The 71,889-nt window shown below is 42.3% G+C and overlaps 2 protein-coding genes across 14 annotated transcripts; one reads left to right on the top strand and one right to left on the bottom strand.

Annotated features, from left to right (window-relative positions):
* The first annotated feature begins 14,948 nt into the window (after positions 1-14,948).
* UCMA (upper zone of growth plate and cartilage matrix associated) lies at positions 14,949-24,955 on the top strand. 3 transcript variants are annotated; one of them, XM_055332152.1, is made up of 5 exons: positions 14,949-15,092; positions 15,419-15,484; positions 15,587-15,682; positions 20,259-20,357; positions 24,858-24,955. In XM_055332152.1, the coding sequence occupies exons 1-5, from the start codon at positions 15,035-15,037 to the stop codon at positions 24,953-24,955; spliced, it is 417 nt and encodes a 138-aa protein (XP_055188127.1). In that variant the 5' UTR covers positions 14,949-15,034. The 3 variants fall into 3 exon arrangements, with proteins under 3 accessions (XP_055188127.1, XP_055188128.1, XP_055188126.1); XM_055332153.1 differs by lacking the exon at positions 15,419-15,484; XM_055332151.1 differs by having other exon boundaries at positions 15,419-15,682.
* Positions 24,956-25,002: 47 nt separating this feature from the next.
* MCM10 (minichromosome maintenance 10 replication initiation factor) lies at positions 25,003-70,832 on the bottom strand. Of its 11 annotated transcripts, none has more exons than XM_055332143.1 (22): positions 70,794-70,831; positions 70,161-70,235; positions 68,665-68,756; positions 65,533-65,874; positions 64,653-64,754; positions 64,381-64,521; positions 62,567-62,741; positions 60,176-60,341; positions 58,428-58,595; positions 57,214-57,330; positions 55,039-55,238; positions 53,553-53,653; positions 52,918-53,028; positions 52,714-52,831; positions 50,865-51,093; positions 49,471-49,615; positions 48,344-48,462; positions 46,496-46,609; positions 44,015-44,160; positions 34,300-34,342; positions 34,114-34,213; positions 25,003-25,232 (listed from the first exon to the last, which is right to left on the bottom strand). In XM_055332143.1, exons 3-21 carry the CDS (start codon positions 68,669-68,671, stop codon positions 34,130-34,132), a joined length of 2,628 nt encoding a protein of 875 aa, XP_055188118.1. In that variant the 5' UTR covers positions 68,672-68,756; positions 70,161-70,235; positions 70,794-70,831; the 3' UTR covers positions 25,003-25,232; positions 34,114-34,129. The 11 variants fall into 11 exon arrangements, with proteins under 11 accessions (XP_055188118.1, XP_055188121.1, XP_055188120.1 ...); XM_055332146.1 differs by lacking the exon at positions 25,003-25,232 and adding an exon at positions 27,355-28,665; XM_055332145.1 differs by lacking the exon at positions 25,003-25,232 and adding an exon at positions 28,678-29,010.
* Positions 70,833-71,889: the final 1,057 nt, after the last annotated feature.

Here is a 71,889-nt window from a genome sequence, read left to right as displayed (position 1 = left end):
TTTTTTTTTTTTTAAAGTAATCTCTACATCATACAACGTGGGACTCAAACTCACAACCTCCAGATGGAGCTGCATGCTATTCTGACTGAGCCAGTTAGGTGCCCCTCTTTAGAATCCTGAACCAGAATCACCCCCAATCTAGTGAGCTTCCTCTCACCCCTCAAGTTCATATGCCCTTTCTCAAACCAGTCATTCGCAAGAGGATTACTTGATAGGCCTGACGAATCAAGAGCCATCCCCTGGGGCTGGAGATGGAAGTCCATGGGTCCCAGAAGCCCACAACTGACGGAGGACTGGACAAAAATCTTAGCTCTGTTGGCAAAGGGTGGCAGCCCCCTGGAGGGCTTGTGAGTGGTGGTGTGATGCAGTCAAATTTGCAATGTAGATCAGTGACTCCACAATCTTAGTTTGCAGGATAAGTAAGAGAGAAATGAGAGTAGAAGCAGGAAAACCAGTGGTGGAGGTGACAGCCTCAACCAGGGCAAATGCATTCAGGGAAAAAGGGACTAGAGTGGATGGCAACATAGAAGATATGGAAGAAGGGAGAGGTGGACGATGAGGGAGGAGGAGGAGCCCAGGTAACCCCTCGTGCCTCAGGGCACATTACTGTGCCAAATTCACCAAAGAGACCGCAGCAAAGCCACTTCGGGACTCTCCAAAAGAAGAGCTTTCCAAACCCTTAGAGATCCCTCTGAGCATGGGTGCCCATGCTGACCAGAGGTGTGTGGTTCCTTTTGCCATGAACTCACCTTCCTCTTTTGAATCTTTTAACCCACTGGCTGTTCCTTCTCAGCCTCCCCTGCTGGTTCCTCTTCAGTCCCTCACCTCTAAATCTGCGCCTGCCTTAGGCTATTTAGGCCAGAGAACTTCAGACAGTGGTGCCTGGGGTCTAGCTAGGTGTATGGGCCACAGACCCTTTAAAGAGGATCCAGACTGAAGTCCTCAATTTCCATACGTTTTGTTCCCAAAAATGTTCTGCCCAAGAATGTACTTGGATGGAGGTGCAGGTTCTCCTTTCCACTTTTTTTTTTTTAAATAAAGATTTGCTTATTTATTCATGAGAGACACAGAGAGGCACAGACATAGGCAGAGGGAGATCAGGTTTCCCACAGGGAGCCTGATGCAGGACTCAATCCCAGGACCCTGGGATCACACTCTGAGCGAAAAGGCAAAGGCTCAACTGCTGGGCCATCCAGGAGTCCCCTCCTTTTTACTTCTAACAAAAGACCTTCCATATCTTTCTGATTTCATTGCTCCAGGGAGTAACACCCTCCAGAACTATCTGCTTCTGAGGAACTTCTGGTGAGAGTAAAGCAAAAAGAATGTCAGAGAGAAAAGCTGTAGGCAAGGGGACTGATTTCATTGCAGAGGCACTCGGTGAGGCTCTGTGATTTATCTATTCATCTTAGAAGCAGAATTCAGAAGATGGTTGTTCCAGGAAGTGCATTAGGCAGATTTATTTAATCTAAGAAAAAGCCAAACTTTTGATGACTTTTGACGACCCCTCCCCACCGCAAGTCTGCGGGGACTGATCTGACTTTATGATGGGGCAACACGATGTTCTTTGCAACCTGGTTAGGTGGCATGTCCCCTGAAGCAATGAACAAAATACGCAGCTCCCAGTGTTCGATAAAATTAACAGAAGGCATGCTTGTGATGAAATTTTTGTTAAAATATTCTATTAGCAAAGAAGAATTTAATAATAAATAATTTTAAAAGTCTTTATAGGGGATCCCTGGGTGGCACAGCAGTTTAGCGCCTGCCTTTGGTCCAGGGCGCGATCCTGGAGCCCCGGGATCGAATCCCACGTCGGGCTCCCGGTGCATGGAGCCTGCTTCTCCCTCTGCCTGTGTCTCTGCCTCTCTCTCTCTCTCTGTGTGACTATCATAAATAAATAAAAAATTAAAAAAAAGAAGTCTTTATAAAATCCTTCTTATTCTATTTTTCAGAATCTAGGAGAACGAATGACTCTAATGACAGGTTACAAATCCTCTTCCAACTCTATTGGTTTCCAATTCCTTGCTTTCACCAAAATTGAAAGAAGGTCTAATAGACCTGTCAGCTGGTATAGGTCTTTGTAAATAATATTTGATGATAGATCACTATGTGATTTTTGGCTTGTAATTCAGAAGACTTTAAAAGAATTGGGTGACAGCTTTGATACTAAAAATCCTTGCTTCATCTATGTATTTACAAGAGAAACTTTCATCAGTTCTTCTGTCAATAAAAATGAAAAAATAGGAAAAACTGTTGCTAAATCTTGTGCCAATCTAGCAATAAGAGCCACCCATACGTATATAATCTAATTTGCAGGGGATCCCTGGGTGGCGCAGCGGTTTGGCGCCTGCCTTTGGCCCAGGGCGCGATCCTGGAGACCCGGGATCGAATCCCACGTCGGGCTCCCGGTGCATGGAGCCTGCTTCTCCCTCTGCCTGTGTCTCTGCCTCTCTCTCTCTCTGTGTGTGACTATCATAAATAAATAAAAATTAAAAAAAAAATCTAATTTGCAAACAATGACACTCATTTCACAAAGAAGTGTTTAATGACTAACATCTACAAGTCTTCATTTGTTGTTTCTAATTTAATAAGTAGTATTTATGTTGTTTGATCAGTTATGTACGAATATTAATTGTAATGACAACTCTCAATCCAGAAGAAAAAATTCAACACTAGGGTGTCAGGGAAAAAACCCCAAACAACAAAACACTGGCAAAGGAGAATGACACGGTGATAAATGAATGACTTACAAGCTTAAAGACATATTGCATTAGGAAAATATTTGTGAAGAAGTGGAATGGAAAGGCTCTAGGGTCTTACCATTTGCCATTTCAGTCAATCGATTGGAAATAAGAGTTCAAGGAGAAAGAGGAAAATATGTCAAATTTCCAACTGTTAAAAAAGAGCCTGTTCATGCCTTTATTTCTAAAGAAAATGAATGATAGTGGCTATAAAATCACTACTGTATTTGGATTCCCTTTGATACATTTATTTTTTTAATTTTTTAAAAAGATTTTATTTATTCATGAGAGAGAGAGAGAGAGAGAGAAAGAGGCAAAGACACAGGCAGAGGGAGTAGCAAGCAGCCTCTATGCCTGGAGCCGGATATGGGATTCCAAAAGGGTCTCCAGGATCACACCTTGGGCTGAGGGCAGCGCTCAACCGCTGAGCCACCCGGGCTGCCCTCCCTTTATACATTTAAAAGAGCAATATGGTAACTTTACTTAAAAATATGAATGCCTATAAAATGCCTAAAATCACTTGTAATTATTTAAACTTATAAGCAAACTGCAGCTGCCACCTTAAAAGGCATGAGGAGAATCCTAGTTCTTAAAGAACAAAATTTGTTTTTAAGTAGGCTCTATGTCCAACATAAGGCTCGAATCTACCACCCTGAGATCAAGAATCACTTGCTCTGCTGACCGAGCCAGCCAGGAACCCCTTAAAGTTTTTTTTAGACCTTGACGTTGCTAAAATGTGACACTCAACAACTGCAGGAATCAAAGTGAACCCAGATTTTTAGCGACATACATCAAACACTGGCCATACAGCCAGTCTCCATAAATTTCAAAGGACTGAAATCATACAAATAGATTCTCTGATCATACAATTTATTGGAAGAGTTATCTGGAAAATTCCCAACTATTTGGAAATTAAACAACATACTTTTAAATAATGAACGGGTCAAAGGTGTCACAGGGGAGCTCAGAAAACATTTAGAAACCAATGACAAAAACACAACATATCAAAATCTGTGATATGTGACTAGAGCGGTGCTGACAGAGAACTCTATGACTTTAAATGTTTATATTAGAAAATGTTTATATTAGAAAAAGAACAGGATATTATGTCCAGCTTTCTTCCAATTAATTTGGCAGCTTGCATCAAATAGAAGATCTGAATAGCTATATATCTGCATATCTGTATCTGTTTAAAAAAACTGAAGCTGTAATTAAAACTTCCCACAAAACTCCAGGCTCAGAGAAAACTGTGAGCTCCAATGGCATCACTGGTGAATTTATCAAACATTTCAAGAGATAATATGAATCTTAAACACATCTTTGAGAAAGGAGAGGAGAACACCTCCCTAACTCCTTCAAGGAGGCCAGCATTCCCTTGACACTGAAATCAGTAAAAGATATTACAAAGTAACTACGACCAATAGCCTAAAACACAGATCCAAGAACTGTAAATAAAATACGAGCACAGTACAATTCTGCAGTAAATAATAAAGATAATCCAGTAGCATTAAGTAGGGTTTACCCCAGGAATACAGGGTGTGTGGGTTTCACATTTGAAAGTCAATCATTGTAATTCATCACATTAAGGTAATAAAAGAAGGCCTGTACATTATCTCAGTAGATGTAGTAAAAGCAATTGACAAAACCCAGTAACATTAACAACAAGAAGCCCAGCACGTTAGAAGTAGAAGGAAACGATCTCATTCTGATAAAGGACACCTGCAGAAAACCAACTGCTGACACCACACTTAGTGAGGACAAACTATACTTTCCCCGAGATGGTATTCTTCCACTTTTACGCAGCCTCTCATCATAGACTTTAGCCACTGCCCTAAAGGAATGTAAAGCATACAGATTTGAAAGAGAGAAGGAAAACTCTTATTCACAAATAACATGACTGTGTACATAGAAAATCCTTAAGGACCTACAAAAGCCTAATATAAAAAAGGGAATTTATCAAGATTGCAGGAGAAAAGGTCAATACACAAAAATATATAGAATATGCATATATTAACAACAAACAATTAAAAAATAAAAAATTTAGATTCCATAAAAACTCCCATAAAATACCTAGGAATAAATTCAACAAAAGCTGTGCAGGGCCTCTATACAGAACAGTAATAAGACATTGCTGAGAGGCATTAAAGAGGATTAAAATAAATGGAATGAGACATTATGCCCCTTGATTGGAAGACCAATATTGTTAAGCTTGCAATTGTCCCCAAAGTAATCCACCTAAAGTGCTTCTAAAATGTATATGGAAGTAGAGAAGAATGAAGGAACACAGTTGGAGGTCTTAGGCCATGTGCCTTTAAGACATAAAAAGCTGCAGAACTGAAGACAATTGGTATTGACATCAGGGGAGGCAAACAGATCAATGGAACAGAATAATCACACAGATACATGGTTAGCTGATTTTTGACAGACACAGCAAAGCAATTCTATGGAGAAAGAAAAAATTTTCATCAGATGGTGCTGAACAATTGGATATCCAAAATGAGAAGAAACAAATGCTGACTCCTATATCATACCATACACAAAAATCAGTTCAAGGTGAATTATACACTTTTTTTTAAAAGCTTTTTATTTATTTATGAGAGACAGAGGCAGAGACATAGGCAGAGGGAGAAGCCCCCTGCTGAGCAGAGAGCCTGATGTGGCGCTGGATCCCAGGACCCCAGGATCACGACCTGAGCCAAAGGCAGGTGCTTAACCAATTGAGCCACCCAGGCACCCCAATTATACAAAACTTGTATAAGAAATTAGAGAAGACCTTTGAAACCTTGTACAAAGTACTTAAAAATACATTAAAAATTTTATATCTGACAAAATATCATATCAAGAACATAAACAATCTATAATAAAAAGACAAACCAATAAAAAAAAAAAAAAGAGCAGACCTGAACAGGAACTCTACAAAGAAACACATACAAATGGCCAGTAAAAACATGAGAAAAAGCTCAACATCCTCAGTCATCAGCAAAATGCAAACTGAAACTATAGCATAATATAGTTTTAATAACAATCACTCAATGGGCTAAATTAAAAGCAGTAACATCACCAAATGTTGGTGAAGATGTAGAGCAACTGGAACTCATATACATTGCTGGCTCCTCACACTCTAGATTTTGAGTCATAAAGGTGACGTTTTAACCTCCACCTTCACAGAAGTTTTGTTAATTTGTCTAGGACCCCAGTGAGAAAAAGAGGGCCTCAGCAATCTTATCTCTGAAATGGTGATAGTCCCCTCACCACGGCATTGAGGGTTGTTCTGAGAATCAAATGTGGTAATTCTGGCCTTGGGACAACCCAGACACTCTACAAGATCATACATAAGCTTCCTCTTACCTTTTCCTTGAATAGCTCTTTCCATGCTTGGAAGATTCTGTCCCCTTACCCTCTTTGTACCACATGACAGCCAGTCTCTGCCTCTCTCACTCCCCAGCTATTTCTATAAAGATGAGAGCCTCAAGGATCAGCCTCCCTCCAGCCCATGTCTCCAGGAGCTGCTTCTCTACCTGTCCATCTCTAGCTGCCTTCCCTGGAATCAGCTGTGCTAAAAAGTGCCAGTGGCAAAGATCTGGCAAACACCTTTACTATGATGAACTAAATAGGATTCCTCATTATCACCTTGTGAATCAGGTATAGTCTTGGTATGTTTTCTTGGCTGTACTCTGATGGATATGAAGTACAGGGTCAGAGTACACAGCATGCTTTGAGACAAACTAGTAGGTTGTTTGACACTGTCCAAGCCAGTCTATAGCTCCTGCACTTTGTACATTCTTGAATCTTTTTGGAAGATCATGGTATTATTTGTGGTTTAGTCTCAGACTCCAACTCATGGGCTTTGATTAATATGATTTTTTGGTTGTAAGCCTTGGTAACTCTTTGGTCCTAACTCTGATCTTTGGCTACCAGAATCAGGCTTGGTTATGCATACTCAGACCAGGCCTTGCCCTGTCCACTTGTATATTATGGACTTTGTTTTCTTTTTCAATTTTAACCATTTTACCAGCATGGACAATTCATGCTGTTAACACACTGTACGATCTTATAGTAGCCCCTTCCCTTGTTTTACTTCAGTGAAAACAATAAACAGATCGAAACAAAATTAAGAGCCAGGCTCCTGAGCTAGGTAGAAGGAAGCCAGCCAGCCTTCCTTGGAGGCTGTCTGGCAGCAGAGAGCTGGGGCAGGAGCCTGCCCTGGCAACAATGGCCACAGCTTGCCACTTGCCCTGAGTTCCCAGAGATGATGGGAGAATCGATAACATGAAGGATAGTGTGCATGTAAGGAGATGTCAAGGGCTGCTGTTTCTAGGACAGGTTTATTATATGTTCAAGGCTTTGTTTATATGCAAATGAATGATTTTTGAGCTTCCATGCCCTAAATTGGGCTGTTTTTCAAAAGGATGCTTATCAGAGTCTAACTAGGTCATAGGATGAGATGCCATTTTTCCTGATATTGTCGCTGGTCAGAACAGATGGCCTCGAATTCAGAATCTTTCCAATCTGGTCCAAAGTTGGACATAGGAGGGACATGATTTTCTTCTCCTACTCTATATCCTGAAGCATACTGTATTCATCCTTCAGAGACTTGCATCTTTTTTTACATTGGCACTCTGTTAGAAGCTTTCCTGCTTACACTGACCACTCTCTTTTCTGGACAATTCTATGTCCCTATCAATGACTTTGGTGCTCATAGCTTATTATGTTGTCATTAAAAAAAAAACCCACAACTGTTTCCAGTTAATAATCTGTCAATTGGCCAGTATATTATTTGAGGACAGTGACCCAAATATGTAATAGTTATTAATTATGCTTTTTTTAAGATTTTATTTTTAAGTGAGCTCTACACTCAAAATGGAGCTAAAACTCACAATCCTGAAATTAAGACTCACATGCTCTACTGACTGAGTGAGCCAGGTGCCCCAAATTAAGCTTTTTCTTAGAAAGGGAATTGATTAATGACAAATACCATTCTAGCTATGGACTCTCTTGCCATAAAGTAATCGATTCAGATCTTCCCAAAATGGACCCTGAATATTAACAGGTATACCCTGAATTAAGATGGTATGGTCAACTAAATTTGGAGGCATGCTGGGATTTTCCAGCTGCAGGACTTGTTAGAGCCTTTAATATGCTTCTGCATTGTGAATCTGGTAGCGAGGAGAGGGATAGTCTAGTAGTTCCCAAATTTATTTGACTCTGGTACCCTTTTGTCTTCAAGCATTTTGGTGTGCTAGTGTGTCCAAAATTTAGGGAAGCTACATCCTAATATATTCCCCACTGCTAGGGTACAACTGGGAAGTCACATAGGATGACACTTTCTCCTTCCAAGTAAGATGCATTCTGACATTTACTAGGAGGAAGAAGGCCAGGGATCTTACCTGCCATTTTCTAGTCCCTCTGGTTTCTCAGACTTCCAATGCAGGACTTACCAAACAGAGTCCCCACAGAGGCTTGCCTTCAAAGCCATCCCCATGAGGATGGCAAGGCAGGGGCCAGTGTGCCTGTTTTCCTCTGGCACAGCTCACCTCTACATAGGCTTCCTGACGTGACTCAGTTCCTTTCCTCACTGGGTCTGCCTCAAGATGTGTCAAGCCGCCAGAACTGTGAAGAACTCAGAATACAAGTCATACATTCACCAGATTCCTGGACAGACAGAAACCCTAGTCAGCTTGGCCCACATTTCTTATCCCACAGACCTCACTTGTATGTTCCTCCACAGACCTTGCCAATGCTTCCATCCTTTCCCTTCCGTTCTCCTAGATAGCCCATCCGGAGACCAGAAAGCTGCTCTGGGCTTCATCTCCAGAGAGAAAGAGAGTGTCTGTTCAGAGGACTGAATGACTCCTGGCACCAGCTCTGGCCCAAGTTATCAATAATGCCTCTGTCCCTGCAAAGATGTGCCAGACCCTTCCCTCCGGGCACTCCTTGGCTGGGGGAGGCACCATACCAGCATGAACAAAGAGTAAGCATCTGTAGTCTCTGTGAAGTGCTGGAGGCACTATAATGGCCACAGGCAGGGAGGAATTTAGGGGAGAGAAGTCTGTTGGGTGTTGAAGGGGCTCAGACAGAAAGCTGAGCTGATCTAGAAAGGTCAGTAAAGTTATTTTACAAACAGCACGTTGGCTTCTTGTGATTATAAATGATTGCATGACACTGTACAAAACTTGAAAAAAAAAACCCAAAAAACTAAAGAAAATCAAGACCACTCCTATTATAAGTTTTTTTCCAACACAGACACAGACACACACACTTTAATAAAAAATTAGAGGGGCACCAGGGTGGCTCAGTCAGTTGAACATCTGATTTTTGGCTCAGGTCATGATCTCAGGGTCCTGGGTTCGAGCCCCACATTGGGCTCCCCGCTCAGCAGGAAGTCTGCATTTCCCTCTCACTCTGCCCCTCTCCCTGCTTGTGCTCTCTCTCAAATAAATAAAATCTAAAATTGGATGAGTATGTGAATGTGTATCTCTACATAAGTATTATATATATATATATATATATATATATATATATATATACTTGTACCAGTGGTTTTCAGCCTTAGCTGTTCATCATAACCACCTCCAATGATTGTAAAAGATATCAGTGCTCAGACCTCACATAAACTGAACAAAAGCCTTACAGGTTGGGGTGATGGATACGTTAATTAGCTTAATTGTGATGATTATTCCACAATGTACACATCAAAACATCAGTTGTACAGTTTAAATGCATATAACTTCCATTTGTCAATTATACCTAAATAAAGTTGGAAAAAATACGTAGATTTTTAATCAGCATGTACTGATTACACATTCATGTGCACACACACACAGATGTTGACATCCAGGCACCGTGTATTTTTACAGCACCACGGAGATCTGAATGTGCAAATGTGAGGTCCACATCTCTAGACCCTTCAGAGTAAAGTGAATGTACCTCCATCCATCCCAAGAATGAGAACATTAGAGACCCCCATCTGATGACAATGGCAGAGTCCAGAAATTCAGTCTCTTCCCCAATGTACATCAGGGTTCTTGAGGGCAGCAGCAAAGCCTGCCTTGGCTGTATCTTGGGAATCTGGTCTTGGGATGGTGGGTTTGTAGTAGATGTGGGATTTTTTAAAATTATTTATTCATGAGAGACACAGAGAGAGAGGCAGAGACAGAGGCAGAGGGAGAAGCAGGCTCCATGCAGGGAGCCCGACGCGGGACTCGATCCTGGGACTCCAGGATCACACCCTGGGCTGAAGGCAGGCGCTAAACCGCTGAGCTGCCTTTTTTTTTTTTTTTAAGATTTTATTTATTTGAGAGAAAGACAGAGAAAGAATGAGCAGGGGGAGGACCAGGGGGAGGGGGAGAAGCAGACTCCCCGCTGAGCACGGAGCTGATGTGGGGCTTGATCCCATGACGCTGAGATGCTAAAAGCAGATGCTAAACTGACCAAGCCACCCAAGAGCCCTGGTACGGAATTTATGACGGTGGTTGGGGGTAGTACTTCATATGGAAAATAGAACAGAGGTGTTCCTCACTGCTCCTGAGAGGTAGACAAAACACAAGGTAAGTTCAGAGGAACAGGGGGTGATCAGAAAGCCCTAAATTCAGAGTGACAGGAAATATGCTTAGCTGGCATAGGCCAGACAGTGATCAATCAGAATCAAGGTGAGCTGTGGGAGCACAGCAGGGTTCTGCAAGTTCCCTGCTGGGCCAAGCATCACCCCTTTCGAGAATGGATTGTGGAAAGCCTGGGTTATGGAGAAGAGCCTGGAGTACTGGGGGCAGAAGAGGGCTTTGGGAAGATGGCTCAAGAAAGTGGCTATTTATCCACTAATAAGAAAGTATTTTAATATTTTAGGAATATTGTAGCCAACACAGTGCTTGCCTGCTGAATGAAGATCAACCCAGATACGAGTGATCTCCTGGCAGTACTCTATGCAGCTTTAGAATATTTCGTGCCTTTTTCTGACGGGGACAACTCTTGTCAGACTTAGTTCCACAGGGAGACCACTAGAGACCATTTTCATAGGGGCTAATAAAATTCTGTCACACGACATGAGGAGAAAATCTATAAAGAAGCTCCATGACACTCTAGGAGAGAAATAAATGTATTTCACAGGAAAATAACCAACAAGAAAGGTTTTAGAAATGTTGTCCTGACTCACGAAGCTCTCATTGTCCACACCCCACTGTGTCAACACCATTAGCTCCAGGAACATCAAACCAGGTGAGACATTTTTTGTAAATGTCACCCTCTTGCCCAAAAAACAAGCCTTCACATTCACATCTAAGGTTTTCTAACTGCTCCTGCAACCTGAGGAGGTGGCAGAAAAAAATGTTCATCTATATTTGCTACGGGGATTCCTGAGGAAGTTGAGTTCTGGGGATCTCCTTGTTCCCAGGGTCATGAGTTCCTTTTTTTTTTTTTTTTTTTTAAGATTTTATTTATTTATTCATGAGAGACACAGAGAAAGAGGCAGAGGGAGAAGCAGGCTCTTCGCAGGTAGCCCAATGCGGGACTCGATCCCAGGACTCCAGGATCATGCCCTGAGCTGAAGGCAGACCTTCAACTGCTAAGCCACCCAGGTGTCCCATGAATCCCTCTTTGGTATAATCCTTAACTCACCCTACCAAATGGGCAGGGGGAATGAGCTTAGGAACATAATTAGTCCATTGAAAATGAAATAACATGAAAGAACATAATATATTCTTTTTTTTAAAAGACCCATATATTTATAGAGAGAAGAGAGGGAGAAAGACAGTGTGTGAGTAGGGGGAGGGGCAAAAGGAGAGGGAGAAGGGGAAGCAGACTCCCTGCTGAGTGTGGAGCTGACCAGGAGGTCAGTCTCACAAACTTGAGATCATGATCTGAGACAAAATCAAGAGTTGGAAGTCCAACTGACTGAGCTACCCAGGAGCCCCAGAGCATAATATATTCTTAATATTAGGTGCTGAAAATGGGATTTACATATTTGTTTTGGGAGAACATTTACTATGGGCCATAGCATCTAGTGATCTCATTTGGCTGGGTACACTGTCCCCAAGGGCCATTTCAACTTACATGAGTCATGCCCATAGGCCCTGGTGGATCAGGTGATATGCTGAATCAATGACTTTTTCAGAGTTAAGATTGTAAAAGACAAAGTTAAAAAGGCAAGGAAGACTTTATTCAGGGATATTGCAATAGTGTAGTGACACTAAACTCAATTCCACTGAAGCAAGGACCTGGTGAGTTTTTAAGAGGTGGGGTCAGGGGAATCTCAGGCCACCTGCATTTGTTACCTGCCCTTCACAATTGGAGCGAGGTGCCCACCAAAGACAAGTGTCTACCCTCCCACAGAGACTGGGAGATAGGGATGCTATCTCCTGTGATATTTTCATCTCAAAAAGAAGGTCTCCAGGTCCCTGAGAAAGATATTCCTGGACTGTAAGACCAGCAAAAGACTGGAAGAAGATCTGTATAGATTTCAGAGGGGCAGAAAAAGAATTTATAAATTGCAAGTTTTCTAAAGTAAATGCTCTAAGAAAAGGGAGGTCAGGGGCCTGCCATCAGGAAGAAACCTGTCTAAACTTTAGTCAAATGGAGGAAAATGTTAGTCAACTTGGCTACCCTCTAAGGCAATCTATAAAGGCACCACAGAATTTGTTCCTGTTTGCTTGAGAACAATCCTGAACCCATGGATACATTAACTTGGAAATTTTGAGTCTCTGTGTGGGTTTATGAATAGCCCACTGAAATAAGCTTATAAATGTTTCCTTTTAATGCCCTCACCCAAGACTATTTTCATTGAATAAGTCAACAAATATTTATGAAGTACCTATTCTATGCTGGGCATCATTTTAGTAGAGCAACATGGAAACTTCTCTTCAAAGAGACTTCTTAAGCAAGGAAGATGAAAGATGAGTAAATGAAGATATAAAATATGTGAGAGTCCCTCAAAAGTTAAATATGAAGGAACCGTGTGATCTAACAATTCTGCTCCTAGGCATCTACCCCACAGAAATAAAAATGTATGTCCACCCACAACTGTGCACAGGAATGTTCGTAACAGCCTTATTTATGATAGTCAAAAGGTAGAAACCACCAAATGCCCATTAAATGAAGAATGGATAAATAAAATATGGCATATCTGTACACAGATTTTTCTGTAGCAGGGAGAAATGAGATACTGACATGCGCTACAACATAAAAGAACCTTGAACACAGTATTTGAAGTGAAAGAAGCCAGTCACAATGGACCACACACTGTATGATCCTATTTGGACAGAAGGCCCAGAACAGGGAAATCCGGAGACACAAAGCAGATTAGTGGTTGCTTTGGGCTTTCGGGGTTGGAGAAAATGAGGAGAGACTGGTAATGGGTATGGGGGTTCTTTTTGGCGTGGTTAAGTGTCCTAAAATGGACTGTGGTGATGATTTAGTAGAGTCACAATATTATGGTTGTGAGAAAATGAGAATAGTACTAGATTTGCTATTAGCAGATCTGGTTGGAACACAAGTGTCAGATACTTGACTTGTCAAATGCATGTCCTTTGAACTTTCTCTTGTGTTTTCTGCCTCATTGAATGGTCTTGCCATCCATCCGCCTGGTTCCCCAAACCAGATACACAGGAGCCATCTGAATGCACATCTCCCAGCCTCTCGCTGCCCTCAGCTAATCAATGGAGCCCTATCAATTCTTTCTTCAGTATTTTGAAATGTTTTGTCTTCTCCATTCCTGATCCTCCTGCCTTTTTCCTGACATCATGTCCCACCTGGTCTACTGTGAAAGCCTTCTCTAAGTCCTAGAGTTTAATACCTCCCACCTTCCACATCACTGGGAGGGCAGTATTCCTAAAAACACCCCTTGTGTCCCAACTCTGCTCAAAATCATTCAGTGGTTCATGACTGTGTCATGACAGCAAACACATATCCAATGCCCCATGTGTGCCAGGCACCATCCTGACTTTGGGTACATTAACTCTAATCCTCACATCAGTATGTGGCAGAGAAGGGGATTAGGCATGAAGAGGTAAATGATCTACCCAAGGCCGTGTGCTGGCCAAGCCTGGAGCTGGAGTTGAATCCAGGGAGCCTGGTCAGGGTCTGTGCTTGTAGCCCACACACTAGGCTGCCTCACGACGATGGAGACCAAAATTTTCCTGTGACCTCTGCCCTGCCTAACCCCTGCTCCCCAAAGGCTCCGGGGCTCTGGAAATACTGAACTGTCTGCATTTCTTCGAAATGGCCTCTTATTAGCCTTGCCACCTCGGGTATGGCCAAAAAGTTCATTGATGAGACAACTGGGGGACATGACTCCTATGGGTGCCCTCCATCTCCCCACACTTTCAGGTAGGTGTGGGCTGTGCTCTAGGTTTAGTGATGGTCACCATTAAGAAAACTCTATAAACAATGTCCAAAATGCAACTCTTCAGCTAGTAAGAGAGTTGAGGATCGTTCATAATAAAGGAGAATGTCAAGAACATACCTCCAAAGGGACTGTACCCTGATGGCTACACAGAGCTATGATCCCATTAGCATTCTCACTTCTAGGAACTCACTTCCTTCCCTACATGGAGTGTACCTTTGTCTCCTTCCAGAGACACATGCTCAACTGTGGGATCTTCACACACTGTGCACTGCTCTCTCTCTGCAGTGAAAGGCTTACTGGCACTCTTCCCTCAAAGTCCTGAAAGGGCGCTGGGACCCCAGCACAGGAGTCTATGTTTTGCTTGACAGTGAACATCAGCTGGGGGATACTTCAAGTTGAGGGGTACTCTGGTTACTGTCGTAACAGCCTATATGTTCATGTGAGAGTCACCTGAGGGGGTCTTCCAGGCTTTCTGGTCCCTCCTTGCCGGACATTTCAGGCAGTCTCCCACTGAAACCTGGTTCCCCCCACAGGCTTCAGCCTCCAGGACTAGAGTCCCCACCTTCCCTGAAGCAGATGCCAGGATCTCTTTGGAAGTCTTTGGAATCCTGATTCTTGGGCTGGGAATTCCAACAGCAACTCTTTGGGTGCGGAATCTTGGAAAGGCCACTTCAAAACTGTCTCGGCTGGAGCCTCACAACAGGCTCTGCTTCTGTGAAGGTCTGCGTGATGCCAAAAACATCTCCAGTGCTCCAGAAGGAGCAGCCAATGGAAGTCACAACTGAGACCCCTCCTACTCCCCCCCACCCCTCCCCACCCCTGCCAGGGGCATCCAGGTCTCCTGCCTCCCTCCCTCCTGGCATGCCTGGCACAGAAGTGAGGATCTGGCGGCCGGCTTCAAGTCCTGTAGAACCCTCTCTGCCCTGAGGTTCCCTAACGGAGTCTCAAACCCCCGGCAAAGATGGCCTGGAGACAGCTGCTCCTTGCCTCCGGGCTCTTAGCTGCTGTGCTCCTGACCAGTGAGTATGGGGGGGAGGCTCCAGGATGGATTGGTGTTAGATGAGGCTTCTCAGCTGGCCCAGATCGGGTGTGTGTGCTTACTGTAGTACCTGGGGTGTGTGTGTGTTATGTGTGTGTATAACACAATACAACATAGAAAGAATAGCTTGCCTGGTGGTTTCCTGGGGAGACTGCTCTGCAGCTAGGATGTGAGGGACCCAGGGCCCCACAATGGGGCCTGGCAAGTCTCAGTGTTCAGGAAGGACTGTCCCAGCCCAGCTGTGGGTGAGGTGGGCAAAGGCTCCTCTTGGGGTGCTGCAGCCCTCAATGCTGTGCTTTCCCACAGTGCTGCAGGAGGGGACTGGTGCATCAGTGGGTACCCAGCAGGTAGCAGAACAAGAGGCCCAGGAAGGTGAGTGCAAGAGTCACCGAAGGGTGCAAAGCAGGTGGGCCAGCCACTGTAGTAGCCCTGGGGAACTTGCATCGGTCATGACTGGCCTCTCTCGGGTTTCAGATGTGGAACAGAAGATTTTCATGCAGGAATCAGATGCCTCAAATTTCCTCAAGAAGCGTGACAAGCGGTCCCCCAAATCCCGAGATGAGGCCAATGGTAAGGATGCTGGAGATCTGCACCTAACCCCCACCTCCCATTCCTTTCTCACAGTCAGCTGGGCTCTGGGGACTGCAAAGGGAGCCCAGAGGGAGGGTTCCACATAGACTATCGGGTATCAAAGTGACAGCGGCTCTGAATTAGAAATTCCACATTTCCTCAACTGCAGGTCACATCTTGGGACTGCCCCATCAGGGTAAGGAACACACAAAGAGACAGTGCAACACTGAATGCACCTAATAGGGATGAGACGCTTTCCAATTCCAGAAAGTTTAAATGTTAAGAATTGTGTTCTAGTCAAGAGGGAATGCAGTATCTGGGTGTGTGCTTTCTGGGGGTATCGGGCAGTGCCCCCCATGCAAGAGCAACAAATGGCACTATAGCAGAGAGAGGGCACACAGGACTGGGAGCTCGGACTGTGGGCTTGGTGACAGCTATGCTAAGTGGCCTTGGCCACTTCCTCCCCTTGGCCCCAAGTTTCCTTATTTATAAGTTCCTGAAATTGTGGTATTCAGCCAGCAGTGGTTGTGGGGTTTTTTGTGTTTGTAATTTTTCATTTCCAATGTATTTGGAAGACTTTTGAGCTTGGAAGCGTGTCTCCTTCTCAGTCTGAAGTAGGCCCTGGTGTCCCCTGCCTGGCAAGGACCCTCATTTCCATGACCTGCTGACCCTGGAAGGCATCTGAGTTTTCTGCCCTTGGACTAGATTCTTCCAAGGACTCTGAGCTCTGTCTCTGAGGCTGTGGCTTGATTCATTACTTGTGCACGTGTCTGAATAAACTCTTTGTGTCCCTCGGCACACTCAGAAAGCTTTACAAGCTCCGTCAAAAATAACAAGACTGTTTTCAAATAATGAAAAAGGCTTGGAGATGAAATTCCTTTCCCACCCCCTCCAACTGGATAAGAATGAACCACACCGGGAAAATCTCCAGGCCTCTCACAACTTGAGATTTAGAAGTTAGCAAACATCGAATACTGGAAGGGCTGTGATAAAGGCTGGGCAGTTTGTGATGGAGATCAGAGAAGCGGCCTCCTGGCAGACTTCCAGTGGGGAACAGGCGTGAATTTGGGAGAGGCGAATATTTTCCATTCTCCTAAGCTGATTCAAAACCATGAGGAGTGTGATGAAGCCATGGGGTCCTCTCCTCAAACAGAAGCTCTGTGGGTCAGTCGTGGGTGGGTGGAGGGTGGGGTGGGGCCAGGACAGCCTAGTGAAGACATAGGACACACCTGAGTTCACTTGCTGTCACCCAGTCAACTCCTGTGCAGGGGCAGGAGAACAGAGCCCAGTTATGTCTCAGGCTGGGTAACAGGCAGGTAACATTGATAGAATGCAATCTGGAACCAGGAAACAGGCATCTGACATCTCTAATCTTCTGGATAAAGATGAGAAATATTCCTCTGGGATGAGAGGAGACACTGAGAATACAATGCAGAACCTGAGAAGGGATGTACACAGTGCACAGGAGGCACGGTGTTAACATGGCATTCTGTCCCGGGACTTAAATTGTCCGTAGCCATCGCTGAGGCCAGAGTCCCATCTGCTGCTCCTCCAGAAAGGCAACTTGGGAAGACCGCTTTTTTTTGAAGTACAAAGGAATGGAAAATGCTTAGTTATGAACTGGTGATGGCTCATTAAGCACCTGCTTCCTACACTCCAGACCCCCTTGCCTGCCATCCCCAGTGGCTTTCTGGTGCCTGGAGCATGGGCACCTGGGGCTCTGCTCATCCCAAGCGATGCCCTGACCAGCTGTGTAACTTTGATTAGGTCATTGCCCCTCTCTGAGCCTCAATTCCCTCTTGAGAAATGTATGGATGTGGGGCAAGCTGGTGGTGGTGGTGGGGAGGTGGATGCATGGGGGAGGACTGGAGTACCAATTCCTTCGCCAGTCTCAAGAGTCCTACAACTATGTGGGTAAAGGGGCAAGTGTGGGAAAAACATGGGATTTCCCTGAGGAATCTGCAGTGAGACCAATTCACAGGTAACTGGACTTTTACTCGGAGTTAAAATAACATAATATAAATAACTAGTATTTATGTATTACTCTAAGCCCCTTAACTTTCAAAGATTTCAGATGGTTTATGGTATTATCATTTCACAAAGAAATACTGTGTTGTTTGTGCCAGCACCACTGTAATGTGGGGTGGGGCAGGAAACCAATGGCTTCCTCAATTTCTTGGCTTCTGTCACCACTTTGCCCCTGACTTCCTATTGCACAGCCAAACTGGTGGGGACAACACCACCTCAGTCTCCCCTCTTTGATGTGGTCATACCAGAGGAGTAGAGTTGTCCTTGAGGGGCCAGTTCCTCTGGTATCAGACATGGCCTTCCTGCTGTTGTGGATTTGTTCAGTTGAAGCCCAGTTAAAAACAATTCTGAGACTAAGAGAGCTTTCAGTAATTTCATTCAGACAACTAGAGCTCTCACATGGAAAGAGGTCAAGATTTAAGGGTAGAAATGGATGAACCTGGAAACTATTTTACATTCCCCCCCCCACACACACAAAAAGCCTCCAATCTAGAACGATTTTCAGGCTAAATTAAAGCAGAGACAGCTGCACCTGCTGGAGCAGGTAAAGCGTGATGTAGTGATTCAGGTGGGGGTTCCCGCTGGGGCTCAAGGTACAGTTGGGTGAGTTTTCAGTTATCATTGTGGGTATTTCTTCTGACCATAGAGGTGTACCCTCCCCCCCTCCAATTTTATCATCTCAAACTAATATTTCTCATAAAAAGTTTATAGCCAGGGAACCTGTGTGGCTCAGTTAGATGTCAGACTCTTGGCTTTCAGCTCAAGTCAAGAGATCGAGCCCTGCGTCGGGCTCTACACTTGAGATTCTCTCTCCTTCTGCTCCTCCCTGTTCTCTCAAACAAAATCTTAAAAAAAAAACCAAAAACAAAACACGTTAACGGTCACCTTTACTAGAATGCATTGCCTTACAAAATAAGCAGTTGGTCTCTTCCTCATCAGGAAGTTTACCTGGTCACCTCATGTTCTGTACCAGTTACCTACTGCTGTATGCCAATGGGCCCCTAAATTTAGCAGCTTAAAACCACATTTACGGACTCCTAGTCGCTGGCATCAGCAGTCCAGCTATGCCTTAGCTGGGGGCCTCAGGGTCAGCATCCCTCCCAGGCTACAGTCATCTCAAGGCCTGACTGCAAGATCTGCCTTCAAGCAAGCCTCTACGCCTTGCTGGCTACCCATCAAGGCCACCAGTTCCTTGCCTTGAGTGGGCCTTTCCAGAAGATCACTTGCATGGCAGCTGGCTTCCCTCAGAGCAAGGGACTCCCAAGAAGGAAGCCACATTCCATCATGTCTGCCATCTTCTGTTCATTAGCAGAGTCAATAAGGCCAGCCCACATAAAGGGAGGTAACTGCCTAAGGGCACAAATATCAAGGATCCTCCACATTGCCCTACCTAATTTTATCATCCCTACCATAATTGTGCCCTGCATACGTTTCTATCACAGTAGCCATAATGCTGGGCATGACTTATTTTTGTATCTTTCTCCTTATCCGGACGATAGGCCTCTAAAATAGAGGAACAGAATCTTTCTTGCTTTTTTAATCTGTGCCTGGCACGCATTTTGGCTGGAACAAGTGCTCAAAGATGGACTTGAAGATATTAATGTGAAATTAACTTTATTTTTTAAGATTTCATTTATTTGGGATCCCTGGGTGGCGCAGCGGTTTGGCGCTTGCCTTTGGCCCAGGGCGCGATCCTGGAGACCCCGGATCGAATCCCACATCGGGCTCCCGGTGCATGGAGCCTGCTTCTCCCTCTGCCTGTGTCTCTGCCTCTCTCTCTCTGTGACTATCATAAATAAATAAAAATAAAAAAAAATTAAAAAAAACAAAAAAAAAAGACTTCATTTATTTGAGAGAGAAGGAGTGCATGAGAGAGTGAGAAAGAGAGTGAGCACGAGGGAGGGAGGGAGAGAGAGAGAGAGAGAGAGAGAACGAGTAGGGGGAGGGGTAGAGGAAGAGGGAGAAGCAGGCTCCTCACTGAACGGGACTCTATCCCAGAACCCTGAGATAATGACCTAAGCTGAAGGTAGACCCATAACCAACAGAGCCCCCCAGATGTTCCAATGTGAAATTTACTTTAAGTTGGTTATTCCCTCCTAGAATTCTTTATTATTATTTTTTAAAGATTTCATTTATTTATTCACAAGAGACACAGAGACACAGGCAGAGAGAGAAGCAAGCTGCCTGTGTGGAGCCTGATGAGGGACTCAATCCCAGGATCCTGAGCCAAAGGCAGATGCTCAACCACTGAGCCACCCAGGCGCCCCTAGAATTCATTTCTCATCACTGGATTTCTAGTTTCTAACTGGCCCTGTTTACTTAAATGCACCATTAATTTTATGAGGGAAGTAAAATTGATTTTCTCATTTGCAAAACGCAGTGCTTGGACGAGGTGAGTTCCTGGGTCCTTCATGTTTTAAAGTCTGTCTCAGGAGTAAATCATCTTCTTGAAGGTTAAAGTTTCTCAGACAAAATGATTTGTGTTCCCCTAAATGTGTACAACTGCCCCCACTCTTGAAGGCAACTCTCACTTCTTGCGCTTTCCCAGTGGAAAACAGGCAGAAACTGCGGGCTGATGAGCTGCGGAGAGAGTACCATGAGGAACAAAGGAATGAGTCTGAGAACTTCGTAGAGGAACAAAATGACGGTAAGAACTCTAGCACCAGCATCTTCAAGGAAGTGGGTCTTTGGGGGAAAATCAAAAGTTGCCTCCACTTCTCCCTATATTGTAATTGAAGGCGGGAGGGGTAGGAGAGGCTCCTTCCTCAGTTCACATCTATTGGAGTCTTGAAGGAAGAAAGTCACACAAATGGCTCCTGAACTTGAGAAGGCATGAAGAGGGAGGAAACACCTGGATTTACACAGGCTCGGGGAATTTCTGGCTGATTGTATTTTCTCATTCTCCTTGGGGGATCACGACGGAGGCCTATGTTCTCTGTCTTGGCACCTACACTGGTGACTTAGCTCTGGTTACATGTGGATTGGAAAGATCTCAAACTCACTTTCCCCCCCTGGAACCCGCCCTGGATTCCCATCAACGTGATGGCTCTAGGAACTACTCATTCTGGCCTTTGTTCACCTAATCACTCTAATAATCAGTGTCTTACCTGACTCGTGCAACCAAACCAGGAAACCTGACCTCAGAAAACAACTCACCCACAATGTTGGGCACGCTGTAAGTTTTATATGCTTTGCTTGTGCCCTTACATGACTGGTCTTTCCTAAGCCTGGGCCTTTGCCTCAGTCTCTTGCCAGGCAAACAGCACACATCATTCCCTGCCTCAGCCCTTGGGCAGACAGGACTCCTCCCTCTCTCAGGAAATGCTTATTTCACCAAGTCTTCCGTGGGGCAGCTGGGTGTAGGCAGAGGGAGGTTCTATCTTTGAACCAGTCTCCCTCCCAAGGCATGGGACGGGACTTTGCATCTATAAGTGTTCCCAAGTGTCACCCAGAGCAGAACCCCATAGAAATATCGAATAGGGCTAAGGCTAGTAATCCAGGGTATGTATTTATGTTTATTTCTATTTGGGTCTTTCCTCACACTTCAAGATGGAAATGTTCCCAAGCAAGCTCCTTAATGCCCATGAGCTTGGAGAAAAGGCTACAGCTTAGGTGACCTTTGCTAGAGAGTTGATTTTCATTCATAAGTCATAAGCCTCCTGGCTTGTACGCTCTTGTGGATTTGGGGGGTAACGCTCTCCAAGGGCATTTCTTAGAAACAGGATACAATCACTAGGTACCCAAGGGCTGCAGGCCCCATGCCCACTGCCTCACAAGTGGCACTGGAGCTCTGCAAACAGGTGCTGGGCTTGGATCCTACCAAATCAAGCTTTCTTGGGAACATCCTGGAAAAAACTCCAGGCTGTTGTAACTCAGAGGCAAATATTTCTGTTGGACATTTATTTACCTTTGTGAACAACTTAAGGTGAAGCATTTAAAAAACGAGAATATGGCCTGCAAAAATTCCTTCAGGGTTTTTTGGTTCTTTTAAGTCATCTATTTTGGGCATTTGTAAATGTTTCAGGTCCAAATCCCTAGCATCTGGGTGGAGAATATTCACTGTTTTTGTTCACAATGAACAAAACCTTGGGGTAAGGGGTCAGGCAATTGAGGGATGACCAGCCCTCTACCAAAGGCAGAGGAGACTGCATTTAGGGGCCTCAGGACTTACCCACAAAGATGAAGACTCCACAGGCCAGGCTGTGGGTCTAAGGGCACTGTAGTGACAGAGCTGTTGTCACTGGTTGAACACCTGCTCTGACGGAGGCTATTTGGAACTACCCAACCCTTATACCAGCCTCTTGGGTCTTAAAATTTCCGTGCTTTTGTTTTAAAAACTCAGGCTCAGAAAGGGTGCCTAAATATCCAACCTGCCATAGCTAGTCAGGGATTTGAACCAAGGTATGTTTGCCAGCCTAGAAATGTTCTTATAAATGAAGGATAATCACATGTGTGGAGGTCTTGGGGGAACCTTCTTCAATCCAGGAATTGGTCCCTGCAGATGGACAGAGTGAGGTAAGGAGAGTGTGCCCCACCCCCACTCCCTAGTCTCCCCAGAGCTGGATAAAAGGAGGCAGAGATGGAGCAGGTCCAGCCGACCTGAGAGTAAATGACATGAAATGCATTTCAATTTTCCTCCTTTTCCCTCACGTATGCCCCAGAAAACTGCTGCATGGTAGCCAGGTTGGTGAAATCCTGACCCTTGGGTAGTGCTGAGGCCCCCACATACTCCTCAGTTAGGACACTGGTTTTTCAGTTGGCTATCATGATCTGACAGTGTCACTTATTCTCAGAATAACTGGCAGCAGTTGCAGGTTTGTCCCCACCCCTTAAAAGCAAAAGCTGAGGGATGACCATGGCTAAACAAAAGGACTAGGATTTCCAAAGGAGGAAGTTTAGGCATGTGATCTGGACCAGAGTGACCTTCCTGAGAGCCTGAGCACTCCATCTCAAAAGCCCATCCGTCCATCCAGGACACGGGACCTGTTCTGGGAATGTTGTGGCTCCTGGTTGCTTCTCTACTCAAAATCACCAGTTTTATGAGCCAAAGATGCCGTTAGGCCTTTGAGTTCTGCCTCTGGAAGTGCCAGGATAAATTGTGTTGAGCTCCTACCTCTAAGGTCTGTGTGGGAGCCAAAGTCTGCTTCCACCTTCAGAGCAAGAAGCTTGGGTCAGCCCATCTGGGATTGGTTGCATGACACCTGGCTTGGCTAAAGCTGCTCAGCTGAAAGTGGTCCCCTACAAAAAAGCCATGCTGTTAGCACCTTTACCAGAGATGCCTTCAATTTGTCTAAGTGAAATGGTGTATGAAGAAATTGGCATGATCTGGAGAAAAAAAAAAAATCAACTTCTATGTCAAAATCAGCCTCTTAAGATCGGCAAAGAGTAGCTATGATCTATCTGGCCTGAGAAAGGTCTGATGGGCTTTTGCAAAGCCCAGCTGGGGCCTGATTCTAAGCTCTAGGCTCTTCTGGGCTACTAAGTCCCAAAAGGGATTTCTAAGATCAAGGGTAGCACTGACTCTTAGCTCACACAGGAAGGAAACATACCCAGTGGTAACAAGGGGTCCTTCTTGGTGACGGTATCTGGTCCTCATGGGTGTCTAAGGACCATGGGGACACCCATTTTCTCCAAACCCTGATGCCACCGGGCCACGCTGTTCACCCAATGCCCCAGAGAATGAGGTTCTCAAGTACCAAAGTCAGGTTCACAGGCTTTTTGGTGGTGAAGCCCACACTTAAAAAAGTAAGAGGTAGGCAAGGACAACTTTTGGCGTTCTGAACCCTTAGTATTCTTTTTTCTGTTAAAACTTATCCTTCCAACATTTTCCACAAACACTGAAAAATTGTGGCAAAGAAATCTATGTAAAATTTGCCATCATAACCATGTTTTAAGTGTGCAAGTCAGTGGCATTTGGTACGTTCACACGGTTGTGCAACTAGCAACACTTAGGGATTTCTAGAACCCCTTTCATCACTTCAAAGACCAACTCTGTACCCATTATAATACAGTTAGTTCCTCCTTCCCCCCAGTCTCTGCTAACCTCTAATACATTTTGGTCTCTACCAATTTGTTCTAAGTATTTCATAGAAGTGGAATCACACAGTATGGGTCTTTTGGCATGTTTCACTGATTGCATTTCAAGATTCATTCATGTTGTAGCATGTTATTAGAACTTCATTCCTTTTTATGATTGAATAATACATACGTGTGTGTGTGTGTGTGTGTGTGTGTGTGTAGCTTCTTGTTTATCCATTCATTTGTCTCTATTTTCACTTCTCTTAGTTATATACCTAGGAGTGGAATTGTGAGGTTATGTGGTAATGCTGTTGAACTTTTGAGGAGCCTTATGGTTGCCTTTTTACACACTGAGGGACTTGTAAATCTGCTTGTGCTTTAGTGGTCCCTACCAACAACGGGCAGTGTGGACTTGGCCATCAGGATAGCCTAATTTGACAATTGAACGAAGTTGTAATTCAGAGAACTGATTAAAGGCAGCAAAATCAAGACTTTCTAACTCATTAAATAAGACTCTTTTACTCACTAAAAACTCCCTTCTGTTCTTTTAGCCTTTTACTTTGAAAATTTTCAAATGGCAATGTAGTTCAAAGAACCCCCATATAACCATCACTCAGAATCAACGATTATCAAATTTCCCTCCACTTCATCCACCCCATTTTCTCATTAGTTTTTAAAACATAATTTTCTTTTTAAAGCCTGAGGAAAAAAATTACTTATAACACCATCACTTGAAGTTGATAGTTCTTTCTGTGATTTAGTTTTTCAACCGTAAAGCCTGTCATTTCTTTTCCATGCTGTTTTGTCCTCTTTGCACTTTGTTTCTTAGCTACTTCTCCCTGCTTTGCTGGCTGTGTAGGGGAAAGAGCACAGAATTGGGAAATAGTTCTTGATCTTGGCTCTCCTGGCTACCAGCTCTTTCTCCTGCCTGGCTTGGTCCCCAAAGTGAGGCTTTTGGACTTTCTGTTCTGTGAGGTCTTTCAAGCTCAGATTGTTCTGTCACCAGTACACCCAAGCACAGTGTGTTCATGTCATCACAGGGTAGGCAGTTTGGGTTGATGACTGCTTGGTGGTTCTCCTCAGACCAGAGTCCTCTCCATACTAACACGACTTTACCTCTGCTCCCCAGAACAGGAAGAGAGAAGCCGGGAAGCTATTGAGCAGTGGCGCCAGTGGCATTATGATGGCCTGTACCCATCGTATCTCTATAATCGCCACCACATCTGACCTCATCTTTATTGACCAAGACGATGGAGACTGAGACTCACATACCTACCCCACGTGTTTGAACGACGCTTCCACACAAACAGGCCTCTTTGGAGGGTCTCAACTTGGGGCTTGGTGTGGTAAACACACAAGCCTTTTGCTCTGATTAAGATGCCCCGGCTTTTCTTCTTTGCAGATGATTTTCTGAGGTGAGCAAACATCTGTGGGGCTTCCTAGCACCAAACTAACAGTGACTTCCCCTTACTTGGCCATTGTCTCCCACAGTAAGATTCCTGTCCTGTAGAACAATGAAAAGGATCACAGTAAAAAGAAAAGATGACATGTTTGCTTACAGCTTAGAAATAAATGTGCTGAGTTGACCCTGCGTATTATCTTCTGAAAACTCATCAAACGGAGCCATGCCAACTTGTCTCCCCTAGGGACAAGTTACTCTGACTTAGGCATTGAAAGCCTGAACTCAAGGAGTATGGCTCATGATTCTTCTCTGTGTCACCAAGTCACATAAGCACAACAGAAATGTTCACACAATTGTTTAGATTAAGACCATTCTCTGGGAGTTACTGGGCCCAGATGCTTCCCCATGTCTCTGACATGTTGAGGTTCAACTGCGGTTCCTTAACAGCATCAAATCAGAAGCCAGGGTTACCGCAAGGCCAACTGTAACCAAAACAATAAAGCAGAAGAAATGTAGGCTTGGTATTAGGTACTTCAGTTTCCCTCCTACTGCCTGCACACCTTAGCTTAAGGCTGCTATAACACTGCATAACAAACCCAGTGGCTTCACACAGTATAAAATGTATTCTCTTACAGTTCTGGAGGCTAGAAGTCCAAATTCAAGGCGTCAGCACAGCCACATGCCCTCTCTCTCTCTAGGGGAGGATCCTGCCTTGCCTCCTGCAGCTTCTGGTGGCTGCAGGACTCCTTGGCTGTTGGCAGCGTCACTCCAATCTCCATGTCTGTTGTCACAGGACCTTTCCCTTTGTGTTCTCTTCCCTCTGTGTTTCTCTATCTCTTCTCAATATCATTTCAAAGTGAACTCTACACCCAACATAGGCCTCGAACTCACAAATTCGAGATCAAGAGTTGCATGCTCTACCTTTTTGTAAGGACAGAAGTCATACTGAATAAAGGGGTGGGGGAGGATGCAACCAGCTTCTTACAGTGATCCTTTCTTCTCTCCAAACCACTTTGCTTCCAGCCCCAGACTCACCAACTATCCTACTTTATCCTTGCTCTCAACTACCGTCAGCAATTCTACACTAAGAATGCAGAACGATCAAGAACAATTATAGCAGGCACCTCTGTGGGGTCATAGTATATTAGAAAATACAGAGGACTCTAAATGAAGCATTCTCTTTTAGCCATCTCCCTGCCCCTACCCCAGGGTCCTTTGCTTCCCCTGAGACTTGGGTCCCTGGCCAGCCAGTCCACCCTGCTTCTGAGGTTGGGATCTCAGGGCAGTATAGAGGGACTTTGCTTTAAGGAAAAGCCACTCAGCTGTGGTAAAATACTTCTTCACCAGGGATGGGATGATTTATCAGAGCAGGACATTTTGTACCAAATGCATGTATTTTAAAGTAATCTTTATTAAAAAATTTTTTTTTTATTTGAGACAGGGGAGAGAGCATAGAGGTAGAGGGAGAAGCAAACTCCCCACTAAGTAGAGTCCAATGGGCTCGATCCCAGGACCCTGAGATCATGACCTGAGCCAAAGGCAGAATACTGAGCCACCCAGGTGCCCCTAAGTAATCTTTTAAAAGGCTGATAAAACCTAGCGATTAAGCAAACATGCATATCCAAAAATCACTTCATCTATAGTTAGCACTCTATTTTCTCTCACAAATTCCAAGCAGGAGCTGAACTGGCCTCGGGGAGTTAACAGTGGCACAGGGTACACTCTATCATTAAACGCTGTCACCTGGACAGGTGGAATGGAGGGGCCCTTCTCTTCTCAGGAGTCCTGGGATTCATACTTTGGAGATTCAGGCTTGGGGCACAAGTCCCTGCACAAAAGCCAAAGCAGTGCCCAATTTTTCAGTGGCATGACGCACTTGTGTTGAATGTGCCTTAACCATGATGACTAGTAGCTGAGCCTCTGGAATACTCTGATTATGCTCCACAGTGTGTATGCTAAAGCTGTGCTACCAACATACGCCTTCGCTGTCTGTGGGTATCTAAGTTGGATCAAACTAGAATGCTTCCAAAAGGGAACCAGGAGAATAAGGAAAACTTCCCTCAGAATTGGAGATGCAGAGAAAGGCAGAGGGAGAAGCAGCTCCCTGCCGGGAGTCCACTGTGGGACTCGATCCCAGGACTGAGATCACGACCTGAGCCGAAGGCAGACACTCAACCACTGAGCCACCCAGGCGTCCCTGAAAGCTCCCTCTTTCTAACAAGATCTAACAAGAGTATCTGCCTTGACCACGTAGCCCATTATTATATTGTCACAGGCATGTTCCTTGCTTCTTTCCATAAACAAGGAGATCATAATTGAATCAGGTCCTTTTACCGTAAACCTTCTCACGGTGCAGCTGGTATGGCTCTCTGCAGTGTAAGCACACTTCTTTGGGAGGCAAGGGATAGGGGGTGCTCAGGTAATTGTCTGGGCTCCTAAGTTATCTCTCAATAAGCCCATTTTGTATTTTCATCACATGGCCTGAGTGTGTGTGTATGTGTGTGTGTGTGTGGAGGGTGTTTGTGTGTGTCTTTGCTCCCTTTGCACGTCGGTGAAAATGCCACTTTACTTACCCATGCCTCTATTAATAAGACAAACCTCTGGAAATGAAATGATGGGTCAGGACTTATACACGTTAAACTGGATAAATCAGGTTTCTCTTCAAAGACATTCTATGCGCTGTCACTGTACACATCTGCCAATCCTTTCCTATACCAATTAGACTGAGAATATTGGGGGAAAGGCTAGGACGGGGGAACTCTTTCAGGATATGCAATCCATGGTGTTTCCTCAGACAGCAAACGTCCCCTTCAGGTCTAGCCTCCAAATCACACCCATGTATAGCAGCCATACATTTCGACCAACAACCCCAAAGCCTCAATGGAAGGACCGGCAGCCTTAAATGAGAAACTTTGCAGATGGCTCAATATTTTATTACTATTTTTACTTATTACCTGATGAGACAAATTACTTGAGAAGGGAGAGTTCAAAGTTTCAAAACATAAATCTCAACAGAAAGGAATGGAGTTTGCCTGCTGTTAGCCACCTCCCAGCTCTGATCTCAACTGGAGACATTCATCAGCTTGTGTAGAAAAAAAGGTCAGAGAGGTTCCTCTCTGAACTGTTGGGCAGGAGATGCATGCGTGGGCTCCCATCTGCTTCCTACTGCACCCCTGACTGGCAGACCAGATCCCTGCCTCTGTCTTGCTCTAGCGGGTGGGGCTCCTCATTGTAGTGCCTAATCCCACACCTAGATGAGAAATTCTCGCTGAGAGGCATGTAGGAGCAACACATCCCTGTCCTTAGCTGGGTTACTAAATGAGAGAAGACCTGGTGAGTCAACCAACTAGGGCTGGTAGTTGGGCACAAGCACTGCAAGCTGAGCTGACGGCTCGCTCTGATCCCGAGGCCAGTCCGCAGGCTGCTGGGTCAGGGATACAGGTGTAAGTACCTTGTACTTTACATCAACCACATGGAACTGAAACAGTCTTCTTGGTTGGCCAGATCCAGTCTCTGAGCCGTTCGGTTGGTAACCCTAATTGACAAGGGGGAATGTGTGTGTTTACACATCCAAGTTATGTAAACAAAAAGCAAAGCACTGCTCTCCACCTTAGCCATGAAAATGGAGGAGTCACATTTTGCGTCCTACTGGTGATAACACATCTAAATGCCTTCTGATAAAAGGGCCAGCAACTAGGTAGAGGGCAGCTGATGGATTCAGACCCACAGCCACCCACACCAGCAGGAAGGAATGCTCAGGCCATACTGATGTCAAGAATCCAGGACAGTGGGGCTGAATAATCAGTTTAAGACAATAAAACTGGTCTGTCTTTGCCTCTTCAATGGCTATGCTTGGCACGTTGGCCCCTGATAAAGAACTCTGGCAAAAAAAAAAAAAAAAAAGCAATTACCTCATTTTACCCCCATCCTTAACAAGGACCCCATTATACCTCAGTATTTTCAAATTCCATCCAGAATTCCTTCACTGAAAACCAATCAGTCATTTTTCCTGGGTAGGGACAAACATGCCAAAGGTAACACGAGCGGGAATCTGGGCACCCACATTTACTAGGAAATCAGTAATGAAGCAATTTATACTTTATTAGGGACTGGCCTTGTCAAAAGTGTGGCCTTTTGGACTCCTCTGTTCTTTCATTACTCTCCCCTAGTCCTATAGGGATTCCAGGTAAGTGGTTAAAAACAAATTTGTTGAAGGATGAATTGGCAAAAACTCATTATTTTTATTTATTTATTTTATTACTTTTTAAGATTTTATCTATTTTTAAGTAACCTTTATACTCAATGTGGGGCTTAAACTCACAACCCCAAGGCCAAGAGTTGCATGCTCCACTGAGGCAAGCCTGGTGCCTTCAAAACTCATTATTTTAAATGTTTTTTAAGAGAAAGAGTGTGTGCAAGGGGGAGGGGCAGGGAGAGGGACAGAGGGAGAGGGAGAATCCTAAGCAGGCTCCATGCCCAGCACAGAGCCTAAGGCAGGCTTGATCTCACAACCCTGAGATCATGACCTGAGCTGAAATCATGAATCAATGTGTAACTGACTGAGCCACCCAGGCGCCCCAGTACAACTCCTTTAGAAAAATATTTTGGCAGTTTCTTTCTTTCCTTTTTTAAAAAGATTGTATTTATTCATTTGAGGGGTGGAGGGAAAGGGCACAGGGAGAAGGAGAAGCAGATTCCCCACTGAGCAGGGAACCTGATGCAGGGCTTGATCCCAGGACCCCAGGACCATGACCTGAGCTGAAGTCAGATGCTTAACCAATTGAGCCACCCTGGTTTAGCAGCTTTTTTTTTAAAAAAAGCTAAACATACACTTACCATTTGACCTGGAAATCTCATCCCTAGATATTTAACCTGAGAGACAAAAACACATAAGCAAAGAAAGACTTCTACCTGAATATTGGTAGAGGCTTTATTCATAGTGGCCCCAAACTGGAAATACTCTAACTCAGATGTCTATCAACAGGTGAATAAATAAATTGTGGGGCATATCCATCCAGCACAATACTCAGCAATAAAAAAACAATGAATTACTGATCTATGCACTTACACGGATGCATTTTGAAATACACTGAATGAAGGAAGCCAAATACAAGGGGGTGTTCTGCAGGATTCTATTTAAGTGAGGCTCAAAAGGCAGGTTGAAACTTCAGGGATAGAAAGCGGATCTGTGATGGGGGTGGAAGACAGGGAAATGCAAAAGCTGCTGATGGGATGGAAATGTCCTACATCTTGCTTGTGGTGGTGCTTACCTGGGTGTCTGTATTCATCAAAACTTAATGAATCATACACTTAAAATGTGTGCCTTTACTATGTGAAATTTAGGCCTTACTAAAGCTGATTAAGAAAAAGACCAATATTTGCTTGCTTCGGCAGCAGAGATACTAAAACTGGAAAGAAAGATACCAAAAGAGAAGTCTTGGCTCAAGCAATATTACCACAGCCTTTGTTCCAATCTGAGTTTCAACTCACGTTTTCGAATCCCTTAAATCAATTTCCTAATTCTGCAAAAAGGAGACACACTCAATCTGGTCTTGTTTTGGAAAAAAATCATACAGTTGCTTATTATTCGTGGATTCCCTTAATTGCTAAAGTTTATTAATAACCCCAAAATCATTACTTGTGGGGTCTTTCTGGTCATCTATGTATGTGCAGAGCAATGAAAAATATGAGTTACACAATGCACACACTCCCAGCTGGTGTCAAACTGACATTCTTGCTCATTTCAGCCCTGATACTGTAAGCAAATGTCCTTTTTTGTCATGTTTTTCACATTTTTGTGCTTTTTGTGGATGATCTTGCTGTTCAAAATGGCCCTGAGCATAATGGTTTAAGTGTTATCTAGTGTTCTTCAGTACAGGAAGGTTGTGTGGTGTGCCATGTGGAGAAGATATATGTGCTAAGATCAGCTTCATTCAGTCATGATTTATAGTGCTGCTTTCTCTGAGCTCCACATTAATGTACCAACAATATTTACTTAAAATGGTGTCTAAACAGAAACACACATAAAACAAGGTTACAAAATGTAAGACAAAATGTAAGTCTGTGTGGTCTAACCTGTGTAGGGCACAGCAGGGCTCATTCTCATTTTGATCTATACAGTTTGGCATTGTGCCTATACTGTCAACTTTTTTTTTTTTAAGGTTTATTTATTTGACTGGAAGGTGAGCAAGAGGGAGAGTGAGAGAGGGAGAAAAAGCATCCTTAAGCAGACTCCCAGCCCAGTATGGAGCCTGATTCCGGCCTTGATCCTAGGACCCCAAGATCATGCATGACCTGAGCCAAAATCAAGAGCCAGGGACAGCCCCGGTGGCGCAGCGGTCTAGCGCCACCTGCAGCCCGGGGTGTGATCCTGGAGACCGGGGATCAAGTCCCACATCAGGCTTCCTGCATGGAGCCTGCTTCTCCCTCTGCCTGTGTCTGCCTCTGCCGCTCTCTCCCTCTCTCTGAATAAATTAAAAAAAAAAAAAAACAAACAAACTTTGGGCAGCCCTGGTGGCTCAGCGGTTTAGCACTGCCTTCAGTCCAGGGCGTGATCCTGGGGACCTGGGATCGAGTTCCACGTCGGGCTCCCTGAATGGAGCCTGTTTCTCCCTCTGCCTGTGTCTGTGCCTCTCTCTGTGTCTCATGAATAAATAAATAAAATATATTGTTTCCAAACATCTACCCATGGGATCAGATGTCTATTTTACCTGTCAAGGACAGCTCTGATGTGCTTCTATGAGTGACACACTTAGGCAAACAGATTTACTCTCCTGACTTTTAAAAATCCACGTTCTCAGGCACATTTAATCTGCTATACACATCAAGCTTCACTTGCATCCTCATCCACTTTTACATAAAAATCCAATTCATGTTATCTCTTCCTGTCAACTTTGCTAAAAAGTTTTTGTTTGCTAATTTAGATCACTGTGTACTTCCTCTGTTTGGATGGACTATGATCACATAATAAACCCTACATTGCCAATGACAGGGTAAGGAAAAATTAAACACATGTTTGGACTTATATAAGCATTTAATACATTGATAAACAGAATAGTATTAAAAGACTGATCTCACTGATGAATCATAATTTCAATCCAAACAAGTAAGTTCCCCTTCTGGCCCTCCGCCCCTTCTCATCGTTGAGTACTCTATGAGACCTCCAATGAAAGCCCCCCCAACATCTAGAGTAACTGAGAATTTGATGATTTTTTAAATTATTATAGAACCTTATAATACTTATTTATGATATACAAGTGAACGGGGACTCTTATGGCGCCCTTGGGTCCAACAGGAACGTGTACGTTTCTTTCATATGAATGGGATTGCTGGCGTTCAAGTCCTTGTCAGGCATTTCTTCACATACATTGTTCTAATTTAAGTTTAAGGCATAAACTAACTGAGCCATTAAAAATATCACAGTTTCAAGTGCCTTTGGTCCTTATTAAGAATCAAACACTTTAAAAAAAAAAAAAGAATCAAACACTTTATTCTTTTCTTCATTAGTTAAAAATTAAAACAAACAGCTCCTGGGAAGTGAAATACTCCTAAAAATATACCTTTTACAATATAACCCTAGGAGGAATGCAAAGGGTCAGACACAGCACCTTCTACTCCTATTGAGCAGAATTTGATGAAATCTAAGGCATGTATAATGTTTTCTGGCTCTTGAAAATCTACAAACATTTCCCACAATGAGCTCCTGTAAGCATTATGCCCTACCATAATACCATCATGGGGGAAACCTGATCTATTTCTAGATAGAATTTAAAATCCCAATATAATAATCTTACCAATTTACTCGATCTTTGGATGGTATCAGCATTCACTTGGAAAAGCAGGTTGCCCAGGTGTAGGAATCTCCTAAACAGCATTTTTTTTGGGTGCTACTTTGAACAAGGTTTGACCTTATAATTCTTGATGTGTATGATAAAATATATCTGCAAATCTCAAACTCCCTGTCTTTCAGAGATGTTTCTGTTTTTCTTTTTTTCAAGATTTTATTTATTATTCATAAGTGACATAGAGAAGCAGAGACATAGGCAGAGGGAGAAGCAGGCTCCCTGCAGGGAGACTGATGCAGGACTTGATTCCAGGACCCCGGGATCATGACCTGAGCCAAAGGCAGAAGACACTCAATCACTGAGCCACCCAGGTGCCCTGTTTTTGTTTTTCAATCATTGTTCACACCTTCTTAAACTCTGCATTCATTTTGGTTAGAGGTTTTGAAGTTTCTTTAAGCCACATTTAAACAAAGCTGTGTACTTTAAAATGATGAGAGTTTAGGTGTTTCTATTAAAGAGCTCCACAATATTGTAAAGGCACAAACCATATAAATATGAATTAAATGCCACATGAGGCAGTGAATTATTATATTTGAAAAGCAAAAGTAAGGTAAGAATGGAATTGAGAGAAGGAACCTGGCTTTGATGTCAATATATCAAGATTATATCAAGGTTGATGAATATAATTATCCATATGGGAAAAGTTGTATTATTTGCAGAATTTGAGTGCTGAAAAGTACACTTCAACATCATTTACTCCAAGCCTCCTCATTTTCTAGGTAAGAAAACAGAAGCCTAGAAGTTACACAATCTATCCAGGGTGAGCTAAATTAATTCTTTTACTTTTGTGTGCCCATATAAATACGAGAACTTTACTCTGATCAAGAAGCAACGCTACACATTATATAACCCAAGACATACAGCAACACAGCTCTCAATTTACCTTTCAGTTTCTGAGCAAAAAATCTGCACAAATGCAGCCATCAGTAGCAAGAACACGGGAGAAAACAGTAATTTGATTCATCACTTAAAGATCATTGTTATTTTCTGTTTTGTTGCTTTGATACCAAATTTAAGTATGGAAAACATGTAGGTTTAACAAGTACTTGTTTGGACTGTGTGAATCAGGAAAATGAGCAATATGGAGCCAATACCCTTGCTTTTCCAGAGCTGTAAGAAACAATGTAGGTCGTGGGTACCTGTTTGAAGTCAGGGCTATTTAAGGCTATTCAGAAATTTGGCATGTTCTTCTCCTCTTGGTAATAGGGTTTCTCCTCCTATCTTTGGGCCTGTTTTTTCCTAGAAAAATGAAAATAGTTTAGTGAGAAATGGATCAACATTATTTGCATAGATCACTAAAACTGGTTACCTTGCAAATGACCTACCTTCAGCATTCCATCTCGTTCCCACTTGAAGAGGCCACAGTTACTGAAACAGAACAGATGAGATTCACTCAATGGTGAAGTATGGGCTGATACTTAAAAACAACTGGGTTCACTGCACTTGTAGGAAGAGAACCTGCCATCCAAACAAAAGATAAGGTAACACTCATATTACAGGTTACGTTCTAATGCTACTGAAAATACAGAGTCCAATGATTTGAGAGATAGTCTTCAGATCTTTTGTAAAAAGCTAGATACTTCAAAGATGGAATATGAAATCATAGTGTAACAGGGTATGCACATGGCAGGTGATAAACACAAGAGTGGCTTCTACTGATGGGCATCAGGAAGAGACATAGAATATGAAGCTAGCCCTCTGACGCCATGTAGTTATGGCTTCCCCCGTTCCCCTTTTCTGGAACTAAAAGCTTGTGATAAGAGAAGTTTAATCTTCCTTCTGATCTGCCCAATCCTTCCCCCCTTTTCAAACTTAAAGATGTTTACTCTCCTATTGTTCAGAGGGCCTAGAGACTTTTGTTCAAGATGAGTCCAACCCTGAGAAGAGATATGGCTACTACACAGAAAGCTTATTTTTCCACAACGTTCACTCTGCTGAAATAAAGCTACCTGCTTATGAACATAAAGTTTTATTTGAACACAGCCATGTCCGTTTGTTTTTGTATTACCTACGTCGCTTTTGAGGTCTAACACAAGCTGGGTAATCATGAAACAGACCACCTGGTTTATGAAGCATAATATATTTGCTATCTGGGCTTTGACAGAAAAAGTTTGCCTTGTTCAGTTTTAGATCAAGAATTGACAAGAAAAAGTCTAGAAAAGCAGTTGTGACAAAAATAATAGCACTGCCTGGAGGATGAAAAAGCATCTTGCTCTTCCCTTTGTGAATTGTACTTATTACTTATTCATGGAATTTTTCTGATACTCAATTTTATAGAAGCTCTTGCTGTTAAAATATTTCGGAGAAGTATCAATATACAAAAAAAAAAGTATCAATATACAGAGAGATACTTTGAAAAATTATAATCCAGATTGTAACAATTTCACAAACCAACTCCTGACAAGGTAATGAACTAGCATGGGGTCTGGGGCTCCTCAATCCCAATCAGCCCTGGAGAAACTTGGGAGTGAAGTATGAGTTCCAGGAAGTAAACAAAACACAAAATACAAGCAAGTAGGAGGTGACACTATCCTGGAGAGACATTCTTGGGAAGCCTAAGGAGATCTTGAAATTGCCTAAGACTCATTATCATATTTGATCCTTTAAGAATTAGTCAATAAAGTAAAAAAAAAAAGTAAAAATCAATCCCATATATTTGAAAATTAAACAGTATTACTAACTCTTAGATGAAACAGGAAGTCATCAAAGGCATTAAAAAATACTTAAAAAAAATTTTATTTAGGTAAACTCTATACCCAATGTGAGGCCTGAACTCACAACCCCGAGGTTGCAAGCTCCTCTGACTGAGCCAGCCAGGTCCCCCAAGAAATACTTTTTAACTACAGGCCAAATGTAATGGGAAACACTGAAGCAGGACTCCTTAGAGGGAAACATGTAGCTTTAAACACATTGATGAGGGAACAAGAAAAGTTAAAAACTAGTAAGCGGAGTGTAAGCAATTAGCTGAAGTTGTCAAAAGGATACAGAGAAAACCCAAAGAAACAAGGAGGACAGAAAGATAAAGGCAGAAATCAGTAAAACAGAAAGAAAATCAATAAATATGAAGAAAGCTAAAAGATGGTTTTCTGAAAAGAGAAACAGAATAACAAGACTTATGTCAAAGCTGATCATAAACAAGAGAAGAGATATAATAGCACAAAACACAGTATAGTAAGTGCCTATTAATAGAAAGGGGTAAGAGTGGGATCCCTGGGTGGCGCGGCGGTTTGGCGCCTGCCTTTGGCCCAGGGCGCGATCCTGGAGACCCGGGATTGAATCCCACGTCGGGCTCCCGGTGCATGGAGCCTGCTTCTCCCTCTGCCTGTGTCTCTGCCTCCCTCTCTCTCTGTGTGTGACTATCATAAATAAATAAAAAAATAAAAAAAAAATTTAAAAAGGGGTAAGAGTTTAAAAACAATGAAAATTTATTAGGAACCACCATATGTTAATATATTTGAAAACCTAAATAAGATGAATTTAAAAAAAAAGCTGAAGCTGAAATTGGCAGAAGAGACCATGAAATTGAAATGGTAATCAAGCTACTCCTGGACCCCAAACCCAGGCCTGGAACTAAATAATTTTACAGTTGAAAACAGGTCTAACTCACTTATACAAGTGGACCCTTGAAGAAGATGAGAGAGAGTAGGGGTACTGGCCTCTGCGCAGTTGAAAATCCGCATGTATCTTTGGACTCCCCCCACAACTTAACTACTAATAGCCTACTGCTGACCAAAGCCTTACTGATAATGGTCAATTAACACATATTTCTACAATAAAGTCAGCTAGAGAAAAGAACATGTTATTAAGAAAATCCTGGGCAGCCCAGGTGGCTCAGTGGTTTAGCACCACCTTCAGCCCATGGCATGATCCTGGAGTCCCGGGATCGAGTCCCACGTCGGGCTCCCTGCATGGAGCCTGCTTCTCCCTCCTCCTGTGTCTCTGCGCCTCTCTCTCTCTCTCTCTCTCTCCCCCTGCATGGAGCCTGCTTCTCCCTCTCTCTCTATGTCTCTCATGAATAAATAAATAATCTTTAAAAAGAAAGAAAAAAGAAAAAAAATCCAAAGAGAAAATACATTTAGGTACTGTACCATAGTTATTGAAAAAAATCTGCATATAAGTGGAGCTAGGCAATTGAATCCTTCATAAAATATTAGCTAATTGAATATAACTGCATACTAAAATAAGAAATCCTTGACATAACCCCCAAACCACTAATAATCCAATCAAAATGGGCAGAAGATATGCATAGACCTTTTTCTAATGACACACAGTTGACCAACAGACACATGAAAAGATGCTCAACATCACTGATTATTAGGGAAATGCAATTCAAAACCACGAGATATCACCTCACACCTGTCAGAATGGCTAGAATCAAAAAGACAAGAAATAACAAGTGTTGGTGAGGATATGGTGCTCTGCACACTGCTGCAGCCACTGTGGAGAACATATGGAAGGTCCTAAAAAAATAAAATACAGACCTACCCTATGATCTAGTAATCCCACTACTGGATTTACCTAAAGAAAATGAAAACACTAATTTGAAAAGATATGTGCAGCCCTGTTTACTGCAGCATTATTTACTAATCAAATTATGGAAACATATACCTACCTACTCACACACATACAATGCAGTATTACTCAGCCATAGAGAGGACTAAGATTGTACCATTTACAACAACATGGATGGATTCAGAGGGTATAATGGTAAGTAAAATAAGTCAGAGAAAATTTAAGAAACAAAACAAATGGACAAAGAAAAAAAGAGACAAAAAAAAAAAAAAAACCAAACACCAGACTCTTAAATACAGAGAACTGGTGGTTGCTAGAGGAGAGGTCAGCGGTGAGATGAGTGGAATGGATAAATAGAATTTCAGATTAAAAAAAAAAAAACATCAGGTAGGGTTTTTTTTTAAATGCTGACTTTTTAAAAAAAATAAACCTTTAAGATTTATTTATTTATTTATGATAGACAGAGAGAGAGAGAGAGGCAGAGACACAGGAGGAGGGAGAAGCAGGCTCCATGCCGGAGCCGACGTGGGACTGGATCCCGGGACTCCAGGATCGTGTCCTGGGCCAAAGGCAGGCGCTAAACTGCTGAGCCACCCAGGGATCCCCTCAGGTAGGGTTTACGCAAAGAATGAAAGGATACTTCACAAGGTGATGTGATCATCAAAAGGGGAGCTATTCCTTTTTCTTCTCCCCTTTGATTTACAAGTAATTGGACAACTAAAAAAAAAAAAAAATGTACTTGAGCACAGCATACCAGGTTATCAGGGGTGAACTGGAGCAGGAAAAGCAGAGAAGGAGGGGAGTGGTCATAGAGATGGCAGGTCAGCAACACCCTTCTGGTAGGAGGTGGAGAGTGAAGGTGCTAAGTGGGGGTCCGCCACCATCCAGCAGCTTCCTCAGCTGGAGATACTGCAGGGAAGTGTCTCCTCCTGCCTGCCCAGGGATTCAGGCCCATGTACTTCTGGGCTCACTCAAAGTCCAGAGTGCTAAGTACATACCTCCCCTTAGTTGGCCACAGCCCCCCACTCTATTTTTATTTACTTTTTTAGTGCACTCTGCCAAGAGAAACAAAAAAACACATGCTATGGTGCCACCTTCTGGAAAACAAAAGAAAGGCTCCTAATTACCAAGGGGTTGAATGTTCAGAATCAAAGTGAACAAAACTTTGCCTAAGTAAGAAAAGGGCTCATTACATCAAATGTGATGGCAGAGACACTCTTCCTCAGACAGCATGACAAATCACAGTAATTTAGTATTAAAAATAAAAACAATAACAACCCGACAATTTTCCAGCAAAAGAGTCCAAAGAACATTCTGATCTAACTGATAAAGATTTGAAAGAGCTTTTATGAAGAAATTCAGCAAGCTACAAGGAAACTTAGAAAGACCTTGGAAATAAAATTAATGAACAGAAGAACTTCACAGAAGAAATTCTAAAAAAGAACTAAACAAATTCTGGAGTGGAAGAACTAAGTAAGATGGAGAATGCAAAAGAATGCATTGGAAATATAGCAAATCAGATGGAAAAGAGAATGCGTGAGCTAGAAGACCGAAACCTAAAAATTTATGATGCAGATGGGAGAGGTGAGAGAACGAAGATTTTAAAAAAGAAATGAAGTCCTCTGAGATTCCATGTAGAAAATAGATTTCACTGGAAAAGCTCAAGTAAGAATGATGGGTATTCCAGGAGGAGAAGAGAGGAGGACATGAACAGAGAGATTTTTAATGAAATAATAGTTGAGAATGCCTTAAACCTGGATACACAAAGTCTGTGAAGCTAGTTGAACACCTTCTTATCTCAATTCAAGAAGATCTCTCCAAGACAACTGTATCAAAACTGTCAAAAGTCAATGATAGAGAAAAAAATTTAAAGGCAACAGGGGGCGGGGTGGGGTGGAGGTAGAAACCTACAAAGGATTAGGCTCTCAGATTTCTCAGCAGAAACTCTACAGGCCAGGAAAGAGTGGAATGACATGAAAAATATTCAAAGATTAAAAACTGCCAGCCAAGAATACTCTATTCTGCAAAATTATCCTAAAGGAGATAAAGGAAGGAGAAATCAGGACTTTCCTAGACAGACAAAAACTGAAGAGTTCATCACCACTAGACCTGCCTCATAATAAGAAACACAGAAAGGAGCTCTTCAAGCTGAAACAGACAGAAATACATGAAACTCTGATTAAAGTGATAAATGGTCAGAATCAGAAAATTAAGTTTTTTCTGGAATATTATATTAAACTCTTAATTATGGTATAAAGGTTAAAGCAAAACAGCATTAAAAAGAACTATGGCTACTCCTTGGTGATGACATCACAGCACAAAGGAAATAATTTATGACATAAAATATAAAAGGAAGAGAAAAAGGACATAAATTTTATAGGTGAAGATAAATTGCTGACAGCAGAGAAAGAAGTATTTTACTGAAGAGATGTTTTATGGAAACCTCATGGTCACCACAAAGCAAAGATCTAGAGCAGAGACACAAAACATAAAAGACGAGAGACTAAGCAAATCACCACGGAAAACTACTAACTTAAAAAGCAAGCAGAAATGGGAAAAAGAAACAATGTGGAGACCAAAAAATGAAGAAGAAGAAGAAGAAGAAGAAGAAGAAGAAGAAGAAGAAGAAGAAGAAGAAGAAGAAAGAAGAAAGAAGAAGAAAAGAGTAGTAAATCCTGACCTATCAATAATCACCCAAGAGTTAAATGGATTGAATCCATCAGTCAAAAGGCACAGAATGGCTAGATGGAAAGAAAGCGACCCAATCATATGCTGCCTACAGGGGTCACATCTCAGCTCTAACACACAGGCGCAAAGTGAAAGGATGGAATACGTTATCTCTGGCAAATGGAATCCAAAAGAAGGCAAATAGAGCCATCCTTACATCAGACAAAAATAGACTTCAAGCCGAAAAGAGACAAAAAGGTCATTATGTCACGATAAAGGGGTCAATCAATACATCAGGAAGACAGAATGATTGTAAATCTGTATGCTCCAACACCCGAGCACCGAGACATATTAACAAATACCAACAGATCTTAGGGGAGAAACAGATAACAATACAGTAATAGTAGGGGACTTCAGTACCCCAGTATTGTGATGGATAGATTGCCCAGAAAGAAAATCAACAAGGAAACATGGAAATTGGTGTACACTTTAAAACAAATGGATTTCACAGACATATACAGAACACCCATCCAACAGCAGTGAACATGCACTCTTCTCAAGTGCAGGTAGCATATCCAGAGTAGATCACAAGACAGGCACAATACTAATCTTAGCAACTAAGAAACCTTAAATCATACAGCTGTGTTCTCTGACCACAATGGTATGAAAGTAGAAATCAACAAGAGGAAAGTGAGAAGATCTACAAATATGTTGAAATTTAACAACACATATCTAAGCAGCCACTGGGTTAAAATAAAAAATTATCTTGAAACAAATGAAAATGGAAATACAGCAAATCAAATATTGTGGGATGCAGCAAAAGAAGTTCTAAAAGGAAAGTCTACAGCAGTGAGTGCATATATTAACAAATTAGACACATCTCAAATAATCTAATTTTATACCTCAAGGAACTAGGAAAAAAAAAAACCAACTAAGCCCAAATTTAGCAGAAGGAAGGAAATAATAAAGATCAAAATTCTCGATAAAACATTAGTGAATCAAATTCAAGAACACATTAAAAGGATTATACACCATGACCAAGTAGGACTTATCCCTGGGATGCAAGGATGGTTCAACATACACAAATCAACAAATTTATTTTTCTTTCAAGTCAACAAATTTAATCCATCACAATGAAAGATAAAAATTATACAATCATCTTGATAGATACAGAGAAAGCATTTCACAAAATACAACACCCTTTCATAATAAAAATCTTAACAGATTGGGTATAGAAGGAACATACCTCAACATAATAAAAGTCACATATGACAAACTCAGAACTAACATTACATACTCAAGGGGATAAAATAAAAGCATATCCTGTAAGATCTGGAACAAGACAAGGATGCACACTCTCACCATTCCTATTCAGTATAGTACTGGAAATCTTTGCTAGAGCTAGAGCAATTAGGTAAGACAAAGAAATAAAAAGTATCCAAATTGGAAAGGAACAAGTAAAATTGTCACTATTCGCTGATGACATATCTTATATGTAGAAAATCCCAGAGTCAGTCCCAAAAAAAAACACTGGAGTTAATTAACAATATCAATAGAGCAGCAGGATATAAAATCAACACACAGGGCAGCCCCGGTGGCTCAGCGGTTTAGCGCTGTCTTTGGCCCAGGGGTGGATCCCAGAGACCCGGGATTGAGTCCCACATCCAGCTCCCTGCATGGAGCCTGCTTCTCCCCCTGCCTGTGTCTCTGCCTCTCTCTCTCATGAATAAATAAATAAAATCTTAAATAAATAAATAAATAAATAAATAAATAAACAAACAAACAAACAAACACACAGAGATCAATTGCCTTCCTTTACACTCAGGATATACTCAAAAACAATAAAAGGCTTAGTAACAAATTTAACCAAGGAAGTGAATGGAAATCTACGAGACTTTCCTGAAAGAAACTGAAGACACAAATGAATGGGAAGACAACCCAGAGTTCATTGATCTGCAAAAATTAATATTGTTATAATGGCCAAACTACCCAAAGGAATCTGCAGACATTCAATGTAATCCCTATCAAAATACTAAAGGCATTCTTCAAAGAGAGAGACAGAAGAACAAATGAACGCAAACTCTAAAAATTGTGCAGACCCAAGGAAGATCCTTAATAGTCAAAGTAATGCTGAGAAAAAAGAACAAAGCTGGAGACATCATGCTTCCAGATTTCACATTATACTACAAAGCTATAGTAATAAAAACAGTATGATACCGGCACAAAAATAGATATACTGACCAGTAAAACAGAAGGCCCAGATTTAAATCCCAGTATATATGGTCAACTAATATTTCAACTGCTATTCAACATAGGAGCCAAGAATATCCAATGGGGAAAGGACAGTCTCTTCAACCAGCAGTGCTGGGAAAATTGGAGAAACACACTCAGAACAAGGAAATTGGACCATTATCTCACATCCCTCACAAAAATTAACTTGAAATGGATGGAACACTTAAATGTAAGATCTGAAACTATAAAACTCTTAAAAGAAAATGTAGGGGAAAAGCTCATCAATATTGGTTTTGGCACTGATTTTTTGAACACGATGCCAAAAGCTCAAGGAACAAAAGCACAAAATCAACAAATGGGCCCACATCAAAACTCAAAAGCTTCTGCACAGCAAAATTAACAAGTAACAGAATGAAAAAACAACTTATAGAACAGGAGAAAATGTTTGCCAGTCATCTATCAGATGAGGGGTTAATATGCAAAATACATAAAGAAATCAGTAACAACACACTGATAAGCTAAAGGATAAGATCATAAAATGAAAAAAAGATACCTACTCACAATCTTGGTAAACTGGAAATAACAAGAACTTTCCTTAAGTTGGTAAAGGCTACCCTTGGAGGAGAAATCTGTGAAGGATATATTCACTTAAAGATAAAGAAATGAAAGCCCATTATCATCACTATTATTTGGAGGTCTGGCCAACCCTATGGGAAAGACAAAGAAATAGAGGGTATTAAGGATGAGAACAAGACAGGTAAAACTGCCTCTGTTTGTGGATGATGAACTACATAGAGAAATTAACAGACAAATTACTAGTTTAATAAGACTTTAATAAGCTTGCCAGAGGCAAGATCAACATAAAAAATTTGATAACATTTCTCTACACCAATAAGCAACAACAAAATACTAAAAAATAAGTTGCCACTCACAGCATCAACAAAAACGATGATTCATCTAAGAATTAATAATATTCAACATCTGAAGTGGAGATAATTCTAAAAATTAATAAAAGCCAGAGGATTAGATGAATAAATGGGAAGATACTTCATGATCTTAAAAAGGGATGACTTTATATATAAAAGACACTATTAGTCCCCACAAAAGACATTTTTATTAGTTTCCACAAAATTGTTTTATTCACTTAAATGTGATCCTAATTCTACTTCTGAGTGGGATAGACCTTAGACAAGTACTTTGAGAACAACTAGAAAAACTGAATGGAATAGATATCCTAAAGGGAATATCAACCAATGCTAGAGTCCACCAATGCTCCCAAGGCAAAAGTGGCCACAGAAATTAGTTAGCTCATGGCTCTAAGATTATATCCTGGTTCTGATTCCCTAGTTCTTGTCCCAGCAACTCCAGGACATTCAGAGAAATGACTTCTGTCATCTATTCAACAAGCATTTGTCAGGACCCACCATGGGGTGGGCACTATACCAAGTATTGGGGATAAAGCAGTGACGAGGGAAGGGTCCCTTCTCTCCATGAGCTTTTGGAGATGACCCGGAGCTGTGAGAGGGATGGAAAGAAGGCCTGACCCTCAAAATGGACTGACCAATGTTCCAGTAGAATGGCATCATATGGGAACTGGAAAGAAGGTTAAAGAACACCAGGCGATCCTACCTGCAGTGCTTTTTGGGGAGCCTATCGAGGGAGATGCTTCTGTTTCCACAGGGACACTTGAAAAACCTCTTTATGCCGTCATGCCAGTGGTAGTCGTGCTGCTCACTGATGCAGGTCTCCAAAGGCTTGAAGTGGGTATAGGCGCACTGCATATAATTAATAGAAGGGCACACATTTGGTCAAGAGCTTTGAAGGAGAAACTGGCTGTTAGGAGGGTGTTCTGTTCCAGAGAACTTCTGTTTTCTTACCACCACCCAGGTAGCTATGAGCAGAGTAACCGCCTTATCTACTAGCTGTGGTGATGCCTATGATTTCTCAAGTCTTGCAGAATGATGCCACTTTTTCTTGTGTTTGCCACAATTTTGGGGCAGGAATGAAGTACAATAACCTTCTGTCACATCAAGACAAAAGCACTGGGAACCTCTCAATAGCTTCATTAGGTCTGTCCTAAATTCACTCCAGTTGCTTGGTTATAGGACACCGACAGTGGGGCCTATGCAGTAGCCCTTGCATTTCCTCTTAATAAGCCTCAGAAAAGGATGTAAGCTTATAATTACTCCTCTTTCACAGGCAGCAAAATCAAGTGGAGATGATAATAATTGACTTGTAATTCTGATCCTCAGAATGACTGAATAAAATAGGAACAAAAAGCAGCACCATACTAAGAGAACCTCCCCAGTACTTCTGAAGCCCTCCCCATGCCCCCTTCCAGGCATTGCTCCCCCTGCACCCCAAGAGTAATCATAATCACCACCCTGCTTTCTAACAGCAGAGATTCATTTGTCTGGTTTTGTATTTGGCATAAATGGAATTGTATGAGACATTTAAATGAAAGGAAGGAAGGAAATGAAGGGTGAACGTCGAAACAGGTAGGTGCTGGGACAGAGCATATGGTTTCTGGTAACTTTTGGTTCTGGCAGCCTCATAAAGTACAGAGCAGAGTGGTATGCCAGCTGTAGTAGGTAGAACAGATGCTCCCGCCCAAGACATACATACCCTACTCCCTAGAATCCATGAGCATTTTAGATAACGTGGCAAAGAGGGATTTTAAGATTGGGAAATGATCCTGGATTATCAGACGGGCCCAATGGAATCCTAAGGGCTCTTAAAAGTGGAAGTGGGATACCACAGGGAGACAGCCAGAGGATGTGATAAGAGGGCTGGGCCTGCCATGGCTGGCTCTGAAGAGGAAGTGGCTGCAAGCCAAAGAATAACGAGTGGGATCCAGAAGCTTGGAAAGGCAGGTATATGGATTCTCCCCTAGAACCTCCAAAAGGAACACAGTCTTGGCTGACCTGGATTTTAATCCTGTGAGACCCACAGAGACTACAGAAGAGCAAAATAAAGAAGTTGTGTCTTTTAAAACAATCAAGATGGTGGTTATTTGTTTGGGCAGAAATGGGAAACTAACACCAGCTATGTCCTTAGGTTTGCCATTGTATCAGCATAAAATCTGTTAATCTGAAGTAAAACCGTTACTTATTCTGAACTTTCAAAGGCAGCCCTGCCTTTTGGTGACAGCTGGTTCAGGGCCATCCTCTAAATGTAAAGGAGAGGGGATCCCTGGATGGTTCAGCAGTTAAGCATCTGTCTTCGGCCCCAGGCGTGGTCCTGGAGTCCCGGGATTGAGTCGTACATCAGGCTCCCTGCATGGAGCCTGCTTCTCTCTCTGCCTGTGTCTCTGCCTCTCTCTCTGTGTCTCTCATGAATGGATAAATAAAATCTTAAATAAAAAAATAAAAAATAAATGTATGTATGTATGTATGTACGTATGTATGTATGTATGTAAAGGAGAGTCGGAGGTTTGAAAAGGAATAAAGACAGAGAAAATTGTACTTGGTAAGCTAAGCCTCTTCCTCCTCTTATGTATGCTTACAAGGAAGATTAGCCAGGCAGTATAAAATGAGTGGTAATGAAAGGATACTGTTGCAAGAACTATTTTTTGGTCTTATTTGTCAATGTTGATGGACAAGGGTATTATCATTTTTCTAATGGATTTAGTGTAAAAATTCTGCAAACACTGAAAATAATGCAATTTACACTTTGCCTTGAGATTCAATTTAGCAAGCTAAGCCCTGAGTAGCAAGGGACAATAGTAGTTGGTCATAACATGTGATGCCAAAGGAAATCATACCATGTCCCAGGACTGTGAACCACGGACTATGGATGTGCTAGAAACTTGAGAAGGACAGTTAAGAATAACTTGGATCCAACGTTCAAGGCTTGCCTGCAGAACCAGGAGCTGTGGTCAAATGAGAGAAGAATCTCACTGTCAATGCTCTGCCACCAGAGCTCAGAGACCAAGTCAGCTGGCAGCCAGGTCCTTGGCTGTCGTGAACCACTTGGTTTCCAGCCTAATTAAATGACCTGTGCAGGACTCCAGTCACAAGACATGGCCCCATATCCCATATATCTCCATGTTCTGTTGAGTCACAACAGCTCAGAACAGGGCCCAGGGTTAGAACCATCTCCTCCACTCACCGTCTTGCATGTCACTACTCGACATTTCACTTCTCTGATGCTTCTCATCTTTTCTTCCATTTGTTCTTTTTTCACCAATGGCTCAAAATAGCGTTCTTGCAGCTCAGCCTCAGCCTGGAAATGACAAGGCATACAAGAGACCTTGCACCAAATCCAACTTGTACTCAGGCACCAATTCAATAATAGTAAAAACCACCAGAGACAAGCTGTTATGAGGACACCTGATAAGAACTCAAAGAACTGCAAACCAAAAGATGATCATAAGTAGACATAAGCTCTTACTTTTTCCAAAAACTGGTTTGAAGGCACCTGGTGATTTTTAAAACACGAAATACAAACTTAAATACTAACATTATTAACAGTGTCATCACATTGCGTGTGTGCACCAGAAGGGAATTATTTCTCCTGTGCCCGTATAGACTCAAGCTATGGAAAGTATTCAGTGCCTCTCCACTTAGGACAGCCCAGTCTATTTGATACTATTTTCTAGACCGAGCACTTGGCAGGAGCCATCTCTGGGTGAGGGAAGAGATATTCAGAGCTCTGGAGTTAGTGCAGCTGCACAAGGCCCAAGGCCTCTGGTGGATGCAAAGACCAGGAGCTCAATTCTGCAACCTCTCAGGGATGGCCTTGGCACCTCTCCGGGCCAAGTTTCTGGTCTGGTAGAGTGGTAGGATACACAACTGTCTGATTAGTCAGTAGTTTTATCAAAAGCACAACATTCAGAGCAGAGCATTCAGAGTACTGGCACTAATGGAGACACCGTAAAAATTGGTGGGAGCCCTTGTTTTGTTAACCCAATGATTGCTACCCCTCCCTGCTACTCGCAGAGACCAGGGAAACTGCACCCGCAATGCACCAAACAGTCCCTTGATATGAAAGGATTCATTCGACTGTTTTAAAAGGCACCCATGTGGATGAAAAACCCCATTATAACTCTCAAAACTAACTGCTTTATATACGACCCTACATTTGTGCATCATTCAAATATACATTGAATATACCAAAAGCACACTAGGCAACTCTTGTGTATATAGAGGGACAACCATAGTTTGGTGTGTTCAAAAGTTCCCTGGAGTATTTATTGTTTAAAAAAAAAAAAAAAAGCACACTGTCAGAGAAACAGAACCATGGTATTTAAGTAACCAAAAAAACCCACACCTAAGAAGACTTCATTTCTATTTGTCTTATTTATGTTTATAACCCAATCCTCTGACAACTTTCTTATTTCTTCTGGGATAGTTTACATCAAATATTTGATTTACATAATCAAATATATATCAAATATATACTTTTAATATAAATATTTCCTTTTCTAATTTTTACATTACACATAGGATATGGATACCCTTTTTTGGGAAAAGCTTATTTATTTATTTGAAAGAGAGAGACAGAGACAGAGTGAGAGGGTAAGAGTGGAGGAGGGGAGCCAGAGGGAGAAGCAGATTCCCTGCTGAGCAGGGAGCCCAATTCGGTGCTCAATCCCAGGCCCCTGGGATCATGACTCAAGCCAAAAGCAGATACTTAACCTACTGAGCCACTCAGGTACCCCTATACTGATATTCAAAAGAACAGCTATAGTGGCAAACCACTGAAAGATAAATTCAAAGCTATACCTAGAAAGCACCATTTTTATAACATCGATGTCTATTAAAATTAAGATAAATGATATTCTTCACAAGGACAGAGGCAAAGCTAAATTCTATCAAGAATGTTCCTGTTCCTTGAAGTCAACTCAGACAAAACTATGTCTTGGCTGAGGTCGAAGAAATAGATTCTTCTTAGTCCCATGACAAAGTGCGAGTCTGAAGGGCATCACTATCATTTTTGACCTTTTTTGGCTTTTACCTCTTTGAGTATTCCTGTGTGCTTTGATTTTGCTTTTAGAATTTTCTGAAATTCTTCAGATTCCAGGTAGGTAAGTTGTTCTCTCCTTTTTTTCCTGGCAGGCTCCAACTCATCTTCAGCTAGAGCAGAAAGGAAACAGTAGCTGTCACTGAGAAATTTCAGGAAGCCAAGGAGCCTCATGGACTCAGCTTCTTCCTGTTCTCTCCATCTCTGACAACAAGGCCCTTCAAATTTAATTTACCCCAATCGGTACCAGCAGAGAAAAACTCTTGAGGAGTGAGCTGACAAGTAGGCCCTAGCATATGGGGAATGGCAGATTTAACCACTGGATTAGAATCTCTTCCATTCTTAAGACAGGAACAGACTATGATGATAAGTAATGTCAAGAAAACTCCTTTTTACAAACTGATAATAAAATGTCACCGCCAACTTCAGAGTTTTTAAAATAAAAATGGCAATTTGGAAACAAATTCTACTTCTTTCAAAGTAAATCTTTATACTAATATATCTCTGTACAAAGATCTAATAAGTAATCATTTTCTTATTTTTTTTAAGATTTTATTTATTTATTCATGAGAAACACACAGAGAGGCAGAGACATAGGTAGAGGGAGAAGTAGCATCCCTGTGGGGAGCCGGATGTGGTACTCAATCCCTGGACCCCAGGATTATGCCCTGAGCTGAAGGGAGATGCTCAACCACGGAGCCACTCAGGCGTCCCAAGTAATCTTTTTTCTTAAGCTTTTAGATTGTGTATAATTTCACTTCAACTTAATGGGATCATTGAAAATGGTGCCCCAGTGGCACTAGCGGTTTAGCTCCGCCTTCAGCCCAGGGCATGATCCTGGAGACCCAGGATCGAGTCCCACATCAGGCTCCCTGCATGGAGCCTGCTTCTCCCTCTGCCTGTGTCTTTGCCTCTCTCTCTTTCTCTCTGTCTCAAATAAATAAATAAACTAGTTTTTTTTTAAAAAAAGGTCAATTCCAGTTGCAGAAATTCTATTTAGGTACTGTAATAGAGGCAAATTTAAGTAAAACAAAAATTTCTGTTATCAGGGATGCTGGTTATGGTTTAGAACATCTTACAGATGGCGGCCTTCCCACTGCTAACTCTAAAACCCACAGTACCTTCAGGAGAAAAGTTGTGGTTCTTTTCTACACGGTCCTTCACTCCCAGGACATCCTGGGGGTCCTTTTGCTTCCTTTTAATGCTGTTTGGGTCTGTTTTTGTCAGAATCTGGCCTTTTGCTCTTAATTTGGTTATAGCAGCTAACTAGAAAAAAGAGATGAAAAAATCTTAATGAGACAGTTATCTAAAGCCCTGTACCCCTTTTCTAGTTATTAACGAGTGCATTCTATTCTCAAATATAAATTAGCAAAATATATCTTCTCTTTATAACATTACCCAGTTATTAAAATTTTAAAGTATGGGATCCCTGGGTGGCGCAGCGGTTTGGCGCCTGCCTTTGGCCCAGGGCGCGATCCTGGAGACCCGGGATCGAGTCCCACGTTGGGCTCCCGGTGCACGGAGCCTGCTTCTCCCTCTGCCTGTGTCTCTGCCTCTCTCTCTCTCTCTCTGTGTGACTATCATAAATAAATAAAAATTAATAAAAAAAATTTTTTTAAAAGTATGGAGACAGCTCTATAAGCTAATAAAGTTTCAGCTTACTTAAATACCAAGTTTAAAATCATTACACTATGGGCTTCAGGACCCATAGAGGAACCACATAAACACTGTGGAAGTTTGTTTTACAATCAGACAGAATCAGGATAAGATTCTAGCTCTGCTACTTACTAGTTTGTAACCTTATGTAAATTACTTAATTTTTCAGCCTCAGGTTTTACATTTGTAAAATGAAGATGATAGTGTTTACTAGGCTGTGCAGATGAGAGAACGTGGGCAAAGCACGAATCTATACAGACTAAACAGCATGTGTGTATATACCACAAGCACATGTCCAATCGTTTTGTTTTACAGGGTTTTTTGTTTTTCTACACCTGAGGTGGGGCTTGGACTCATGACCCAAGATCACAGGTGCTCTTATCACTATCATTACTGCAGGTGCAGCTCTGGCTTATGACTAGCCTTTGCCCTTCAAGTGGTGATAGTGGCTAACTAGGACAAAGAGAAGACAGGCTCTTACTGGGGCTCGGGTTGACTCACGAAGGGTTTGAAAAGTGGAGCTCTGAGCACGGCAATCAGAGCAACTTAGCTCCTGTGTAAGATTTCTTTCAAAGGATTCTGTAAACCACCATTTTACAGTCTTGTGTTAATAATTCCCAGAATTTGCTTCCCTCAGGCCAGCCAGAGTTTAGAACATCTCCCTCAGCCTCACAAGGAACAGTGTTGACAATGGGTAACGTTCTTGGATTGAACCAGTGGCATTATGTTGATGCCATTATCACTTGATATTCCTTTCACTCTAATTTTCATGATCAATAAATATCTATTACTCTCTTTCAACTCCAGCTATGGCCTACAGAATGCAAATTCAAATGTTAAAAAAATTGATGCCACTTACCTTTTTGGCTTCTGCTAAAGCACTCAGTTTTGGTCTTGGTGGTGGTGACTCATCAAAAAAGAGAACATCATCTCCTTCTGAGATGCCTCGCCCCAGCTTGGGCATCTGTGTGGCTGGTGCTCCTTCCAGGCTGGGCAACACAGCCGCTGTTTGCAGAGACTGGGAAGGGACCCGTTGAGAAGAGGGTGTCACAGCTGGGCTCTTGATCCCACTTGAGCTTTGGAGAAATCTTTAAAGAAATACATAGTCACAAAGTATGCTGACTGGGACACTGTAGATAGGCCACCAGCTGGTAAGTAGTCACTAGTAAAATAGCTGCTCCTCCATGGTCAAGACCAGCACACACTGAGAATGTGCGGGCTTTCCTAACTCTGGTTAACTGACTATTCATTGAATAAGCTCTTGTTGTTTTAGCGATTTAGAACTGATTACTATTTTTGCCAACTGGCTTTCTTGTGGGTGCCTCTCAATAGAACATAGCCCTGAAGGTGAGATGTGTGCTGTATTCCTAGCTCTCTGGTTAGCTGGGACCTTCAGAAACTCATGGAAGGTCTCATTTTAGTTTACTGGGAAGAGGTAACACACAGGATATATGTGAAAATCCTTCACAGAAAGACATAATTCACATGGTGATTTATTTTGTAAGCAGTCAAAAGGGCTAATGAAAAACAACAGGTGCCACAAATTATGTAGTCCAGAACTCTCATTTTACAGATGAAGGAATTGAGGGCCAAGATCCTACTGCTTGTAAGGATGCTGATGACTAGTTCCAGGTAATCTCAGGCTAGGATTCTTTCCACTACCACATGCCCACTCCTATAACTGCCTATGAGACCCTGCCCAGTGATATGTTATTTGGCCAGCAAAATTCTGAAGAACTTCCAACTGTAACACCTTTAAATGGGCAGGTGCCCCCTATTTCACACAAGGCCACAACCCCATGTTATCTATATCATCTGTAGCCACATGAAGAACATCTCCAGAGATATTCCATCAGCACCTCAAACTCACCTGCCTGAAGCCAAATCTATGCTCTGGATTTTTCCAAAGAATTTCCTGGTAGCTTAAAGTGGACTTTCCTATTTATTGAACCATCTACCTTTCAGTGGCCCAGATCTGGGGCAGCCTAACTGTTTTAACTAGGGCAGAACAGGTATGAATGAGTCCAAACCTGACTCCATCACCAACCAGCTCTCTGGCACTCAGTTACATCACTCATAAAACAAGGATAACAGAATCTCACAGACTATGGTAAGGACTAAAAGAGACACTGTTGATTTGATGTATAGCATGTGCTCCATACCTGTTAAGCATCTCTAAACTGATACTCTTATCACTATTCTGATAACTTGAGTTTAAGAATCTTTGATTCATTTACCTTCTGCACCATTTTCCACTTGTTTCTGCCTCTAAAATGACTCTCCACTTTCACTGCCTCACTTTTATCATTTACGTGAGCAACTGTAAAATCTATTTACTGGCTTAGCCTGTACTTAAAAAAACTAATTGTGGTAGAACTAAAAAATGAGAGAAAGAGGTCAACATGCGCTTTTCCCTTTCACAATACCCTTTTTAACCGTTCCTTCTTTCCCTTCTTCCCTGGGGTGTTGGGGTATTAATTACTATAACTTGTACCACCTGGTCTCAAATTCACCAGCGTGAGTCAGAGATACAGAACCCGAAAGGCTGTGTTCTTAGGTTATGTTAAAATTGCTTTGGAACTTTCAAAGTTAAAAAGCTATCCAACCATCTAAAAATTTAAAGCCACATTTTGGAAATCCATTAAGATGTTCTGAGGATCCCGGAGATAAACTATCTAAATAGGAAATATTAAACCCATTATTCTTACCGTTTTTGTATTTCTTCTGACCTCTTCTTCCTCATCTCCAGCATGTGCTGCTTCTGCTGCTTTAAGAGGGCTGATGCTGAGACAGACTGGAAAGCAGGTTTCGGGCTTCCTGTTATCCCTGAAACACAAGCCACAGACTGAGGGGCTCCGAAGGGCTGTGGGAACGCAGGCGTGGGCACAGGAGCAGGGGCAGGCTGACTCTACCTGGTAACCTGGCTTTGGCTAAATGTTGTTTTAAGTTTCTGGCTCCAAATGTAGGCAAGTCCATCAGTTCCTTGAATTCCTCAGAGCAAGACAAGCTCTTCTGGGGTATTCCTGGAATATACAAACATCAGCTTTAGAGGACTCAAAGTTCCAACAGTCTGAGATTATATGTACTTTTAAAACTGCATTCAGGGCAACAGCCGGGGTGGCTCAGTGGTTTAGCGCCACCTTCAGCCCAGGGCATGATCCTGGAGACCCAGGATTGAGTTCCACATCGGGCTCCCGGTGTGGAGCCTGCTTCTCCCTCCTCCTGTGTCTCTGCCTCTCTCTCTCTGTCTATGTCTATCATGAATAAATAAGTAAAATCTTTTTTTAAAAAAAGATTTAAAAAAAAAAAAAAGAAAGAAAAGAAAATTTATACAGCATCTACATAAAGACTCAGCTATGATTAATATGCTTTCCTTAAGATGCAGCCAAGCAAGCCTGATTGCTTCAGCTTAGGCCACATGACTAGGTAACTATAGTGATGACTGGGTATTTATAATTTAGGGCATGAACAACTGTGACCATTTTCAATCCTAAAGACTACATATTTAAGCTACAGAAAGAAATATAGTATTGAGAAATAAAGTTACCAAGTTTTTGTTGGGTTTCCTGAATGATCGAGTCTGTCCCCTTAACCACCAGATTAGTCAGAGTGGTTTGAATCTTCTTTTTAGGAGCAACAGCAGCCGCACTGAAATGACAAGAGTCACCCCCCCCCAAAGGATAGTCACTAAAATCTAATGCTCTGATAAAAGCACAGAAGTATTCATTTATTACAAACTGTCGAAGCTTCTCAAAGCACTGTATAAGGAAACTTTCTTAATACCACAGTCCTACAATATAGGTACTGAATGCATCATGTCAGGCAACCTCCAAGTTTGGTGAAGGCCATTCTGGAAAAGCAATATGGCAAAAGAAATAAAAAATATGCCACCACTTTGATCAAGCAGTCTGGAAATTTACCTTAAAAAATTAAGGACTAGGCAAAAACTTAGGATATTAATGGGGTAAAATATTGTTTTCAATGTTAAAAGTTAGAAATATCATTAATGTTTATCCACAAGGAACTATTTTATCACAGAGCCATGTAAAAAACAATGTAGCTGCTAAAAATAATGCCGTAAATGCATATTCAATAATGAAAGCATTAATTATTTTATGGTGGGGGGACTGCAAAGTATAGATGCAGTATGATCTCATTTTGTATTACTGGAAACTTATACATATGGGAAAAAATATCTAGAAAGATACATAGCAAGGAATGATTATCTTACACCTAGTTTTTATTGTCTCCTTTTGGCTGAACTGTATATATATACAGATACATCTTTATAATGTAGAAGAACTGCTTTTTGTAGTTTGTGAAAATACAAGCATTATTTTAAATGTGCTTGATATGATAAGTTAGGCAAGAGGTGAGAGTTCCCTTGCCCAATTTCTATGAGCCTAGAAACAAAATGTTTTGTTCTCAACCAGTGGTAGCTCCTTTGTGACAGGTCCCCACTGGCCATGTCCTCAGATGTGCTTTCTATTCTACAGGGACAAGGCCATCGATCACATACTTCAAGGATTCTATGGAAGGCCTGACATGCCCAGGAGAGAGGCCACAAATGTTTGCCTCAGCAGCATCCCAATCCTATGTGAGGCTTCACTGCTATTACTTCACTGAGTTAAACATGGCCTCTAAGAGGTCTGTCATTTCAATGTAGGAGTTGTGAAGGAAAGGACTCAGAGGATGCCAAAAACACTAGGACTAGTGGACTTTCAGTGGCCGTATAATCAACCCTGACAAAGTTGCACCATTTACCTTAGAAGCCAAAGAAGTGTGGGCTCTATGTTAAAGACCATCATGACACAACTTACCTTTAAGTTGGCCATCTAAGAGGAAAACCTTTTCCTCTTTCCCTGGGAATAAAGGAGGTCCTTGTCTACCTCGTTCTGGGCAGTGAATTTATGAAAGAGCAAACCTGTACAAGTCTTCTAGGACCATTACAGGGAAGTACAACCATTTGGTTTGTTCTTATAAGGAGACAAGCAAGATCCCTGTCCTGAAAGAAGCCCCAGAGAATGTCTTACATTGAGGCCGCGTACGATGCAGAAGAAACCCCTCCATAGTAAAAACCATCCTGACATAGCCGTTCTTTTAGACTGCTGCCTTTGCGGGCAAACTTCTTTGGAATTCGTCCTCCGGAGAAGGTGGACTGCAGGTCAGCTCGCCTGGCACTGAGCTTCTTGTATTGAGCCTGGATGTGATATTGACAGTACTCACAGTCGTTCTGTAAAAGGAAGAGCGGCTGCATCAGGATTAGGGTGACATACCCGGGGACAGTGTCAATAAACACTTTCTTTTCTCCCAGCTTCATGGGGTGCTACTGAGTGTAGAGCCCCCCCCTACTGATCTCCAGGGCCATTCCTCAAGTGCAGCTATGCAGTGACTTCTCTGAAATTCCACTTGAGAGCTCTAGTTGGGTGAAAGAAAAAATGATACTGTTCACCTCATAAGCCCTCGCTCTACCTTGACAATAAAAGAAGTCAGATACACTAGGCCCATCACCAGGGGATGGAGGAGAGGGGTGGAGAATGGTTACTTAATGGGTATAGGGTGTTTTTGTGGGGTAGTGAGGTTTTGAAAGTAGAGAGCTGGTGGTTGCACAAGAGGAAACATGCTGAATATATCACTCAAGTGTACATTTTAAAATGGTTAATTACAGGTTATGTGTATTTTACCTCAATACAAACTGATTTAAGAATAAAACAAATCAGGGGTGCCCGGATGGCTCAGTCAGTTAGGGGTTGACTCTTGATTTCGGCTCATGTCATGATCTCAGGGTTGTGAGATTAAGCCCCATGTTGGGCTCCACACTGAGCGTGGAGTCTGCTTAAGATTCTCTCTCTCCCTTTCCTCCTACTCCTACCACCTTCACCCACCACCGTGCATACTCTCTTAAAAAAAAGAGAATAAAACTATCTTCACTTCAGTGAAAAAAAAAAGGGGGAAACATGCTAACATTCTACTGGGTGAGGCCTTAGATGGGCAACAATAGGGTTTTAATGATCACAATGGTCTGTGGAGATCCATCAAGTACTTTCTTCTGAGACCTCTTTCTCCAACTATCTCCTGCTATTTCCTGTTCACTAGCTCATCTATTAGGAAGCAATGAGGGAACTAAAAGGTGATGAAACCAAAACCCGCCATTTAATTTGTTCACAGAACTCTAAGTAGCACCACTTCACACCTACTAGAATGGCTGTCATCGGCAGTACACAGAAACAAGGGCTGGCTGGGAGGTGGAAAAAATGGAACCCTCCTCTCTGCTAGTGAGAATGTAAAAGCCACTTTGGAAACCAATCTGGCAGTTTCTCAAAAGCCAAAACATGAGGTTACCAGGCAACCCAGAAATTCCAAGGAAACTAAAAACATGCATCCATCTATATAATAACCTATACAAGAATGCTGATAGCAGCAGTATTGATAAAATGCCCAATGACTAATGAATAAACAAACTGCTGTATGCATACAATGGAATATTATTTGACCATGAAAATGATGAAATATTGATGCATGTGACAATGTGAACAAATCCCAGAAACATCGTGCTAAGTGAAAGAAATTAGACACAAAAGGTCACGTGTTGTACATTTCCATGACATGCAATGTCCAAAGGAGAAAAATCCATAAAGACAGAAAGCAGAGTAGTACTTACCAGGGGCTGGGGGAAGAAGGTAATGGGGGGGTGACTGCTAAGGAGTATGGGGTTTCGTGGGGGTGGGGTGGGGTCTGAAATTACATAGTGGTGATAACTGCACACCTCAGCATTAAAACTACTGAACTGTACATAAAAGGGTGAATTGTATGGTACATGAGGATCTTAAGTTAGGACTTATATTTTAAAAGGCTCTAAGAAAATACAAGTTGGACTTAAAGAGATGAAAATAAGGTTTTCAGTGCATTTCATCATTGTTTGATCTCTGGCACTGCTCAGAATTTAGGGCAAACTAAAAATCTGTCTTCCTTATACCTTCCAGTCAGTTGGCAATAAAAGATCGCTTTTCTGAGAGGTTAAATCCTTCTCTTGTCCTCAGTTTTTTAAACTGGCAGTTACTAACTACACACCGAATTTTCTTACTTTGGTGCTTTCTGTTATGTAGGAAACTCTGTTCCAAATTGACCATTACCACTATGCTATCTACAACCTAGTCACATTAGATCCCGTCCTCATCAGAAACCAACCCAACAGAGTTGAAACCAACCAAATTAACAGTCTGTGTACACGGCTGTCCGTTCTTCTTCTTTGCTTTACAGGTTCCTAGGTCAAGAGCCTCACCCATGATTAAGATCTTCTGAGGATGATCAACAGACAAGCACACCTACAGAGAAGACACAGAGTGGGAGTTAAAAGCTGTCCTTTTATCAGCAAGAATGAGTAAGAGGCTGGTTGGTGGGAGTTAGTGAGGCTGTAGCAGTCTATAGGAATTAGAAGCCAGGACCCTATAGAGCAGCTTTAGGAACAGGAGTATAGGAGATATGCTCAATTCTCTACCTAGTATCCATTCTCTCCTGTCTCCTTTGTTTCTGCTGCAGAATTTGGATTTTCTTTGGGTGGGCCAACGCTCAGTCTCAGGTGACAGATCCTGTTCATTTTCCCAGCATCCCTTGCAGGTAGTGATGGTCACAGGACTGCGTTCTGGCCAAGGAGACTGATTCAGGAGGTCCCAAAAAAGCAGACAGGGCAGGGCTGGGTCACTCCTGCCTTGAATGGTGGTATGAGGGCAACAGCTTCAAAGCCATGCAGTGACCAAGAGGAGAAGGCTGAGAGGCTCATAGACATTGGCCCTGACATCACTACATTGTCTATGTGTTGGGATTAATATGTAAGGATGGAAGATCTGTTGCTGTTCTCTGGTAAAAGGAAGAAAAGAAAATAATTCTGATTCTCACTCTCCCTTATTGTATTAATGATAACATATAGTAACAACAAAATGATACTTCTTGCTGGTTGGGTGGAGAAAAGGTCTGTTGCTATTCACAATAGATCTCAGGCTATAGCAGCAGGAACCTCTGCTGCTGCTGAGAAGATGAAATCACTCTGGTTCTAAGTTGCAGTTATGGCTGTACAACTAATGGAATCAACTATAAAATCCTGCCTGCTTGATGCCGCCAATGGAGATCTATGAAGAAGATCTAAGGAGACCTGAGCAGAACAGTTTAAAACACTCTAGGAAACTTGGAACTAATGTGGAAAGATTTAATGAAAGCAATCGTTGTGGAACATTTAAGAGTAGACAGAAGTTCAGAATATTGGTGGGTGAGGAACAAACAAAAAGCAATCTAGCTCCAGTAATCTAACTGGAGATATATGAAAGCATGACTCAGTTCTGGAGATGGACCAGTTTTTGATAGAACTTGGCTCAGCTGTAAAGACCAGAGAGAAAGAGAAAGAAAGATCATGGAAACAGATTCTTACCTCATCTGAACCATCCTTGGGCTTCATGGGGTTAGCATTGAGCAGACCTATGACAGTACCCTGTTCAGTCTTCCAGAGTTCTTTGTGAACTTCTCCAAATAAGAACAACGACACATACCGTGTCAGGTCACGGAGATCATTCAGTCGCCAGATACTAAATGTTTTCCCCTGGAATAAATATTTACCCCTCTTTTTAATAAATTTTGCACAATGGGCTATACTGTGTTTCAAGTCCTCTACTGTGGGAACATATATAAACATAAACCAGTCTTATTGTATAATCTTGAAAATGCCTGTTTGTTATGAATTAATCCTACCTCTAGGCTTTAGTATTTACTACCTTTCTCATTTTAGAAATGAAATTAAGACAAGCCAGAAGCACACACGTTAGTGAAGTCTCTAATTCTCAGGTCTAAATCGTCAATGGGATAGCACCACCTTTCTAACCACACACACAATATTAAAAGGACCAGAGTCAAGTTGTGGCACTACCGTTTAATGACTTATTGATATAAATTTAGTGGATCTGTTACTTATCACTGATTAATTATATTAATATTAATATTAATAAAAAGGTGTCAGCTCTGTGCTATTCAATCTTTGCCTAACTTATAAGAAAAACAAAAGCATATTTAAAGACAACTGGTTTATGTTTAACTGTAAAATTTCAGAAGTATTCTATATCTGAAGAAATGCAACTCAAAATGCTAACCACTTAAATAAAAATGTCCGCTTTCAGTTTTTTTTTTAAGGCAAAATAATCTGAATATTCAATCAAGCTATTTCACACAGGCATCCTGGAATGGGTGTGGTTATAGGTTATGCTGAGTTATTGACTGCATTCAAGTGTTTTAACTATGTTTCCATGGATGTGTACAACTCCTTTCTTGGGAGGGTTCAAATAAAATTTTACACCTATCATTTCAAATCATTACAGCCAGTGTCATTAGTCATTACCAGCCACAATACCAGTAGTGACACAATTAAGAACTTAAAAGAACCAGATGTGTTCACTTTCACTTTTAACAGTAAGAGGGCTAGAGCAGGACTTGTAGAACAATATAAGATTGACCAAGATCTCAATTAGAGAATGAAAACAGGATTGTGCATGAGTAAACCTAGTATTTGAGAGCTGGAAGAGAATTCTGATATAAACAAAAGCCATTTCCTTCCTTTTACAAATAAGGAAATGAAAGTACTTAAAGATTAAAGGTCAGGCTAAGTCCACATAGCTAGTGAGAATGGGGCTTAGGATGAAGGTTTTCTGACTTCCCACACCACAAAGTCATCTTCTCATTACCTCTCCATCAACTGCAATTTTAAAATCTGTTAGATATTTTGTAATATGCACTGTGCTGGCACAGTCAGCAATTTCAGAACTTCTGAGGCTGACCTCTTCTTTCTAGAAAGGCTCTTTAGAGGATCCAGGTACTCGACCTCTCCCCCTCAAATGGGATGACAGTATCACAGGGGCAACCCTTGTGCCACCAAAACAATGACCAGTGAAATATGGCAGGAATAATACAGTGAAAAGCCCAAGGACCCTGTACAATCAGGTCTGTTAAGTAGGACATTCTTTACGTATTTAACCTTCAGATAGCAATCCAACGATGGTGAGGCAATCTGTGAACTCACTAGCAGCTATTTCAAAATAAAATACTAATAGGCTTGGGGTAGAGAAATCAAGAACATGAATCCCCACGGTCAGCTTGTGATGGAGCAGCTAAGAAATCCGTAAGATGGCTTACACTATTACAACTCTGCGGAGTGATTTTCTTCAATATAACCCCAAAAGTCACCCAGTCTATTTCTTCTAGCTTCTCACTTGCCATCTTTTCCTTGAGCTGAGACAGTCTGATCAGTTTTCGGCCAATCATTTTCTTGCTCATCTCTGTGGAGGACACTCGAGGCCGCCTGGGTCAAGAAACCAGCAATGGTTAGATTATCATTCTAATAAAAGATTACCTAGCACTGTAGCAGGTTGGTTAGAAGAGACGTTACGGATAGAAATTATTCTCTGAAGTACTTGTTCTCAGGGAGGCTTAGTTATATAGTATGGACAAGGGAAAGATTTTTATGGCAGATAAATAAAAATAAGTTTTTTAAGATTTTACTTATTTATTCATGAGAGACACAGAGGCACAGACACAGAGGGAGAAGCAGGCTCCATTCCATGCAGGGAGCCTGACATGGGATTCGATCCCAGGTCTCCAGGACCACACACCCTGGGCTGAAGGCAATGCTAAACCGCTGAGCCACCTAGGCTGCCCAAAGTAAGATAATTCTTAAGGCTAGTTTATCCTTACTTGGATAGAGAACTGGAGCTTATACAGAAAACAAGATTGTACACACTCTAAGTTCTTATAAATGATAACATGTTATAATAGTCTTTTGAAAGTAATCTCTTTTGACTTTAATACAAAATGATGAATTGATATTAAAAATAAGATTTAAATTTCATCAATTCTGTAATAATTTCACAGAGTCTACAATTTTTTTTTTCTTAAAAAGATTTTATTTATTCACGAGACACAGAGAGAGAGAGGCAGAGAGACACAGGCAGAGGGAGAAGCAGGCTCCATGCAGGGAGCCCAATGTGGGACTCGATCCCGAGTCTCTAGGATCAGGCCCTGGGCTGAAGGTGGCGCTAAACTGCTGAGCCACCCGGGCTGCCCAGGGTCTTTAATTTCTAATTGGATTTTTTTTAACCCAACATTTTCATATAACAATAAATAGAAGCTTATAATCTAGTTTCAGTTAATATTTTCTTAATCCTAATGACTGGCCAAACTGGTGGATTTGCAAAAGCTATTTTTCTCTGGGGGAATATTAATACCTATTCCGTACTAGATCATATTATATATTCAAAAACAAAAGAAAAACCAGAATAAAACATGCCTTTTGATTATTTCAAAGGTCTTTAGAAATAAAAAGTCATAGAGCTAACTCTGAAGCAATGAAGAATATTCGGGAGAAAAACACTGATGTAGGTAGAGAAATCCTTTTTGTGGCTTGATTTCTGTGAATTAATAGATTACTATCACATTACTGCCCTTTGGAGTATTTGAGTATTTTCAGAGCCTGAGATCCAGGTACAACAATTACAAAGAGATTCAAACAATTGTGGTCCCCTAAATCTGTAGGCCACTCAGAAGCTTGGGCTGTCTACTGCATGTACACTTTGATTAGCAACATCTCTCTGTGGGAAATTTCAACAGAGAACTGGTTACAGCAGGCACTATCATCTTGCTGGGGGTGGTTTACCTTAAGACAAAAAAACCCTGCAGTGAAAACCATAGCTCTTACTGTATCCCAGCCCACAGACTGTCTCAGATGTAATTAAGATACTGAATACTTTCTTCCAATTTTGGAGAGTATGGAGTCTTTACAATACGATTTTACTTCATGGTGGCAGCTTATTCTCCCTCTGCAGTTTTAGTTTAGCAGTTTTAAGACCTTAGCAGTTTTAGTTTAGATTGACAAGTGTTAGGTGTTCTAAAGGGATTGCACTTAGCTACTCAGATAGACTATACTAAAAGCAATCTGGTCTCAGAGTAAGAATTACTGCTCTGCCCTGGGCTTTGACAGAATAGAGATACAATGGAGTAGTGATATGGAGCACAGAAGATTTGAAAAGCTTTTAACTCAAATGATCCTGGGACTTATTCCTATTTTAACTGAGTATCTTCATTTCCCCACAGTTATAACTGAAGCAAAGGACATAAGTTTGCCTTAAAAGTTATTAGAAAAAGAGCACAAGGTCCTTTTCTTAACATTAGTTACAAGAAGTCACTACTATTCTGGTTAAACTGGATACACCTTTATGGACTTAAAAATAATCTCTATCACAGTTTCTGATTAAATATACTATTATTTACTTGTCCATTTCCCTTTTACAGATACATCATCTTTTATTCATCACTCAAATAAGAAAAAGTCGCCTTTAGACATTTCACATGTGAAGTGTACTGGATGTTATGGCTAGTCTTACTGCCAACGTTTGCCAAATTAAAGAGATGTTGGTGTTAAGTGGATCTGCTGTACAAACACGTCATTTCTAGAAGGTTCAATCCTTGGGAAGGAGGAGAGGCATCTAGTGGGGCATGAAAACCATGTGAGACGCCTTTACAGTTACTGACCTGAGCCTCAGGCCTGAGAAGGCTTCCACGGAGACTACTGTCTGAGCCGGTTCCCCAGAACTCGTAGGAGTCCCTGCATTTTGACCTCTGGCCATCCCACTAGGTTTGTTTCCAGGAGTAGTTCGGAGTGGTTGAGGGGGTGTACTTGTCATTCTTGAAGAGGAGCTTTTGGGCTCTAGAAAATTAACATAAAAGTGAAAGGAAAAAAGTCACACTGATCCTTACAAAATTTGTTTATATAAAATTGTTTTTTTTTAAATCAACATATGTAATAACCAAATCTTGAGAACAAAGGAAGCCCACAAGACCATTTCTGTACTACCCTCCAAATCTCTGCAGTGCAGTCCGAAAGAACTTCCTGTGACAATGCGAAGGTTTTATACCGATGTGGTCTCATAGGGTGGCTACCAGCCACACGCACTGGGCACTTAAAATGGATGAATGTTTCTAAAGAAATCAATGTCTAATTTTACTGCATCCAATTAAAGCCTAATTAGCCACATGTAGCAGGTGGTGGCTGTACTATAGTGCTGCTTTCAAACACAGTTCCTTTCTGCAATGGCATTTCCTGAGTATTCCCCATACAGAATGCTGTGGTACACTCCACAAGGGAGTAAGAGCCATCTTCAGGAAGCAATGATTAGTGATTTGTGTGCAGACCAACCTCTACCTGAAGAAAACCTAAAGTCAGCTCTCTTGTTTCTGGTTTCATCTTATTCCATTGTTTCATTTGATTTTATTTGTGGTGATGGTGATCTAGGGGAACCAGGGTATTTTATTGCCTTGCTTGCATTAAATATCCCTGTATTTTTCTTCTTCTAGAAGTGTTTGATAATGTTCCTGAAGGTCAGAAAACGTGAATGTTTTCCTTAAAAAATACCGCTTTCTTTTAAATAACACTGTTGTTTACCCTCAAAGAAACTTTGGGTCACTGCTCCCAAGCTAGGAGCTAGGACAATCCTAGAACTTTAGAATCTCTAGAAAGCATACCCATGCCCCACACCTTAAAACTAAACTTTGGACACGACCTAATGAAATACCTTAGTAATGCCAAAGGTCCTAAAGGAAAGGATGCCATTCATAAGTGGATATGCAGAATATATAATTTAAGTCAAATATAAATACAGAGAAGCTGCTATTCTCTGCAATTATATCATACGTCACTGCTATTCAAAAGGACCTTTTTGAACATGAATGGTTAGGAATATGCTGCTTACTCTGAGCTTTGTTATCCAGACCATTTTGTCTTAGATCTTCTGAAGAATTATCACCATTTGCAAACTGAGGCAATGCAACAAAATTAGTATGTAGGGCTTATATGTGGGCTGAACTAGAATGATATTTGAGTGTACATTTCTACTCCAGACAAAGAAATCTTCTCCAAAGAATGGACCGTCTGCTTTAATACAACTTGGCTTCAAATAAAACTTAGCCATTTTGAAAGGAATCTGTGCCTTGAACTCACAAGCCCAAAGATTCAATCTCTAGACTGCACGAGAACTCAAGCCAGTAGTTATACTTACTATAATTCAACTACAGGACTACAGAGTTTAAGAAAACTTCAATTCATTGTTTTAGTGAATATCCACTTTGTACCTAAGGATTTCTAAGCACTTTGAGATGTAGAGAAAGATTACAAAATACAGCAATGGCTCTCATTCCCAACAAACTTACTTTTCTCAATAGGCAGACAAGACAGAGCTCTGGCCCTCTCCCATTGGCAGAGGTGACAGTGCTCCCTGCAGACCAATATGACAGTGAGTTTCAAATAGAGCAAAAGTAGTGAAAAACCAGGGAGACCTTGAGTACTATACCTGCAGGTGAAACCTTTGGTGTCCGAGCCACTCGCTTGGTTTTTGGGAGAGGAGGGACATCAAGCTCTGTAGAAAAGCACGTTGACTCCAGAATTCTCTGAACTTTCTTCTCTTTAAGAGGTGGACGTGATGACTTATCTACTTTATTAAAAGAAAAGGAGATTCAGAAAGGGGCTCAAAGGCTATTTTACCAGCAGCTGGATGCAGAAGTAATGCTATAATTTCTTAATAATGGAATTGCATAGTATTCCTAGAATTAACAGTCTGATTACCAGATTTAGGTGGAAGGGGTGGACTTGTAGGCTGTTTAATTGTTGCTATTTCTAGTTGTTTTTGCAAACATTTCATCTGCTCTTGCAACTTCCTTAGTTCATCTAGAAAAGAAAAAAATATATTGATTTAAGATCCAGAACAGAAGAAATATTATACATGATAAACATGCTGGAATTATTTTTGGTGCCATTCCCCCCACCTCGAAACTCTAAGACAGTATATTCACATACTGAGAACTACCACCAAATTTGTACCTCAAAGAGGCCCCTCAGAGAAAGAAACTTGGTATTTTCAGTAATCGAGCCTGTAATACCTAAGCTGGTTAGGAACTGGTACTACTGACAAATATCATAGATCCATATCCCCAGTTAACAAGTTTTTCGGTGTCAGGGAATGATTATTATTTTATAAACTGAATACCATAATTAATATACAATAAATAAGGGCTCTTTTACCATAAGAAACAGCCAACCACTGAATTTTATTAGAATTTCAAAATGTGTGAGCCGATGTCACAAATAAGAAAAGGGCGCTCCTCAAAGCTTCTGTTCAGAAATGGATCTCCTGCCCAAACAGACTGTGGAAGAGCCAGCAGTCTTGACCCTGGCTCCACATACAAATCTCTAAGTAAGATTCTTTGTTAATAGGCACGAAAAGATGTTGGAGCCATTGTGGGAAGGACCAATTATAGCTGGCTGACACTGAGACAGGGGGCCTCTACGTGCTGAAATGCCTGCCTTAAGTGTCTTATCTAAGTCCCACACTTTTTTTTTTGCCAAGCCATTTATCTCCACCTGACTCAGCAGCTATTTTGATGAGAACCATCAGGCTCCACCTAGTCTATCTTGAAGAAATTAGAAAAGCTAGTAGTTAGGGCACCTTGCAACTCTTGATTAGTTTTCCCCTGACTGGGAGCAGGAGCGGAGGGGACTCTATTTTCAGGTGACTGCCGTGTGGGAATTTCTTCTTCATCTGTTAAGTCCCCCATATCTCCAAAGAGAGTGGCCAAATTTTCCTTTTGCACTGCAGTCTCTCCCAGTTCTCCATCAGCGGCCTCCTCCGAGTAAGATTCACCATCGTCATCCGCATCAAAGAGCTCATCATAGGCGTCGGGTTCACGATTCTCCTGGGTCAAGGGGTGACTTTCTTCTGGATTACAATCCAAGGCAGACTCATTCTCCTCCAGCAGTGCAGTGAGCAGAGATAAGTCATCTTCCTCCCCTGGGGAAAAAGGATCGAAAATAGACCTACCTGAGAAAAAGTATCAATGGAAGTATCAAATGTGCTTTGGAGAAAAAGCACAGAGAATTAAAACATTCACCATTAATAAGGCAACTGAGGGACGCCTGGGAAGCTCAGTGGTTGAGCATCTGCCTTTGGCTCAGGGAGTAATTCTGGTCCCGGGATCGAGTCCCACATCGGGCTCCCTGTGAGGAGCCTGCTTCTCCCTCTGTCTGTGTCTCTGCCTCTCTCTCTCTGTGTCTCATGAACAAATAAATAAAATCTTAAAAAAAAAAAAAAGGGCAACTGAAATGACTCTGCTGTCTTGTGTTCACCTTTCCTCTTCCCAAGTGCTTAGTGGGCACCAGGCTAAGGTGTAAGGGGCAGGTATTTTTCATGCTTTTTCATTTAACATTGCATATCTGACTGATCTAAATCAAAACACAGACTTCTAGTTTACTTCTTTCAGTTGCTAGATGGCATTCCATAAGACTATCCCATTTTATTAACTCATATTCCAGTTAAGAACAGATGGGCTAGTTCCAACTTTCCCACCACAAACTAGGTGGCAACCAAAAATCTGCCTTGCCATACATGTGAGTTTCCTGGGAATACCTATCAGAAGTGGAATTGCTGGACTGCTGGGTATGCACACTTTCCAACTTTCCCAGACACTGTCGAACTGCTCCCAAAGTGGTTATACCCTCACTAGCATTGTATGCAAGTACCATTTCTCCCTTACCCCCTCACCAATATCTTTCACTTCAAATTTTGTGCTAGTCTGATGGATGATTTTAAAAGGCATCTCATTGTTCTGATTTGCGTTTCCAGAAATCTCACAAAGCAAAGAACTGTTTACTGTATTGGCCCTTTGGATTTCTTCTTTCTTGATTTGCTTATTTTCTGTGACCGTTTTTTCCTATTTGGGCATTAATCTTTTATAAATCTGAGCCATTTTAAAGCAAAGACATCAAGGATATTTCATGCATCCCCTTCCCTTCAAAGACAAGGGCTGACGTCCAGAGAGGTCAAAGGCCTGTTCAGGACCATGTGTGGTGAGACAGGTCAGCACAGGATCCTGGCTTAGGATGGAGATATCCAGGCTAACAAACAGTATTCTTCCCACCACTCTGCACTCTCATCAGATGAAAAATGACCAGTAGCCAAACTTATGTCCTAGAAATCTGATAAAAGGGTCTAAAGTTTGAAGTCAAAGGTTGCATAATAATTTGAATTGCTTACTCAAAAACACTCCATAATTGCAGGGTGCAGCAAGACAGAAGAGGCAGTCTGGCTCCCTGTGCAAGGGGTGAGACTGCCACATTGCCTCAAGACTGCCAACAGACCCTCCTCTGTCTTGTTCCCAGCTGTGGAAGAGAGCACACCCTAAAAAGAGACCTTGGCTCACACCACTGGGAGCCCCAGGTGACAAATTTTACCAACTGGCCTCCATATCCTTCCTCAACCCCATTTTCTATCAGGAGAGCACCAGAGATAATCCCGTGCTACCTCCCATCCTGGTTTAACTCACGCACCACCAAAAATCCTGTCTTCTGCATGGTATGCTGACCCAATCTCCCTGCTTCCTCACTCTGCTATATATACTAGACCCTCTTCCTCTCAGCTCCTCAGGGACTTCAGCCTATAATCACCAGCTCTCTTCCCAACATTGCCCATTATTCCCTATCTTCTGGAGCATTCCTCTCAGCATACAAATTCATTCTAGCTTCTTCTCTCTTACGAACTACCTGGTATTTTCCTACTTGCTATCATCATGCTCTCTGTACTAGAATGGAGGCAGAAATGTTGCTCAAACGTGTATCCCTAGCACCAGTAAACACTTCGATTTCATTTATATGGGACCAAATTGTTAACACTGTGCCAACCAAATGAATGCTTATTAGATACACTGATTTCTTAGAAAACACATACCATTTGCCACTTATTTTCTTAACTGTCTCATAGCAAACAATTATGCTTTATACATATACATTAACTGCCCTGAAGATAATTTGATGATTTTAGGAAACAGGACATTATTAATCTACCAAAGGTATAATCAACGTTACATGTTATCATAGTCGAAGAGTTTCAACAACATTTGGTTCTACGTTTTTTGAAAAGTGCAAGGTATAATAAACCTGGATTTAAAAACAAAATCCAGTTTCAGATAATGAGCTCAATCACACAACCAGAAAAAAAAAAAAAAGTGTTTTATTAGTCAGGGTCTCTCTGCAGCCAGCATCATCATTTTTGTGCTGCTCCCAGGCTAAGCTCTGCTAATTAGAGTAGCATCTCTTTACTAGGTAAAATTTTGTACATACCCTTACAAAGTAAGATTAGAAAGGACAAGAGTTTAATTCAGAGTTGGACTAAATCTACTTCAACAGATTTCAATACTAATTGTGAACTCTGAGGTCAGACTGCCTGGGTTCAAACCCCTGCTCTGGCAGTCTCATCTGTGACAAATTACACTAAACATCTGTCTTCCAGGATAAAAAATATGGCTGCTCAGAGGACTAAGACATTTAATATAAGCAGAGACCTTAGAACAGTGCTTGGCACATTGTAAGTACATGCCAACTACCATTATCATAAAAGACAATCACCACTACCAGGAGATAAAAATCCCACCTGATTAAAACGAGCAACATTCACTGACATGAGATCTTCTCTGAACCACTCAGACAATACTCAAGGGTGTGGTACTTTTGCTTTTTTCTAAGTAGAATAAATAACAAATCTACTGTGGACAAAAGGGTGGTTTTCAATGAAACAAACAGAACTTACCATCCATGCCGCGAAGAGAACAGTTGTGATGGAGAACTTTGAAGGAGAATCAGGTGCCCAGGAAATGGCAATAATGTCGAATCTCGGCTATGCTACGAAATCAGCATGGGAGAAGTCACTCTTGATTGTTTGCTCTCTCACGTAGCATATGTAATAAACCTAGGCTTGAAGCTCAGAACTCATCCAGAATCTGGCCATTTCTCATCCCCACCACCAACACCATCCCACTTTATCATGACTTCACACTGTGGTTATAGAAACTTGGTTGCAATATGGAGTCATTTGTAGGATACTAGATTATGTGGATGGGACAGATTGGGAACAAGTATTATTGAGGGTGGCTTAAATATTAGAGCTATTATCCCATTTTACTGACTGTGACACAAGTGACAGCTACCTTATCCACAGCAGTCTAGTGAGTGGTTTTATTTAGTTGCACCCTTGTCACATCAGGATTTCAATTCAGTACTACTTAGCAAAACCTACACTTGGCAGAGCTAAGTTAAGGTAAGTTCGTATACTTCTGTGCACTTGTCTTATTTCATTTAAGTGATTTTAAGAACTGCGAGGGAAAAAAGGAAACTTTCTTCTACATTACTATTCAACTAATAAGAGCTTCAGAGCTAATCTTCGTCTGTCCAATGTCAAACATTCATTATGATGCTTCCTTTTTATTTACTCAACAAATATTTCTATGGAACTACTGTGTACACCACACTGTACTGTCTCCTGGGAAACCTGCTGAGTTGTAACCTTCCTGAGGGTAAGCAAACGGTCTCATTCATCCCTATGACCAAGCGTCTTTTTCCCCCCAGAGCCGTGTACTCTATGTCACCCTCACGTCCAGGACCACCCAACTGCTATGAGCCCATAGTGGCTGTCTCCAAAATATCGTTCAGTCTTTTGCCTGAACGACTGCATGAGCTTCTGGTATTGATCTCTTGTCTCTCTATTACCTCTTCTCCACACAGTGGCCACAATAATCTTTTCTTTCCTTCATAATCTTCTATGAACCTTAACCGTGGTATTCCCTTAGTAAAGATTCCTTAGCCAGGGGCCGCCTGGGTGGCTCAGTTGGTTAAGCATCTGCCCAGCTCAGGTCCTGATCTCAGGGTCCTGGGGCTGAGCCGGGAGGGGGGCGGGGGTCTGTTTCTCCCTCTGCCTCTCCCTCTCTCCTCACTCTTGCGCGCCCACTCTCTCAAATAAATAAAATCTTAAAAAAAAAAAAAAGATTCTGTAATGATTTTTGCCTTAGAACAAAATTTAAAAGTCTATGAAGAAATGGATACTCCCTCTCGCCGCTCCCTGCTCCATCAGGCCAGCCTGCCCTCAGCTTCCTCCACACACGGAGTGCTCCCTAGGCCTCCGGCTCTTGGGGAGAGGCTCCCCCGGCTCCTTCTCACCCCACAGGCTCCCACTTCTCTGAGCGCCCTCCCCCCAAGCCCCGCACCTTCTCCGCGACTTTACAGCACTTTCCACTGCGGTGTGCTCCTTACCTCATGTTCTCTTTATTGCCTAAACTGCAGGGCGTAAGTGATGTTGGAGGCCTGCGCACAGCACACTTTCAGGGACTAGGAGCCAATCGTGAATTTAAAAAAAAAAAAAAATGAACAAATAAGATGTCTACATCGCAGGCGCTCGGCAGGCATTTATAAAAAGGTTCCTGTAGGAAAAAAACCCAAACAGGGGCGCCTGAGCGGCTCAGGGGTCGAGCGCCTGCCTGCGGCCTAGGGCGTGACCCCGGGGGTCCCGGGATGGAGTTCCACATCCGGCTCCCCTCAGGGGACCTGCGTCTCTGCCTCTCTCTGTGTGTCTCTCAGGAATACGTAAATAAAGTCTTAAAAACCAGGAATAAGTAAACAGAATCTTAAAAACCAACAACCAACAAACCTGGCCCCTAAAGCAGAGAGAAGGCCCACCGCGCGGCACCCCCTCAGCCCGGGCGAGCGGCGCCCCCACTTTGCGGGCGCTCCTCACGCGGCGGCCACCGCCCCGCGGCGCGCTCGCCCGCCCCGCGCCGGCGTCGCCCGCCTCACCGCCCGGGGCTCCGCGCCGCCCACCCTCCACTCCACGCTCTCCCGGGACCAGCCGTCGGAGACCAGCCACACGCCCACGGCCCCGCTTCTTACCCTCCTCCGCGCCGGCTCCCGCCCGGCAGCCAGACCCGCCAAAATTCCAACTTGGCCCCACCCCTCCCCTAACGCCAGACGCACGCTCACGTAAGGCCGCGCTGATTGGCTACGTCAGCGATCTTGACGTGAGCTACCCGGAAGAAATAGCGACTTGCCCGGCTGCGTAGAGCCATCTGATTGGCCCACGTGACGAGGGCCCCTCTCGGTTGGGGGCCCGGAAACTTCCGGCCGGTGAAGCCGCGCGCCTTAGACGCAGTGTTCTGGCGCCCCCGAGCGTCCTGCAGGGCGTTTACACCGGAGGTCGGACGCAATTCCTCACGCTCTCTGGGGCCGCCTCGTGCAGTCCTTCTGAGCCTCCTTCTCGATTTTTTTTTTGTATTTTTTTTTATTGGAGTTCGATTTGCCAACATAAAGCATCACACCCAGTGCTCATCCCGTCAAGTGCCCCCGTCAGTGCCCGTCACCCAGTCACCCCGTCTTCCCATCCATCTCCCCTTCCACCACCCCTTGTTCATCTCCCAGAGTTAGGAGTCTCTCATGTTCTGTCTCCCTCTCTGATATTTCCCACTCATTTTCTCTCCTTTCCCCTTTATTCCCTTTCACTATTTTTTATATTCCCCAAATGATTGAGACCATATAATGTTTGTCCCTCTCCGACTGACTTACTTCACTCAGCATCATACCCTCCAGTTCCATCCACGTTGAAGCAAATGGTGGATATTTGTCGTTTCTAATGGCTGAGTAATATTCCATTGTATACATAAACCACATCTTCTTTATCCATTCATCTTTCGATGGGCACCGAGGCTCCTTCCACAGTTTGGCTATTGTGGACATTGTTGCTAGAAACATCGGGGTGCAGGTGTCCCGGCTTTTCATTGCATCTGTATCTTTGGGGTAAATCCCCAACAGTGCAATTGCTGGGTCGTAGGGTAGCTCTATTTTTTTTTTTAAGATTTTATTTATTTATTCATGAGAGACAGAGAGAAAGGCAGAGACATGGGGGAGCCCGACATGGGACTCGATCCCCGGTCTCCAGGATCACGCCCCGGGCTGAAGGCAGCACTAAACCGCTGCGCCGCCGGGGCTGCCC

The sequence above is a fragment of the Nyctereutes procyonoides genome, unplaced genomic scaffold (assembly GCF_905146905.1).
Source record: "Nyctereutes procyonoides isolate TBG_1078 unplaced genomic scaffold, NYPRO_anot_genome, whole genome shotgun sequence".
Classification (NCBI taxonomy): Eukaryota; Metazoa; Chordata; class Mammalia; order Carnivora; family Canidae; genus Nyctereutes; species Nyctereutes procyonoides.
Note: the sequence above shows the minus strand (reverse complement) of the source record. Positions and strands in the feature narration are given on the sequence as shown.

Coding starts and splice junctions, on each gene's coding strand:
- MCM10 (XM_055332142.1), bottom strand. Junction 57,331..58,427: donor CCAAGGATGGTTCAGATGAG/GTAAGAATCTGT, acceptor TCTTCTCTGTAG/GTGTGCTTGTCTGTTGATCA. Junction 51,094..52,713: donor TCAGAAGAAATACAAAAACG/GTAAGAATAATG, acceptor ATTTCTTTAAAG/ATTTCTCCAAAGCTCAAGTG.
- UCMA (XM_055332151.1), top strand. CDS start 15,035: ATGGCCTGGAGACAGCTGCTCCTTGCCTCCGGGCTCTTAGCTGCTGTG. Junction 15,093..15,418: donor AGCTGCTGTGCTCCTGACCA/GTGAGTATGGGG, acceptor GCTTTCCCACAG/TGCTGCAGGAGGGGACTGGT. Junction 15,683..20,258: donor ATCCCGAGATGAGGCCAATG/GTAAGGATGCTG, acceptor GCGCTTTCCCAG/TGGAAAACAGGCAGAAACTG.